Source organism: Nelumbo nucifera, chromosome 8, assembly GCF_055504915.1.
Source record: "Nelumbo nucifera cultivar China Antique chromosome 8, China Antique-T2T, whole genome shotgun sequence".
NCBI lineage: Eukaryota > Viridiplantae > Streptophyta > Magnoliopsida > Proteales > Nelumbonaceae > Nelumbo > Nelumbo nucifera.
Window position 1 is genome coordinate 17,515,870 of NC_142656.1, and position 67,257 is coordinate 17,583,126.

Here is a 67,257-nt window from a genome sequence, read left to right on the forward strand (position 1 = left end):
AGGCTTTTTAAGGCTATGAATTCCATTTTTCCTTTTTCGATTTGAAGCCGTGATATGAAAGAATCTTGTACAGCAATCTCCATCAACTTTCCAACTAATAATATGGCTTCATTGCTTCCAATAGGTCTCCTCTCGTTTCAACCATGAAAATAATTCATCCTGCAGAATTGCGACATTTTGGGAAAGGACAAATTGGCACGACAGTGATTGTTCATGCAACAATTGGTTTTCAATGTGATTAATGTGCCTCTTAATAATATTACAAAATTGGAGTTGGACCAGTGACGGAGTTCAACAAGGGCAGATTTAAGTTTTGAGTGCAACATACCATTTGACTTGCTCCAAATATCATGGAAGCAAGAGCGGAAATTTGGCTCTTTAACCTAGAATTCTTCGAACCTCTGAACTTTAGAGCTGAAAGGCAAATTGCCTTTAGTTGCGGTCGGGAACAAATTGGCCCAATCTGTAGAGACTAGGAAACAGTCCAGTTTCATTCGTATGATACCTTCATCAGAGCATTAGTTGGACCAGGTAAAGCAGGGACCAGAAAAGCCAAGGTCAATCGGCCCACAGTTCAAAATTATGGATTCCAATGGATTGGTCTGTCATCAAAGAGTCACACCCTCCAAATTTTTCAACTGCAGAGGAAATCATGTTTAAATCACCAGATAAGCACCATGGATTATTGGTCGAGACTGAATAGGCATGAATCTCATTTAAGAACTGTTGATGAGAATGAGAAGAAGGATTAACATAATAACATAGGAGGTCCCACTTAGAGTAACGAGGCTGGTTCAGTATTGAACAAATCACAACATTTTCTAAGAGTTTGTAATGTCAAGGGACACATTGCTGGCCCATTCAAACCAGATACCACCGGAACGTCCAAATGATGGAATGATTTCGATTTTATAGTTAGAAATCCATTGAAGAAGATACTAGATCGACTCATATTATTCTTTGTTTCACAGATGAAAAAATATCCAGCTTGTGTTTATGTGGGAATTAGCTAAAAAAGTTTTAATTCAAAATGTATAACCAAATAAAGTCTTTCTCAAAACACTTGTTCAAACCAAACAAATTTCATGTCAAAATGCATGTATTAACCTAAACTTGTTGGTCGGAAAAGAAGTGGGAATTCAACCGAAGCACTTGTTGGAGAAAGAGCCTCTTTCTAGGATTGGCATCATTGTTTAGGACATACATCTTTGAAAGTAGTTAAATTAGTAATTTCTAAATTTGGATTACCTTATTCAGGACATGTGAATGATCATTTTGTTTGTGAAGCTTGCCAATTAGGCAAAGCACATCGATTAAATTTGCCAATTTCTTCTAATAATGTCTCTCAACCTCTAGAGTTAATTTATTAAGATGTGTGGGGACCCACCCCAGTTTTGTCTACAAAAGGCTATAAGTACTATGCTTTGTTTATTGATGCATATTCAAAGTTTTTTTGGATTTATCCTCTTGAAAGGAAATTATATGTTTTTGATGCTTTTGTTAAATTTAAGAGACATGTTGAAAATTTGTTTTCCACTAAAATTAAGATGTTCCAAAGTGATTGGGGATGAGAGTTTCGAAAATTATCCCCCTTCTTGGATAGTGAAGGAATTTCACACAAGTTGAGTTGTTCTCACACTCATGAGCATAATGGAAATGTTGAACGGAAACACCGACATATTATTGAGTCCACTATTTCTCTACTGGCGTCCTCCTCTCTCCCCAAACCCTTTTGGGTTAAAGCAATAGAAACTGTAGTGTTTCTCATTAACCAGTTGCCTAATCCAACACTTAGTAATCTCTCTCTTTATGAAAAGTTGTTTGGTTGAAAACTTGATTATTCTATATTACGAAGTTTTAGTTGTCTTTGCTATCCTTTTATTCAGCCATATAACAAGCACAAGATGGACTATAGATCTGTTAAATGCATTTTTATTGGATATAGTTCTTATCATAAAGGGTACAAGTGCAAGATCATCTTCAATTGTTTATCTCATGTTGATCAGACAAATCAACCACGTTAGAAAACATGGCTGGTTCAAGAGATTTTGGATGCCGCACCTGTTGTTCCTTCTCTGGTTGTATAAACACATTCTATGATGACTCGTTCCATGAGTTCCCACCATGCACAGACTATCACAAGGTATCATTTATTTGAAGGACTACTTGTATATGATAGTCAGAGTGGTGTAGAACCGACTTCTTACTCTCAGGTGGGTTTACGAAATTAAGAGAAAACCTTATGGTTCTTTGGAATGATACAAACTAGACTTGTAGCTCATAGTTTCTCTCAAGTTCCTGGTGTTGATTGCACTGACACTTTCAGTCCTATTGTTAAACCAGCCATTGTCCGTATGGTTTTATCTTTGGCCACCTCACAAGGATGTGACATTAAGCAACTAAATGTTCACAATGCCTTCTTGTATGGATTTATTCAAGAAAATATTTATATGAAACAGCCATGGGGTTTCGAAGATCAGACACGTCCAGATTATGTGCTTGTTTGGCAAGTCTTTTCTAGAAGATCTGTTACAAGATCTGATGGTTAAAAGATAGGATGAGCTTTTGCAAATAGACCTTGGAAGACCAAAGATTGATTGAATATTTTACATAGATCTCACAAAAGACCATAAAAGCTAGAAGACCGTTTGGTAATGTGAATGTCTTGTCTGTGGGCCAACAAACCTTTCATTTAACATGTGGGACCCACATACCATTAGTGGACATGCATGTAGGGCCCACGTACATTTTACAATGTGGGCCCAACATGTCATTGGTGGACATGCATGTGGGGTCCATGTATTGACATGTATGAGGGGCGCACGTACATTTTTACAATGTGGGCTCGACATACCGTTGGTGGTCATGCATGTGGGGTCCATGTGTGGATATATATGTAGGGCCCACATACAATTTACAAGGTGGGCCCCACATGCCATTGGTGGCCATGCATGTGGGGTCTATGGGTGGACATGTATGTGGGTCCCATATACATTTTACAAGGTGAGCCCCACATGCCATTAGTAGACATGCATGTGGGTCCATCTATGGAGATGTATGTGGGGCCCACATACATTTTGCAAGGTGGGCCTCACATACAATTGGTGGACATGTATGTAGGGTCCATGTGTGGACATGTATGTGGGGCCTACATACATTTTACAAGGTGGGCCCCACATGCCATTTGTGGACATGCATGTGGATCCATGTGTTGACATGAATGTTAGGGCCCACATACATTTTTCAAGGTGGGCCCGACATACAATTGGTGGACATGTATGTAGAGTCCATGTGTGGACATTTATGTGGGGCCCACATACATTTTGCAAGGTGGCCCCACATACCATTGGTGGACATGCATGTAGGGTCTATGTGTTGACATGTATGTGGGGCCCACATACATTTTACAAGGTGGGCCCCACATGCCATTGGTGAATATGCATCTGTGTCTATGTGTAGACATGTATGTGGCACATACATTTTACAAGGTAGGTCCCACATAATACTAAATGTGGGCCCCACATAGATTTTCTAAGGTGGACCCCAAATACCATTGGTAAGTCCCACTTACAAATTCAAATAGTTCTTGTGGAAAGATAACCCATTTTCTCCTAAGCGTGTGCATCATACCTCACGTTTGAAGAAGACATGGCACTAAAAGACTGTAAAGGCTTCATTTGAAGCTTCCAGAAAAAGCTCAAATTTGGGCTTCTAGCGTCTTTTATGGGCTGAAACTTTTCCCGAATAGATCTTTCTATTGCCAAACGGGAAAAGCCCAGAATTCAGGCTTCCGGGCTTCTAAATAGCTTGAAGCCCGTGCGAAAAGACTTGATAAACGTGGCTTACGTCTGCAAGCTTAGAAAAGCTCTCTATGGTCTTCGTCAAGCCCCTCGGGCTTGGTTCTCTCGACTTAGTAGCAGACTTCATGAGCTTGGCTTTAGAAGCTCTCTGTGTGATCCCTCTCTCTTCATTTACACCAAAATTAATATTTCTCTATATATTTTGGTTTATGTTGATGATATTATTGTTATTGGTTCTTTTGTGTTTCTCAACACATTTTGGATCTGTCTCGTAGTTTCTCTCTTAAGGACCTCGGGTCTCTACACTATTTTCTTGGAGTAGAAGCTCATCGAGACAAGACTGGGCTGTTTTCTCTCTTAGAGGTGTTAAATTTTGGACCTCCTACAAAAAACTAATCCGGCAGCCTCTAAACCCTTGACCACTATGGCTCCCACATCCAGATTGTCTAAATTTCAGGGAGACCCGTTTCCTGATCCTACTCAGTATCGTAGCATTGTTGGGGCCCTGCAATATGTTACACATACACAACCAGATGTGGCATTTACGGTAAACAAGGCTTGCCAATTCCTTCAGAACCCGACCAATGATCATTGGACGGCAGTAAAATACATTCTGCATTATCTCAAAGATTCTACATCTAATTCTCTTGGGTATTTAGTTGCATTTTCAGATGCTGATTGGGCTGGTTGCCTTGATTACTTTTGGTCTACTGGAGGCTATGGTATTTTTCTTGGGTCTCATTTAATCTCCTGGAGTGTGAAGAAACAACCCACCATTGCCCGTTCTAGCATTGAAGCCGATTTTTGCTCATTAGCTAATACTACCATCGAATTACTATGGCTTCAGTCTCTACTATGGGATTTGGGTATTCATCCGTCTGTTCCGCCTATTCTTTACTGTGGTAATATTGGTGCCACGTATTTGGAAACGCATCCAGTGTTTTATGCTCATACCAAGCACATCGAAGTGGACTTACATTTTTTGTTTAATCACATTCTCCATAAAAATCTGGATGTCCAATATATTTCTACTGATAGGCTTGAAACTCAATCTAAACCAAGTAAAATCGAACCTTTCATGAACCAGGCGTAAATAACTTGTAATGAAAAGCTCAATCTACACCCACCCTATTTTAAGAAAACTACTTGTATCGAAACCAAGTAAAACTACTTGTATCGAAAGGATTATAATAGAGGCAGGGGATCCCATTTTCAACCTCTCCAATGAGTGTTTCAAGAATGCAAAGAGTTACTATTGAATTATTATGGTCAAAATTAAATAGTGTAATTACTTGCCCATCTATTAAAACAAATGAAAATAAATATATTATAGCAGAAGATCTCAAAGCTACATAAAGAAGAACAAGAAAGTAAGTACTGCCACCCATGGAACCGGAACTGAGTAATAACTACAAATGAACCGGCACTGTTTTTTGGGTCAGTGATTCAACTTTTTGGATTGAACGGTTTGACCCATAACATTAAATAAATAAAATGATAAAAATATAAAAATATTTTTAAATAATGATAGTATACCATGAAATATTTATAAATAATGAAAAGACAATCAAAAGTAAATACAAGAAAATTTGTAATGGTAACACTAACAATATCTAAATATAAAAGGTAAAATGCAAAAAAAAATACAAAAAATACAGAAAATGCAGAGAAAAGTTCAAAACAATTGTAAAAGGGCATACATCTCTATATTTATTACACTATTAAAAGTATAGTATTTGGTAATGGTAGAACTTAGGGGTGGAAATGAATCAAGCCTTTTACGAGCTATTCAAGCTCAATTCATAGAAAGCTTGATTTGACTTGGTCTAAACTGAGCTTTAAGCTGACCTCAAGTCCAATGAAAACTGGCTCATGGGGCCCACAAGCCTAATAGAACTTTATATATATAATTTTTCTTTTTTATAGGAATCTTGATTCATCGTCGAATTCGAGCTGAGCCAAGCTTGAACTTGCAAGCTTTTAAGTCAAATCGAATTCAAGCTCGAGACTCATAGATTTATGGTAAGCTGAACTTGAATAGCAAAATATTTGATTTGGCTTAGCTCGAATCCACCCTTAATAATACTATAGCAAGAAAATTAAAAATATTTGATTTGGCTTAGCTTCAAACCACCAATCACTGGTCTCCTAGGTCACCATTGATCGATGGTAGATGTGGTCGGAGGTCGAATGGTGTCGTTGAAGCCTTGAAGGTTTAAACTCAAGTTTGAACTGAGAACTATGGTCTAAGAATTAACGAAAGAGGGAAGAATTTTTGTCTTTTTCCCTCTTTTTCAGACTCTAAAACCTTAAGAGGGAATACTTTTTTTCATTTTATTTAATTATAAAAAATAGAAAACGTGCCCGGATTGAACAGTTTAATGGTTCAACCCCCCATGTCAACTGTTTTTTTGACAATTTCAACATTTTATTTTCAAACATAGCGACTCATTCCAAAACCAGAGCTGGAGTTTCTAATCCAATTTTCAAAAACAGTGGCATGGACTACGTACCATATACACCTTTGAGTTTGATACAACACAGAGGGTAATAAAACATTCAATTGGCTTACGTACCTTGGAGTCTTAAAGTGCCGTTTAATCTATTGCAACTCAAATCCAACATTCGCAAGTTCTCCAGACCCATTAATTCTACAAATTTCATATTAATTAAATTACAAATATGATAAAAATTAACAAAGGAGAAATTGTCATAACTTTTCAACATTTGTCTTAAACTCATCATAAATTTTTAAGACGTTCAGGGCACTCGAAGGCACTAGGCTCCCAAGAATCAAGTCTTCCTCTACGAGTAGAGTTAGAGCTTGGAATGAAGGAATCACGATCCCCTTACCCATAGGGGGTACCCCGTATTTATACTTGAGTTGTCACAAGTAGGCGGAGATGAATGTTTCGGATGAGAGCCATACGAGGGTAGTTAGCAGGCATCGTGGGGATGCGGGGGCACTCCATGGTTGGCTCCATACGAGGGGAGTAGGGCAGCCCCCATTGTGCCGATTCACACCCCTAAGTCTGGTGCTCATGGGCTGCGCCGAGCCATCCTACATCACTTGCTCCCCACTCCCGAGGCCAAGGTGGAGGATTCAGCTTCGGCCAAAGGGAGTAGTAATGGTGGGCGCTAGTGGGTTCGGCGGCCAAAGGGTACCCCGTGGTGGGGTTCTCCTTTGTGCCTCTACTTGATTCGTCTTCACGAGCTGGGCCGAGATTACAAGTGTGCTTGTCCTTCGGCTGGAAAACCAAGCGGGGTGAACCTCGGGGAGGTCGAGGTTGCATCCCCGTGTGTTGGCAGCGCGAGGGTATTTGCGGCACTGATACCTCAGATTGACGATCTGGAGCCGTGCCTAGCACTAGCTTGAGTGTCGAGGGAGCACTCCATGCATAGAACAGCCTATTGGGTGACTTGGTGCACGGTTCACGGGGTCGAGGCGTTTGAACCAGCTGGTCGTAGTGGGCAAACCCATTGGTTCGCTCGGGGTGTCAATTTGCCTTCTGAGGATGTGCGCCTGGTGGTGCGGTGTAGCTGGGTTGTAGAAGCGGAAGTCACCGCAGCCATTAGATCTATCGCGATCTCAATCGTTGCTTAGGTGCCATGTCGTCTTCCGAGGCCGGGTGTTGAATGGCGCGTTGCGGTTGGGTCACGGAAGAGGAGGTATCTTGGCCGTTGGATCTGGTGAGATCTAGGCCATTGATTCTTCTTTAAATAGGGGCCTTAGCGATGATTTTCCTATCATTTGTCTTTAGGCACCCTTGGTATCGAGTGAACTCAACTCTTAGACAATCCTTTGACACACCTCGTCTCCACTTCTTTCACCCTCGTCTCTTAGGTAATTTTTAAGCAACGTTTTTCTCAGACTCTGGCCCTGAGTGCTATGATCTTCCGAATGCCTCGGAAGAGAGCTCCATTTGAACTCCTTCCCTCCTTTCTCCCTTAGGTCCTTCAGCCATTGCACCCTTCAGTGAGAGGTGATGGTGCTCAAGGAGAGGGTGGCCTCTGGGGGTGCCGAAGGTAGCCGTCGAGGCAGTGACCCTCCCTGTGAGAGTGTCGCATCAGTGATGCCGAGAGGGAGCAAACCCTATAACTCATCCTAGTGGTGGTGGTTGATAGCGCTGCCCAAAGGGTAGCGGAGGTGGACATCGTGCGTTCGAAGTTCGACAGCATTCTACACGTGGACCAAGTGAGAATCCTAGCTAGGAGGTTCCACATCCCTCAGTCTTACCAGCTTAGGATTCCAGATCTCAGCGATCGGCCATGGACCCCTGAGGAGGGGGAAATTTGTGTATACCAACACTTTTTAGAATTCGGCCTTAGGTTCCCCCGTCATCCCTTGATCTCTGAGCTGTTGGAGTGGTATGGCATCACGATCAACCAACTTGTCCCCAACTCTATTAGGACCTTTGTAGCTTTGCTAGTGTGGGCTTGGCTTCGAGACATGGAGTTGACCCCTAAGATGATCCATGCCATGTATGTGTCGCGACCTCACTCCTCTGAGGCTAGTATGTACTATCTTTAGCCACAGAGGGAGAGGCCGATTAATAACCCTACCTTCATTCACAACTGGAAGGGCAAATTTCCTTCATCTCCTACCCTAAAGGTTGGTCGTTCAAGTTGAAGTGGGGAAAGGCCTGTATAACAATCGAGAAGTATCCCCCTCCACTCCAAGATGAGGAGGCCACTGCCGTGGTGCACCTAATCGTGTTAGGGATGGCCAAGGCTTGGTGGAGGAGGAGCTCTCCTTGGTGTTTGCGGGGCTCAGCTCTGCCCCTCTCGGTAGGAGAGGACTTCTAGATGTTTCACATGTTCCCTTCATCCTTGTCCAATGTACTGATGTTTTCCCTTTGTTTGTAGAGGTACGCATGGACTTCAAGAAAGATTTGATGCAGCAGGCTTGTGCCAAGCAGGAGCGAGAAAACCAAAAGGCAGGCTCGCAAACACCATAGAGGCCCATTGAGGTCACGCTAGTGAGGAATGGGCGGGTGGCCAACGCTACTAAGGGGGGGGGGGGGAGCTTCACAGCAAGTCCCCGCCAAGGGGGCAGTTTCACAAGTCCCCTCCAAGGGGACATCCACAGGTCCCCGCCAAGTGGAAGAGGCTAGCTGACGGGAGTTAGAAGCTGACCGAGGCGACGAAGAAGCCCGTGGGAGGAGCCAAGGCGAGTAAGAAGAGGCCTCGAGAGAGCAGTCGCCATAGAAGGTGGTCCGCGTCGAGCGTCCAACCGGGGATGCGACGAAGAAGCCTACTCTAGGGGAGCATCCAATAGGTCCCTCGTTCGCTCCCCTGTCCATCCAAGGGTCCACAGCGAGGGGTCTGATCAAGTCTACTGCCCCCGGTGGTCCATCACTGAAGGGGCCTCAATACTAGAGGGAGGGGTCAGCCAGGCCTTGGTGAGCGGGGCACTTCTCTCAAGGGATTGCTTCCGCATGACGTAGAGCGAGCCGAGCGTAGTCTACAATGAGGGGTTGCACAACTTGGCTGAGGTAATCCTTGTTCTCCTTTGGCATGCTAACTGCTTTGTGGTTATTTCCTTGTTGTAGAGCACTGATTGTTTATTTTTTGTTGTAGGTCTGCCTCCACTTCGTCGGTTTGGGGGACCGAATGAAGCTGACCCTATCCCACCTGGAGAAGCTCCAACAGGCCGCCACCGCCGCTGAGGAGAAGGTGTAGAAGTTCAAAAAGGGCATCAGGGATGAGTAGATGGCTTGGGAGCACTTCAAAGTGCAGTCATAGGAGGTGCAGGAGAAGCTCTCCAAGGAGTAGGACAAAAGGGTCCGCCTTGAGAGCGTCATCTCTACAACCAAGCGATGGGTGACCAAAGCCGAGGGGAGCATCGCCAAGGCCGAGAAGCGAGCGGCTGACACAAAGAAAAAGGCTAATCACGCAGCGAAGCAGAAGGATGACGCAGAGAAAAAAGTTATCGAGGCATTGAAGAGGGCAATCTAGGTGAAGAAGAAGGCCGAGGAGCTCGCTAATTATGCATCTGGGTTGTATCTGGATAGGATCAAGGACACCAAGAAGGTCCTCAAAGGGTTGATGCCAGACTTCGACGTTGAGTCGCTAAAGGTGATCCTAGATTCTCTCGAGGAGGCAGTTGCTGACGGTGCTACGGACTCTGCCCTCCCCCTGGCTGGCAGCGAGGCTTAGGTGGGGCTCATTTTTTGCCTGTTCTTTTTGCTTTCTTTTTTTTTTTGTTTGTTTGTTTAGTTGATGTACATGTGCTCATCCTCAGAGGCCGTGAATCTTTTTGTAAAGTCAATGCTTGAAGTGAAATGAAATATCAGGCATTTTTTGTACTTTCTGTATTTTCTTTTTTCTTGCCTCTTCTTTTTCTTTTCTTTACCGAGGGGGCCTTGCCCCCCCCCCCCCCCAAGCAAAAAGACTAAAAAGCACAAGGCCGAGGTGACTTGTTGAATTGAGGGAGGGGCCGAGGTAGAGGTGAGGCTCGCCTGGCTCCCATCTCTTTAAGTGGTTACTTCAACAAGGCCAAGGTGACACTCTTAGAAGGTTGGGGTCTTGGGCCGAGGCAAACTACCGAGTTGTTTGAGGTTGTCGTCTTTCGCCAATGGCGCTAAGTGTGAGAGACTAAGTGGTTGGCTGCCACCGAGGTAGGCGATGAGGTGTGTGAGGCCTCGGCCATCTTGGTTTATTCCGGCGAGGTGTTTATTTAGGGTGTTTTCTACTAGCTAGGTGCCTTGGTGACAGTCTAGCAAGAGGGTGTGGTCTTCGGAAGAGGCCACGCACCTTGGCTAGTCGCAAAGCCGAAGGGTTTTAGAGATTTGATAGGAACACTTGCTAACCATTAAGCCAAAGAGGAACTTTGCTTCATTCATTCATTACTTCATCAAAAATTTACATTCATCTGTAGTACATCCGGAGGTTCTCCAAGTTCCACGTCCGAGGGACGAGTCTTCCATCTAAGTGTTCTATGCAAAAAGTGCTAGGACCGATGACTTGTTTGATTCTGTAGGGGCCTTTCCAGTTGGGGCTTAACTTTTCAACTCTAGGTTCGAGGACCATGACCTTTTTGAGGATGAGGTCTCCCTCTCGGTAATGCCTTTCTTTCACCTTGGAGTTGTAGTAGCAAGCCACTCATTGCTGGTAGGTAGCTACCCTAATCTGCGCTTGCTCTCGAGCTTTTTCCAATAGGTCTAGGTTTGTTCAGAGGTCTTCACTATTCTCAACTTCACTGTATGCTTCTACTCAGTGCTGGCTGGCCAATCTCTGTTGGGATTACTTCTTTTGTATCGTAGGTCAGGCCGAAGTGGGTCACCCCCGTGGTCGTTCGAGATGTGGTTCGGTATGCCCAAAGTACACTATTTAGTTCATCAGCCCATAAGCCTTTGGCTCGGTCTAGCCAAGTCTTCAGTCCATCTGAGATTGTTCTATTGGCGACCTCGATTAGGTCGTTAGTCTGAGGCTAGTCTATCGAGGTGTATTGTTGTTTGATACTGAGGGAGGCGCACCATTCCTGGAACTTGGCGTCATCAAATTGCTTCCCATTGTCGATGACTAGCATGTGGGGGAGGTCAACGTAGCAAATAATGTTCTTCCAAAAGAAGTTTTGGACTACTCGGGCCGTGATAGTGGCCAGAGGTTCAGCCTCTACCCACTTGGTAAAGTAGTCCACAACAATGACGAGGTGTTTCCTACCCCCCGTTGCTTGAGGGAAAGGGCCGAGAAGGCCCATCCCCCACTTGGCGAAGGGCTAGGAACTACTAAGGGCCGAGAGGGTAATGGCCGGATGATGGCACAAATTGGCATGCCCCTGGCATTGGTCACATTTTTGTACCAGCTCGGCTGCATCCTTGTGAAGGGGTGGCCAAAAGTATCCCTTCCTTAGAATTTTTTGGGCTAGGGCTCTTCTACGAATGTGGTTGCCGCATATGCCTTCGTGAATTTCTCAAAGCACATACTCACCCTCCTCTAGATAGAGGCGTCGAAGGTAGGGAAAAGTGAAGGATCTTCTATATAGCTTTCCCTCCAACAAGGTGTAGTGGGCTGCTTGACGCCGGAGTCGCCTTGCTTCATTCCTGTCATCGGGCAATTGTCTAGTTGATAGGAAGTTGGTGATGGGGTCCATCCATAACAATTCTGCCTCTATTGGAAGCACTTGGGCTTCTCCAATGGAGGGCCAAAGTAACGTCTCCACACGTACGGTCCAGATGAGGGCTCCACTCGAAGTACTTGCCAACTTAGAAAGGGCGTCAGCTCTTGCGTTCTCAGCTCGTGGAAGTGGTGGGATAGATCTTAGACCTTTGTGAAGTACTTGGACATGCTTTGTTCTCTAGCCTTGTACTTGCTATTGACCTGGTTCACCACCAGTTGAGAGTTGCTAAAGGCTTCGACGTGTAAGGAGTTGAGGTCTCTTGTGAGCTGCAATCCAGCGAGGAGGGCCTCGTACTCGGCTTCATTGTTAGATGCCAGAAAGTCAAACCTCAGTGCATATTCAATGGCGATGTTTGTAGTAAGGAGGATAAGGTCCACTCTACTTCCCTTGGTGTTGGATGAGCCATCAACAAAGAGTCTCCATCTAGGATGAGCCTCCTTGGCCGGGCGGTCCCCTTCAACATCTTCTGGGGCTTGGCAAGAGGCTTGGCTGAAGGTGCACTCTATTATGAAATTTGCTAAAGCTTGTGCCTTGATGGTGGGCCTCGGCTTGTATTGGATGTCAAACTCAAATAGCTTGATGGCCTACTTCATCAGGCGTCCCAAGGCCTTGGGCTTGACGAGTACAGCCTTGAGGGGCTGGTTTGTCAGGACCACTATTGAGCGAGCTTGGAAGTATGGCCTGAGCTACCTAGCCGAGACCATGAGGGCGAAGGCCAGTTTTTCTATCTTGGGATACCTGAATTCAGCATCACAGAGGACATTGCTAATGTAGTAAATTGGCTTCTATATGCCATCTTCCTTGATCAGGACTAAGCTGACTATCTCGTCTCCAGTCGAGAGGTATAGGTACACGGTTTCTCCTGCGACTGGCCGGGCAAGGATGGGAGGTGAGGTGAGGTATGTCTTGAGCTTGTCGAAGGCGTGTTGTCATTCCTCCATCCATTAAAAATTTTTCAACTTCTTGATGGTGCGGAAAAAGGGTAGGCATCGGTCGTCTGACTTCGACATGAAGCAATTGAGGGTTGCTATTCGGCCGGTGAGCCTTTGAGTCTCCTTCACTGACCGAGGGAGTGCCATATCTCGTATGGCTTGTATCTTCATAGGGTTAGCCTCAATCCCTCTTTGAGTGACGATGAAGCCCAAGAACTTGCCTGATGTGACGCTAAAGGCACACTTACTGGGAATGAGCTTCATATTAGATTTCTGCAACGTGTCGAAGGTCTCGGCCAGGTTTGAGGTGTGCGCTTCGGCTTTTAGGCTTTTTACTACCATGTCATCCACGTAGGCTTTGACGTTCCTCCCCATCTAATCTTTAAACACCTTATTAACGATGCGTTGGTAGGTGGCCTCGACATTTTTGAGGCTGAAGGGCATCACTCAATAGCAATAAGTGTCATGCTAGTGATGAACGAGGTCTTCTCCTCATTATTGGGTGCATTTTTATCTGGTTGTATCCGAAGAAGGCATCCATGAAACTAAATAGTTTGTACCCTGTAATGGCGCCAACAAGGTGGCCTATCCTCGGCAAAGGAAAACTGTCCTTGGGGCAGGCTCGGTTAAGGTTTGTGAAATCAATACAAATCTGTCATTTCCTGTTAACTTTCTTTACCATAACCACGTTTGACAACCAGTCAAAGTAGTGTACCTCTCGGATGAAGCCAGCGTCGAGTAGCTTTCCAACTTCATCCTTTATGGCTTTCCAATGCTCCGGTTCAAAATTCCTCTTCTTCTATCGAACTGGCCTAGAGCTCGGGTTCATGCTCAGCCTATGAGTGATGATCAAAGGGTCAATTATGGGCATATCAACAGTGGACCAAGCAAAGATGTTGGCGTTAAGTCTGAGGAAACTTACCAGTTCAAATAGGCTCTCCGGGGGAAGGCTAATCCAATGCAAACAGCTTTTTTAGGCTCGTCCTCGTCTAGGGGGACTGAGACGAGGTCCTCGTCTTGCTAGCTCCTCCCTGAGGTCGAGGCCCTCCAGTTGTAGTGCTTCTTTATCCTTGCCCTCCACTACTGCCACATAGCACTAATGGGTAGTGTGCTGGTCCCCACGAATGATTCCAATGCCATGTCCGATGGGGAACTTGAGGGGGAGGTGATATGAGGAGATGGTTGTCCAAAGTCCATGAAGGGTCGGCCTCCCCATGAGTGCACTGTAGGGTGAGCCAATCCTCACAACTATGAACTCTTTCATTCACGTCACTTGTCGATGCTCAGTTCCTATCGTGACGGGTAGGGTAATCTTTCCCTCCGACCTAACAACATTGCCGGAGAAGCTAACCAGTGGAACATTGGCTAGCTGAAGGCTCAGGTGCTATCTTCATCTTTTCAAAAGCTTTGTAGAAGAGGATATCAGTTGAGGACCTACTGTCAATGAGGATCCTCTTTACTACGAAATTTGCAATGATGATCGAGACCACCAAAGTGTCATCATAGGGGACTGCCACCCCTTTTAGGTTCTCATCCGTAAAGGAGAGGGCCTCTTGTTGCTTGGGCTTCTTGGGGGTAGGCCCTTGGATGTTCAACTGCCTGGCATAGGCCTTGCGGGCCAAGGCCGAGGCTCCACCCGAGGTCGTGCCCTCGGTTATAACGTCGATGACGCCGGCTATTTGTTGGTGTTGTGACTGGTGTTGCTACTGAGAGGACGAGGTGCCAGCCTCACCCCCGACGTACTACTTAAGATGGCTGTGGCGAATGAGGGACTCTATCTCATTCTTGAGATCATAGCAATACTCAGTGTCGTGGTCGGTGCCATGATGGTACTTGTAGTACTTCTTCGGATTCCCCCTCCGGGGGTTCTTCTTCATCTTCTTTGACCACTTCATGAAATTTTTCTCCCCGACCTACATCAGGATCTAGGTGCAGGTGGAGTTGAGTGGCATGTACTGGTTATATGCTAGGGCTGAAGCCGGTGGCTTTTTGTTGTCCTTGCTGCCATTGTTGTTGCTGCTGTGGTGGTCCCCGTTCTTCCTCTTTCTTCTCAAGGGCCCCATTGTGGCGTTCAATGCCTCCCTTGTGATTGTCTTCGGCCGAAGCCTCCTCAGCCGTGATGTACTTTTGGGCCTTTTTGAGGAACTCCAGCTTTGGCTTCAGCGGGGTCTTGGCTACCGAGCATTTTAGGAAGGAGCTAGGAAGAAGTCCGTTGATGGCAGCCTACATGCTGGCACCTTGAAATGGTTGATGTAAAACCATAGACTCTCACCCCGCTTTTGCTTAATGGACATCAGCGAGACTATGCTCTTTTGGCATCATCTAATATTAATGAAGTGAGCAAGGAACATGCTGGCAAACTACTTCCACAAATCGATGGACCGAGAAGGGAGGCTAGAGGACCATCGGCGGGCTGCCCCCTTGAAAGTGGCTTGGAAAGTTTGGAACGTCAAGGTGTCGGAGTACCCGTAGAGTATCATGAGTGCCCTAAAACTTTCTAGTTGGTCGTCGAGATCGGGGTTCCCGTCATACATCTCCAACGCAGGGGCCTTGAAGTTTTGAGGGAGAGGCTCGAAGATGATATCCTGGGTGAAGGCATCAATCCTCCCCACTGAAGTGTTTGGCTCAGCCAAGGTGTTGGCCCAACTCTTTCTTACTTGGCGATGCTCATCCCTGACGGGTCCAAGCTTGGCCCGCAACTCAGCAGTCTAAGTGTCAACTAGGGCGTGCTCGTGATGGGCACCAGTTCAGACTTTGGAGTGCTCTGAAGCTGGACCATGTGCCTCCCTTTGGGCGTGGAAATCGTTTAGAACTTCGTGGAGGTCTGAGACGTGTGGGGGAGAAGCGCGGCATTGGCTCTTGGCCCTTGAACACCCACCTTTGTCCCTGGGGTTTTCTCTTTTGTGTCGGTGGTGTTGCTCCGAGAGCTGGAGGTTGTCCTCAGACTGTGTGGGTTCCTCCTCCCTTCAATTGGGAGGCCTTGCATCTCTCCTTGGCAGGCTGGATGGTCTGCTGTTGCTCGACTCCGAGGGCTTTGCCAGTCGAAGGTTGGGTTGGCTGAAGGCAAGGCACGTCAGCTTTCTCATGCTGATCTTGGCGGCGAAGTTGTCGCCTTAAGAGGGACCTCCTGCCTGGGGGCAGACTCGCTCTACACGTTGAGTGAGATGCTCCAAATGATCAAGGACCATTTGGAATTGTTCAGTGGTGACAAAATTTTGAGTGTTCTTGGCTCTTCGTAACATGGTGGTCAGAGTTGAGGGGTTTTGAGTTTATGGAATCTTAAGGGATCGTCTTGGCAACGTATCCCACAGACAGCACCAATTGTTGCTATTTGAATTGGCCAAGGGCAACAAGGTAATTTCACTCCTAAGCTCTGAAGGTTGGCCGAAGGCTTTGAGGGTTTGAAGTAGGTAAGCCGAGGCCGAGGTATGTAGGCCGAGTTGACTATCTCCTGAGTGTTGTAGAAGCCGAGGGCTGCTAACTCGTAGGCGAAGTCCCTTAGCTGAGTCAAGGTACTGCAAGACAAGATGTGTTAGAGGCCCCAGGTGAGAACCCGAGGCAGAGGCTCCGATAGTCAAGTTAGTACAAAGTGGGATCTCATGCCGAAGAGGGCTCAAAGGAGGGCACTCGCAGGCACTAGTCTCCCAAGAATCAAATCTTCCTTTAGGAGTAGAGCTAGACCTTGGAATGTAAGAATCAGGATCCCCTTACTTGAAGGGAGTACCCCGTATTTATACTTGAGCTGCTGAAAGGTAGGCGGAGATGAACATTTCGGATGAGAGTTGTACAAGGGCGGTTAGCGGGAATCACGAGGATGCGGGGGTGCTCCGCAGTTGGCTCCGTAGGAGGGGAGTGCCAAATCACGCCCCAAAATCTGACGCTCATGGCCCAGCCTGAAATGGACTGGGCTGGGCCACCCTACATCAGTGCTCTGGTGAATTTTGGAAAACAAAAGCTCATTGAGATGGGGATACTTGACATCTTGAAAAGTTACGGTGAATTTAATTATGAGAAATGCTGAAAAGTCGTATAGAGCCATATCCATAACGTTATGGGTATCTAATTGAGAGTAAAGTTAGAATTTCAACATACCTTCTAAAGGAAAGGTATCTGTGAATGCATTCCTGTAAGAGACATTTTCTTGAGGGATTTAAGGGCACCCAAAGACAGAAGGATGCTGTTGTCGAAGTTATTCGCACTCAAATCCAGGACTTCCATCTTCTTCAATCTACCCAACGGTTCCAAGCCTGCAAGGATGACTTCACATGGGTTTCACTTTTTCTTTTTTTTTTCAATGTTCTTGATGATTAAATATACCCCAACAGTCGTCCAATTAAATGAAATTCAAATAACCTTAGCTGAATAACCCCTATTCTCCCCAACTAAAGATGACGTAATAAATAAGTCATGATGTATCCATTGTTGGGTTAGGTACTAAGCATTAGACCATAAAAATTATTTCTCTCTTTGTATGTGCATTGAGAATATCTTTCTTGTCATTCATGGAAATGTTCTCAATTGAAGGTCTGATATCTTGTTTGGATAAGGATGTGGGAAGAGCTTGTGGGCAGGAGATTGGAGCAAAATTATAAGATACCTTACAAAGGGGAGTCTACTAAAGTATAAGTGACTGGGGAAAAGCAGAGGTTCTCTACTCTCTCTCAGATTTATGATGCATTTTTTTTTTTCATTTTGTTTCTTAATTTTAAAGTAAACTTTATTGAAATAAAATGGGGCAATTACAATTACTCATTTGTCTTTGGTTTCAAAATCTGGGTGATTTGTGAGGCTCATAGAGGAGACCAGCTTCGGATGAGGTAGGCACGAAGTTGTAATCACGTTCAATAAGCACTTGAAAATTTTTTTGACACCTGTCCCTTAAAATACCCTCACACCACCCTTGAAAAAGATTAATACCCACACAGTTGTCAAAATATTTATCAAATGCTCACTTAACGTGGTTACTTTGATGTACCTATGGGAGGCCCGGTGTAAATCAACTCTGAATCTACTAGAAATAAAACGTGTACAATCAGCTATGCACCCATTGTAAGTAAAACATAAAAAACATGAAAACATAGAAATGCCAAAAAATTGTAAAAAAAATCAGAAAAAAAGGGAAGTTGTAGTAATTTTGTAAAAAAATGCAGAAAATTGTGATATTTTTTGTAGAAAAATTACATAAATGCAGAGTTTTTCAAGAAAACTGTAGAAATTTTGTAGAAAAAATTTTATGTTGCAAAAAATCTATTCAACAGTCAAAAAGAGGACGAAAGTAGGTCTTTTTTTTTTCAGAAATTGGGAATTTTCCTGATGGATTTGTAGAAATTGGTGAAGAAGATCTTAGGTTGGAGCACTCCATATGTTTTCTAGTAATACACTATCGAATGAGTTCTAAGAAATGTTCAAGTATTCCAATTTCAAGGACTTGTTGAGATCTATTGGTATTTTTTCGGCGAAATTGTTCGTGCTAAGGCCCATGTTAGTTAGGTTTGGCAAGAGACCAAAACCGGAAGGGATCGTGCCTAACAGTCACTTATTTTTGACCGGAAAATACAGACAGAAGCGCAATTTGAAAGCAATGGAGGGAGCTTGGAGTCAAACCTCTTGGAGAACAAAATGAGTTGGAATAAATTAGTTTTAGAGGCAATGACTCAGTGGAATCCGACCGGTTAGTGAGTTGAATGAAACATCAAGCTTCTACAACCTCGAATTTGAGAGCCAAGCTTTTGGGGGTGATTTCCAATAAAAGAACTGCTCCAAAGCGGTAGGGCTTTGAAGTTGGGATGGTCTCTGGTTCTAGCTGGGATCTTTCCGCACACCCGATAAATCATTAAGCTCAATAAAGCCAATTTCCTTTAATCATGGTTTTCGAATCACCATTAATTCGGACGGTTGGACCATTCAGCGCAGGAACCATTTAGGCAATCGATTCCATTTTATCTTAAACTCGATCTTTAGCCAAAAATCGTAGAAAAAGTCAATAATCTATTAACCCAGGTGGTTGAATCGTTGATCCATTCAATGGTTCTTGAATGCTTTTTTACTTTTAATTATTTTTTTTATTCTTTTAATTTGTTTATCAGAACGGACTATCTATTCGAACTGGATGATTGAACCATCGACCTAAAAACCGGTGGTCAGAACGAATCCATTTGAAGGTCGTTTTTTAAAAATATGCCTTTAATGAAGGCATCACTGATTTACATTACTAGTTTAGATTTAAAGTCTAGGAGACATATGAGCCTAATTCTCATAGATGTGTTCAACCATGAAAAGTTCAAACAGAAATTCGTATATGCTCAACTTGAGTCCTAATCGATTATCAACCGCTCTTGCCATTTCAATCAACTGTCCTATTTGAAGTCTGATTCTTTGAGCTAAGCTTCAACGAAAGCATACAGATAAGGTGTTGGGCTCTGAGTTGCCTTACATGTTGGAGGAATCAAAGGCCATCAATGATTTGCAATGCATAAGTTTTGAGGGGAGAAAGCTTCAATGTCTATAAGAAAACCTCACTGGTGACCAATTGTATTGAAAATTAATGTATCCGAATTATTTTTTCATTTTAGGTTTTTCATATATATATATATATGCACATCTTTCTTTCAACAAATATTATGCGATTTACTTTTTCCCTATTATTACTTTTAGTCAATATATTTGTGAATGCATTAAATTCTACGCCATTCTATGTATATTTGATTTGTTTGTAAAAGAAAATTATTGATTAACTTATATTTTAGTGTAATTTTGTAAATAAACTACTTAATAAAATAATTTTCCATAGCTACACAAATATAATAAATTTTTCAAAATTTTCATGAAAAATACATTTTCATAAAATTACATTTTGTAAAATAAAAGATATAATAATGTATTGGAAATTTTCTTTACAATATAGTAAGTAATTATTGAATAAAAATAAAGTATTTCATAAGAATTAATTGAAAAATTATGTAATAAATTGAAAATTTTATTACCTTTGGTAGATTTTGGAAATCTATTGAAAAATTATGTAATTATCATTGTAAATCATTTTAAATTATTAAAGATAAATATGGGAAAGGGAAAACTGTAACTTGAAACAATAATTACACAAATTATTAAGATAAATTAGTATAATATTAGAAAAGGGAAATTATTGATTAGTTTATTTTTGAAAATATAAGGTAAATTAGTGTAATTATATGTATACCATTTAAAAAGAAAATAAATTATTTAATAATTTAAAAATAAATTTGAATAAATTCTCAAAACTGTAGAAATGTAATAAATTTTCCAAATTTTTCATAAAATTATATTTTAAAAATCGAAGACAATTTAGTGTACTTTTAGAAATTTACCATGTGGCTAATAATCAATATATATCCTTTTGATCATTTCAATCATCAAATTGAATATTGGCTTGATGGGGAGTGAGGCCTTGCCTTGAACTCGTTCGATACTCGAGACGGGGCATGGAAAATTTGAGGATTCTCATCATTGATGAGGAGTAGGTGCCTTGCCCTGAACTTACTCAACACTAAGGATGAGGCAACGAAATTCGAGGATTCCCTGTTCCTAATGGAGAGTGAGTGTTTTTAGGGGTGAGAATTTTGTTTATTTGGTTAAAAACCAAATCGAATAAACCAAAATTTTAAAAACTGAACGAAAAAAAAATAAAAACCGAACCAAAACCATAATTTAGAAAAACCGAAATAACCGAAACCGAAATTTTTAGTTAGGTTTTCGGTTATTTTGGTTAAAACCAAATTTTAATAGAATATACTTTATTATATATATTATAATGTATATTATATATTATGAAATCTAATTTCAGTATATTATATATTAATATATAAATATAATTATATATTATATACATATTATATATTATATATCACATATAATAATAAAAGGTTTGGTTAATTCAGTTAATCAAAATTCTAATTCCAAAAACCGAAACCGAAAACTGAAATAACCAAAAACCAAAATAACCGAACCGATTTAACCAAAATTCCAAAAACAAAATGAACTGAAAAAACCAAAACCGAAATGTTTGGTTCGGTTATTCAGTTTTAACCAAATAATGCTCAACCCTAGGGGTTTTCCCCTAAACCCACTAGACATTGCAATGGGGTGGGGATGCAGTAGAGTCTCTTGTCTACAGGGTGGGGATAGGGATAGGGTGCCTTCCCCCATTTCCATTCCTATAGAATTGTTAATTATTAGTAAAATTAATAAAATTTCTTGCTTTTGAAATTATTTTATTTATTTAAAGCCGACCAAAATTTTATTTAAAAATAATGAAAATACTTATTTCTATTAACAACAAATTTTACTATTAATTTATCAATTAATTAAGATTAAATAAAATTATTTAATCTTTTAGATTTTCCCGTGCATCGCATAGGTCCCCATTAGTAATATCTAGATATAAACACAACTATATTATATTTAAGTAAATTTTGGATAAATTGCTTAAAGTTCCCCTAAAATATGGTAATTTCAATCACTTCCCCTCAACTGGACATAGCAAGTGAACCCCCTATGGTAGAATCTTCTAAAATTAGGCTTGAGAACCCTTCAAATATTTTTTTTTTGAAGTTGATTTATTTTTCAAATTTGTCCTTCATATCAATTACTCAAAGGTAAAGTTGAAACTTGAAATTCTCTTTGATTTTGTTGTTCATAAAGTTTGTATTCATTTTTCTATAAAAGCCAGCCTTAATAGGAATTTTATGTGTATTTTGGACATTTTTAAGCCCTTTTTTCGAAGTTTCTATCAAAGGGAGTCTACTTGCAACTATGTTAAAAGTCGGTTTGGTTTAGTTCCTCGGCAAAACCGAGAACCTATGCTATAGGGTTAGGTTCCAAGTTTTGGAATTGGAACCTACCCTATGAAAGTTGGTTTCAGGATCTACCCGTGGAACCTATTCTTTGCTTATTCTCCCCCCTTGAAAAAAATTGTTCTTTAAAAACATGATATTCAATAAATATGATATATATAGTTTAAAACTTATATTATTTTTAATGATTAAATTGAGTAGGTTAATATGTAGACTATCATTATATGGTTCAAAACTTATAATTTAAGTTTCAATTTTGTAAATATTACCTTTTACATTACTTGGTATACACATTCAAATATTAACATAAAAACAAATGATCAAATCCCTAGAAGTAACTCAATGGCCAAGTGAGACCATTGCCTTCGTAACCATGAGTGCTTGGGTTCAAATCTTCACATCCCAAAAATATTTTGGGGTTTATTTCAATGCAAGTTTGGTTCAGGTAGGTTCCACCAAGGCTGGTTCATCGGGTTGGTTTGGGTAGGGTAAACCCCTAGACCTTGAAGCTAGCCTGGCTGGGGGTCGGTTCCAAAAATTTAGAACCTTACCCTACCTTGTAATAGATTGGGTAGGATTGGTTCAAGGCCAATTCAAGGTTGATTCCATTCAGTTACAGATAGAACCTACCCATTTGCTCATCCCTAATTGCAATTACCAAACTTTGGAGGAGGTTTCAGCAACTACCATATACTCCAGAGGAGGTTTCAACAATTTACCCTAAATTTTAATAAGGCAGGATCATAATTAAACCAGACTAGAAGGGGTCAAATTTTCATCTGATCAGATTACTTAACAAACGCAGATTCCAAAGATGAGAATTTAGAATACGAAAAAGTACGGACTAGCCCATTGAAAATTTCCGAATTCCACTACAGACCTATTAACATTCAAAATGTTAAATACCCCCACTCTATACACCAATGCGCCCATGAATTGGCATCAATTCCAAGCTGGCACCTACCCCAACTGTACTTTGGGCCTAAAAATTCTGACCCTGGGCTTAACCTTCAATCTAGATTTAGAATAATTAGATCAATTGCTATCATATAGGGTGTCAAGACTTTTGGACTCAATCTGATCGAGACATCCCTATACCCAAGGTACAAAACACATCTCTATATTCAATATATCCATGTGCTTAAAGTAGGGGTGATCATTTCAGCCCGGCTTAGAAATTTTGGTCTTTGGCCTGGGTTTTGTGTTCAGGCCCTGTCCGGGCTAGCCCGCATATATTTAAATTTACATATTTATGTATATATGTTATTTTATATTATATTATATATTTTATATATAAATATTATAACATGACATGTATAATTTATATTATATGTAATATTTTATATTATATAATGTATAAAATAAGTTTATATGCATGTTATATCATTGATTATAAAATATTTTATATATGAAAGACATTGGCCCAGAATCAGGCCTGGCCTAGTCCAGGCCAGTGTAGACCTAGGCTAGGGCTTATGTTTCAGGCCCGGAACCCTGGGCTGATCCGGGCCTGGGCCTAAGCTATAGCCCTTATTATATGTGCAAAGCCCAGCCCAGCAGCCCATGATCACCCCTAGTTTAAATCCTCCAAGAATTATTGTTGAAGGATAGGGTCAAAATGGTCAATTTGATTTTAAGTTATGCATAAATTTATTCAAAGAAATTCGTATTTTATATTTAAAGAGAAATGAAAAGATATTGTAGAGAACTCAACACTCTTGAAACAAATACAATAATAGAATAGTAGAACTCCCATGGAACCAATAGGTGAATGAAGGATGATATATAAATTGTTACAAAGGATGGATGATTTGTGATTGGGTACTAGCAAGCCCCTAGGGCATGCACGTCAAATCTATCTATATTATATAGCAAGACAGTCCATGTCATCTTGCTTCTCCTTGCTACATTACCCCAACCATACATTCTCCTTGACTCTCTCTCCTCTCCCCCTTCCTACCATTCCCAATTATAGTTAATAATTATCAAATCATTTAGGGAAACACTTTAACTAATAATCCATAATTATTTTCTAAATAAGTAATTGAAAAATTAATATATTAATCTATGATAAAATTTAGGAAAATTAAATTAGGAAATTAATCTATCAAAAATTGATTCATAATATTTAAATGAAAATCCATTATTATTATTTTAATAAATAATTATTAAATAATTTAGGAAAACTATTAAGTTTATCCACAACGATCTAGACCACTTGGTTGACTTTGGTGATACTTGGTTTTGCATTAATTAACAATAAATGGTTTACTTTTAATTAAAAATAATGTAATTTACCATAATTACATTAATTTACTATAATTATATTTACTTTGATTCATAGTAAATAATTTAGGCTTGAAAAGTAAATAATTTACATTAATTTATTGTTATTGTAAATAATTAATTTACCATAAGTTACTACTAGTCAACAGAAATTTCAATGTTTTTTGGAAATTATCATAAAATATTCTAATTAATTGTTATTTAACTAATTATTAATTAATTAGTTATAGAAAATTATTAGAATTGTAGGGATAAAAATTTTGCATGTAAAATTGGACCCTACCTTGCCCTACCCCAAACAGGGCAAGTTTTCTCAAATCTTAAAGGGGGATGAGGTAGAGACAGGGTGAGAACAAGGAAAATAGCTTTTCCCCAAATTAGGGATGGGATTTGCATATAATTCCCTAAACCCGGTGGTAAATTAGTAAAACATCTGTAGATTTAATATTAATTTTTAAAATATCTTTAAGTTTTCCTCAGATTCTTATAACCCTAAGATCCCATAATTTCATTTATAAACACCCCCAATTGTCATAATCCAATTCCTAAAATACCCACAAATTCTCATTTTATGTGATTGCCTTGTATAAGGAAAATTTAGGGATTCCCCATCCCCGATGGGGAATGGGTGCCTCACCCCAAACTTACCCTGCCACTTGAATCAAGGTGTGGATGGTGTAGAATGTCTTGACTTACAAGGGTGAGGGACAAGGACTGATGCCCCACCCCGTGCATTGCACAAGCCCCCACCAAGTATATAGTGGAGCAAGATGGTAGAAGAGAGAAAGGGGAGATATTTTTGCTATTTTGTCCACTCTATTCCATTCCAAATATTAATGCATACAAGCCTTACTTAAAAATCCTTATTGATATTAGAAGCAAAAAAAAATCCTTTTGAGTTGGATGCAATGTCATCATCAAAGGGACACTTGGTCAGATTCAAACGTCCTGGTTTATCAAAAGAATTAAAGAAAACAAACATGGAATTATATTTATTTCTTCTTTTTCTTGTGTTAATCGGGCTTACCTTGGCGTTCTAGAGTGCAGTTTAAGCGATTTATTCTCAAATCCAATATTTGCAAGTTCTCCAGACCTACTAATTCTGTAATGAATTTTGTATTAATTAAATTTTGAGATATATATGATAAAATTAATAAAGGGAAAGTAAATAAGAAATTGAGAGAGCCTGAGCATAATAACCCTATAGTTTATAGAGAGATGTAATTGAGAGGAAAATTGGAATTTCAACATATTTGTGAAATCATTACGTGCAAGAGACAGATTCTTGAGAGATTTGATGACACCCAAAGACGGCAGGATGCTGTTGTTGAAGTTATTCCAACTTAAATCCAAGACCTCCAGCTTCTTCAATCTACCCAACGGTTCCAAACCTGCAATGACAAACTTCATATTACTATTACTTTTTAATTGTTAATACTATAATCAAAGACCGAAACTTAATTGGGTACCCAATTAAAATCGCAATTCAACAGCCGTGGCCTTGGATGGATAGTTTCTTGTACTCGATTCCTAATTAAGGAGGATCTGACTAGCTAATTCATGCTTTAATTAACTGTTGCTGGTTTACGCATACATTACAACATAATCATTATCATCTTTATTTATTCCAAGACAAGCGTAACAACAATAAGAAAATTAAAGGTTCAATAACAATGTAATATTAGCAAAATGAATTTCATATATTAATTACCGTGATTCTCCACAGAACCAGCAAAATAATTGTTTGATAAGTCAAGGTGTCGAAGCTCTTCAAAGGGAAGAAACAAGCTTGCATTTAAACTAATAAACGAATATCCATCCAGTATATCATTGAGAAAGAGTTGGTAATTTGTTTGGTGGTGGAATTACACACAACAGTCAGATGAGTTCCGGCCTTTATCATCATCATCATCAACCCAAGATTGGAGATGAGTTGGATCATTCAAGTAAGGTTGGACATAAGCCTTGAATTCTAAGAGGCCATTTCTTTCCTCCTGTAAGCACCCCAATATCCCATGATCCAACCCAACAACCAAAACCATCAGCACCCATAAAATTCGCAAAGCCAAACTTGTTTTAGACACTTTCAATTGGTAGTATCTCCCCCTCTGTTCCTACTCCCTATGGGCTGTTTTATATATAATGCCCAAAATGACGAGAATTTATTTCTTTTACAAGGCTAGACGAGTCAAATTAATAAGGCACATGTGTAAGACGTGGGTCGTCGTTAAAGGTAGGTGGGTGCACCAACTAAAAGCACTAAATGTTATTATCATGATATCAACTTTGCATATCATATGACCATAAAATCTTTCCTGAACTCTATTTATTCATATTTAATTGCACACCTTTTGACTATGTGCATTTGCGTCTAATATCAACTAAGGGCATGAGCCACTGGCCCACTGTATTTGCTTACTGACTGTATTACCTTTTTCTTTATGGATTTCATTTAGGCTTTGCTTATTTTCAGTGCAAATTTGGACAATAATTTTTGTGTTACAGTTTACTTTTGATTTCATTTATTTGTAACTATCATTTGCACTCCTACCTGATTGTCTCATTTGCACTCATTGGCACAGTAAATTTTGCATTCCAAAAAATTAATGCAACATTTACAATATTTTCCTCCTACCACAATCCTCTTTGAGATAAAGTGGGGAATATAGTATCTTATTTCTTACCTCACTCCCAAATGAACAACTCCCTTTCCTACCGAAAACATAAAAAATAGAAGAAAAAGAAAAACCCTCTTATCTCCATTGAATTTGATATAAAGTGAGGATCACTTCATTTTAGTTCCTACTTTATTTTTCACAAACAATAATACAAAGTCTATTCTAGAATAAAAGTGAATTAACCAGAATTACTCAACTTATTTGCATTCCTATACATTTATGCTTGTGTAAATAAAACTTGTATTGAAAAAAAAAAAAAAAAACAAATTAAAGAGATTCATCAAACTTATATTTTTTTCTATTTTTTTTTCTTCAATAAAAGTAAACTTTGAATCAATTTAATTTTGTGTGGAAAATTTTGAAGACAACCTTTAGCTTAATTTCTATCTTTTTTGGATAACATTACAGAAGATAAAGTTTGCCTTGGTTAATTAACATATTTTTGGGATTTTATTGATGAAGATAACAATAAAAAAGTTGTAAGCGGTTTGTTTTTTATTAATAGAAAAGTGGTTTGTCATTAATAAGAAAATTATCAAATTCATTATTACAAATGATTAAATTAAGAATATAATTTATTGTTAAAAAATAATTAAAGTCATAAAAGAATTCCACTGAAGTTGGTAATCGTTCTTCCACTCAATAAACAGGCCCCATTTTAAGAAAAAGCTTTATTTGCCCGGGTGCCCACACGGATCCCTCCTTTTGGTAATTATTAAAAAACGCTTAAGTGCTTGACATGGCTGTAAATTGGGAGTCAATATCACCTCCGAGATTCTATTCACACATTGGCAATATTTCCCTTATGATGTTAAATTTATGGAAGATCTTCCCAATGTCCAGCAGGATTTCCCTGCTTCTGGTATGAAGAGTTTTTGTTTGCCGAGAATCTAGACCTGACAAAAAGTTGACCTAACCCGGGAACCCGATCCAATCCAACATGAAAAAATAGGGTTAGGGTCTCATATTTAGTTATCCGAATGTGAAAATGACTCAACCCGACATGACCTGACCCGAAAATAACTGGGTTGGGTGACCCGATTGTCAAGTCTAATTGAGAATATTTATGCATTTTTACAAGTTTCCACTCTTTAATTTTTTCTATTTAGTCTTTACTTTTTATTGTTTATTCTTTAAATTGTTAAATGTTCAAGTTTTTATTTTATATATGGAATTTTAAGGTTAATTCTTTTAATTTTGACATTTTTCATGTATTTTTTCATTATTTTATAACTTTCAATTAGTTTTTGGGATGACCCGAATTGACCCATGGGTCAACCCTAACCCAAACATTTAGGGTTAGGGTCTAGCATTTGATAACCCAACCCGAATTTCAACCCAGCCCAAAATCAACCTGAAGTATCTTGACCCAACCCGAGCCCGACCCACCCAACCCAATTGCTAGGTCTACGAGAATCCCATTGGAAAAAATTAGGAACATTTAGTGTTTATGTCGAGTAAACTTTGGCTATTGGGGCCCAACAGCCTAGGCTGTTGAGACGGTTTATGGGTTGGGCACGTTCTAGGCAGTTCACCTATTCACGCCCATGCTTTGGTCTTTAGTAAAAATAAATTAAGATGTAATTACTACTTTACCCATTCTTTATTTTTTTTATAAGAAGCACGAAAACAATAACAAAAAGAAGAAGAGGCTACACATAGCAGGGGGTAGCACATCCCCAAATGTCAGCACAAGAAATGCATTTTAAAGAAAAAGGAAGAGAAGCAAGAGAAGAATGGTTTGAATGAGCATAATTAGCAAGCCAATCAGCGACCCAATAAGTGTGCTCGTATTCAACGGTGTTGTTCATCCTCTCAATCAAAGTTCTGCAGCCTTCAATGATCCTTTTCAGTCTCCATGGAGGGTCCACTTGGTTCTTCAAACTGTTAATAACTAACTTGGGATCACCCTCAATGATGATGGATTTTCCATTGAAATTAAGAGCGGGACTGTGGGCTTCCTAAGCAGCCCCCATGCTTCAGCAAGATTAGTAGTCATAACACCCATTCCATTGGCTTTGAAATCTAGAAACTAGCCAAAGTGGTTTTTGGCGACACAAGCAATGGTGCATCGATTGCTAATGCACGAAACATCAAAGTTTATTTTGATAGCATCCACCTTTGGATTTATCCACTTGACAGGGATGATTTGTTTGCTAGGTTCAATCATTGAGTCACATTCAAAACTTGAAATTGATTCTGTAAAGGAGTTTTTAGCTCTCTCAATAATTATGGGAAGGGAGATTGCTTTATTATTGAAAATCTTGTTATTTCTGTTCTTCCAGATATGCCATAGCAAAACAACAATTTTTTTCTTTACAAATTGACTCTTAAGACAATCAGCATTACCATTCAAAGAAATCCACCAATCAATCATCGAATTGCTATTTTCCATCGAATTTCTATTTTCCGTCGAAATAGTATCTCTCGTGATGAGCCATATTTGTCTAGTAAAGTGGCATCTAATGAAAATATGGACAAAATCCCCTTCATCCCCACAGAACCCACATGAGCCATCAATATCAAATTCTCTTTTACTAAGCACTACCCTAGAGGGAAGATTGTTGTTGAGCAAAAGGTATAAAAAGACTTTAATCTTGGGGGCAATTTTCAGACTCCACACCTTATTGATTTCCTTTGTCACCCTACTAGGGTTACCATGCATCCAACAGGCCTCATTATATGCCGATTTGATTGAGAAATTTCCATTTTCATGGTAATGTGGCATTCCTAGAAATTCTCTCAACAATAGGCTGTTGGGCACCAACAGCTAAAATTTTTCCCTTTCTATCAGGGCAAGTCAGTCTTCGCACTGTTCGAGCAACCCCTTGCAACCTTACATTGGAAATATTTTCTATGAAATAATTAAATCACAGAGCTACGAGATATTCAACGCAAAGCTGTAAAGGCTATTAGAACAGACTACCCTAACTGAAGTCGAACTCTACCTTTCAGGGGCAAGACTGTTTTACCATGTTCCAACATCATCCATATATACACATTACATACATGTTGGGTTCCAACATCATCTGTGTTTCCACATTGCACATTGCACATTGCATACATTAGGACCACGTTGGGATAGTTTTTGTTGTAAGCAGATCCCATCGCCATAACCTATTAATTATAGCCCGTTTGGTGTATCTTTCCGCATGGTCTTTTGGCTATTTACAAGCCAAGAATACCGATTTTCGGTCTATTTCCATTTGGCATATGGAAGATCTAGCCGCCAAAAGACAGAATGTTAAAAAAACATGAGAAGCCCATTTTAAACTGATTTCGGGAAACTCTAAATGAAGCTTCTTCCGTCTTTCGCGTTTTAATCTCACACGGAAAAGACACGTCTAGCAAACGTGCTTCTAGTCAGATCTTTATGCAAAATAGACAATTCGTCTATTAATTATATTGTTCACTTTGTTTATTTATTTTTATATTTGAAAATAAAATTATAAGATTGAACCCCACCTCTCGCTCTCAAGTCTCAACCCAAGGAGGGTGTGCAAGATTAATTATAAGGGTAAATTTCTTAAATTGACTGTCATTACCCTATTTTACCCTCCACTTTTATTTAAATTTTCAAAAAGTGTATCTCCCTTTCCTCTCCCTCTCGTTCTCTTCTCTAGAACCACCGAAATTATAGATCTCTCAAATCTCTCCCTCCCTCTCCCTCTCCCTCTCGACGATTCCTGGTGATGTTTCGAAAAGGGTGTGACTATGAGGCATTGGATGGCTGGAATGGAATCACCTGGATGGGTTGCTTTGGCCCACCAAGGTTTCCTTGGGCGGAAGCCAACCGAATGGTCAGTCGGACTCCCTTCCTGCATGCCGCGGCAAGTACCTTGGGGCCTCTGTTTGTGTCTTTATGCGAAATTTGAGTGTGTTAAAGACATACCCAACCCAGCCTTCTTTTCCTAAAGAGAAACTGTTCTGCACCACTGTTCATTGCTTTTGCTTAAAATCTAGAGAGAAATGATTTTCTTTGCTTCAAATGTTTGTGATTTGCAATGATGTTCTTTTTTATTCCTGATGCTTCTTTGCTTCAGAAGGTACTGGTTAGAGAAGTTCCGCACGAACCTGAACCCTGAGCTGCTGCACAAGTTAGAGAAGTTCCAACACGTCCCGACCCTCTCATCCTCCATGGCGTCCTCCCCGTCGTGTTCATTCAACATCTTTCCATCTTCTTATTCTATACCTGCTTCTCCTCCTCTTTCCAATGCAATAAACCGTCTTCAGCCGGCCTTAGAATTCTCAAACTCGAAAGATTTTGTTCCTCTGTCGAAGTTGAAACTAAGGGACCCCATACAGAAGTTGTTCGCAAGACCAAAAAGAAGAGAAAGCTCAAACCAAGTTTCTACGACCAAATTCGCGATCGATGGTCTCTCAAGCTTGGCTCTCCAAGAGAAAGATTGCCATGGCAAGAGCAAGAACCACAAGGGCAAGAAGAAACAAGAAATGATCAATCTTTCTTCTCCTCCTAATTCCTTAGAGGGAGATGGCGGGAACCCGTCATTCGATGACTTGGTGAGTTTTGCTCTAGGAAATCGCTCAATTTCATCTCCTTGGAGTCATGGGGACAAACCCAGAAAACCCCATTTGGACTCCACGACTGAAATTGTCCAAAATAGTTTAAACAACAAGCGGGAAATTTGCTGAATTTCATGACTTTTCTGAAAAGAGTACCACTCCTAAGACTAGTGAATATAGTGTAGTTAATCATAGTGGAAACTTGAAAGAAGAACAAAGAAGTGATTATATTCGAGATGACATTGGACCCCCTTAATTGGGTTTGCTGGAGAGCAGTCAACTGGTAATGGTGATTCGGTTAGATTACCTTGGGAAAAGGAGAAATTTTTGGAGTTTGTGGATCGAGGTAGGTGGAGGAGGAGCACCACGGGGCTGACGGAGAAGACAGTTCCTGAACCTTAGTTGCGGAGGCTTAGAAATGTTGCTTTGAGGATGCTGGAACTGAGATATCTTTGCCGGAACTAAGATCTATTTCGCACACTAGCTACGTCCGAAGCCTTTGAGTTTCAGAACATCGGAATAATGAAGAAAGCCTCTAGACGAGACTGAGAGGAGACCCAAATATGATAGAAAGGGTGTTTTAAGAATTTCTAATAAATATATCAGTAACAAAAAATTAATGGATATTAACGATAAGGGTTGAGTTAATCAATTGCTAAAAATAATAGACATAGTGTTAGTCAATTCTCAAACAGTAAAGATACACCTAATCAATTAGTTAAATCATAAGAGTAGTTTAAAAAATTTATCCTAATTATAAAATTCATAGGTTTATGTTGGAGGCATGAGCCTGTACCCAACTTGTCGTCCCCAAAACAATGATTCTTTCTTTGAGTTGGATCAACAGGGCCATGGGCCCATGGTCTTCAAGTTGGATGGCTAGGTGTAATGAAAAGAACCAATTAAAAAAATAATTTACGGTTACCTTTACAATGAATTCACCCCAATAAAACTACGACTGCTCATCAGTGGATGTAATTTCTACTGACATGGGCTTTAATTTTAAATTTTTAATCCCACTTTGATTAATTAAACAGAAAAAAGGAGAAAAGTTGAAAAGTTAGGTTTGCGTGCTTCACATGGTTGGATGAGTTGGTCAATCTCTATATCGTGTGAACCGTTAATGATCTTTCGATTTTTATCGAGCAAAATGGATCTCACCACCAACCAAATGAAATGTATTCTGTTTTTCTTGACGCCAGATGAAAGTATTGCGTGAATGCTTATTTGACGGTATTGGTCTTTTTGCAGTAGAGGCTTGTTATTGTTACTTCATTTCTTATTGTGTGAATGGTTTTTTTTTATACTATTGCAGTTCTTCCTGCAAATAGGGAAAATCCTCTCCACCATTTTTAGCCATTTTGTTTGTAACTAGAACTAAGAATCTGAACCAAAAACTTTGGTTCAAATTAACAGAGAGATAGAGAGAGTTTAGTTTACTCGGTTGCTCCTGAGTCTAATTGCATGAGCTACATGCAGAAGCCGGTTATTTTTTATTTTCATCTAGATAGGGCAGTAAAAAAGAAATTATGTAATTAATGAACCGTAATAGTCAGTCATCTGCCTTTAATTAGTTGATTTAATGATAGATACAAAAATGGCTTAAAATCACAGAATAGGGAAAAAAGATAAGAAGAAGAACAGTATGGGGGTTTGGAACAAGGAGAGGCATGGTGACGTAGACTATTTTGTCTAATGACTCTCCACAAAGAAGAGGGAATTGCCCTCATGGCTGCTTTTTCCAAATGTTGCAAACTGTCCCTTCTGCTCCGGAGTCTTTCCTGATAAAGAGTGTAACTCTATAATCTGTGGAGGAATTGCCCCAACCAAATTGTTGAAAGAAAGGCCCAAGCTCTCCAATTGACTCGAGTTTGAAATGGTTGTTGGAATGCTTCCACTTAAATGATTGTTAGATAGGTTAAATGCATGGATTCCATTTAATTAACTCTCCATTAATTCCAAGTGGAATGTGTCCAGTTAATTGATTACACGAGAGATCAAGGCCAAGCATGAGTTTGAGAACAATACCCTTGTACGGGTCATACCTATTTTTGGTTGTGAATTCCACCTATTCCCCGATGATTTTAAAAAGATTAGAATGTATCCCAAATGTATATTCCTGTAAGTGTACTCTTGTACACATATGATGATGAATAAATTGAATCACTATTTGTGTCATACGAATAAGGATCATCATCAATACGCCTACACCCGTGAATCAAATGACATGTTCTTGCATGAATAATTGCTTTTACATTTAGATATTCTGTCCTTCCAAATTAATGTAATGTTATTCAAGCATGGAGGTATCGGACCAGAAAGATTATTGTGAGAGAGGTCCATTATGTTTAGCTCATCTAGATGGCATAACTGTATGTGAATGTTACCTTCCAATCGATTTTCTTTCAACAAAAGAGCTCCCATTGATGAAAGATTACCAACCCATTTGGGTAAACTACCATTTAAGAAGTTATAACTTTTGTCTAGTTACTGTCACCAAACGTGTGCTTTTAGAAAAAGCTTCTTTGACTGGTCCTTCAAGCTCGTTCTTCTGTAAATGTGCATATTGAAAACTCTCTGGGCTGAAGCAAGATGGTATTAAGCCATTAAAATTGTTCTCAGAAAGATCTAGAAACCAAAGTTCTCCAAGTGCACAAAAGTTGGCTGGAATTGGTCCTTCAATATGATTGTTGGCCATGACAACTACCTCCAAACTTGATAAATTCCCCAACCATATCCAGGAAGCCTACCAGAGATGTTGTTATTACTCACATCCAGTGCTATCAAATCCCAGCTTTTAGACAAGCTATACAGAACGTTTCCTTAAAATTCTTTCCGTCTACATATAAGTACTTCAAACCAGTCAAGTTGAAAGCTGTTGGAAGCATTTGGCCATCTAAATTGTTATTCGACAACCTGAGGAAATGTAACCTTGAGAATCCCATGATAAAGTATTCCGGAATATGTTCCGATAAAGAATTGTTAGAAAAGATCCAAAACTTCTAACCATCCCATGTTTCCAATAGATTAAGGAAATTTTCCTTTAAAAGTATTTATTGAGATGTCCAAAATCTGTAAGTTAGGAAAAATAACTCCAATATTTTCTGAGATTTGACCATGAAATTGATTATGGGAAATAATTATAACAATCAAACTTAGACAGGGATGAGATGGTAGAACCGGAGTGTTAGTGAAGGAACTATTAGTTGTATTGATTCATTATATTCAATACCTCCAATCTTGTATTGTTCTCTAGCAACCAAGTGGGAAATTGAGAACCACTAAAGTTGTTGTACGAGAGATCAATTACCCTTAAATCAGATTGGTAGTGGGGGAAATTAGGCATTAGACGAAGTAGATTGTTGAATGTGAAGCTTGACAATTGTAGGATCGGAAGGTTGGAACTATGGTTAGGAAGTCAGTTTCCATCTAAAGCTGGTTATTCTAAATTTGGAATGAAAAGTCAGCACCGACTTAAATTTTTAGTTTTAAAGGATCCCACGTGGATCAATTAAAAGCCAAATTTTTTTGTTAAACTGCCTCCTGTAAGACGGTTAGCTCATATATAAATAGGGGTTCACCCCTTACAACTAAGTAGTAAGTCTAAGTTAAATAGTAAAGGTGTGGTATGGTGTAGAGGAGTCTCGTGGTGAGTAGCCTTCAAACAAGGTTGGTAAGTCTGTGTAATTTTTAAGTTAAAATAGTGCACATGTGTGATACATTGTGTATACATGTATCCTAGTGTGCTTTGCATTAGTAATATATATCACTCATATGACTTTGGTATATCACATAGTATAATTGATTGATATCAAGGCTCAATATAGGATAGACGACATACCTTGGATTATTTGTGGAGTGCCGTTAAATTTATTCGAACCTAAATCCAACGCTTCCAGGTTCTGTAAATCTGCTAATTCTACAATATCATCAAATTATATTTAGTTATTCCAACTTTTTACACAATCTACGTGTTGACTGTTGACTTGTTATGATTAGAAAATGAACGTCAGTAATGATGCATACCTCCGCTAGGAAAGGTCCCTTCCATTTCATTATCAGAGAGCCACAGAGACTTGAGGGATTTGAGGGCTCCCATACTTGTGTCAAAGGAATTGAGTCTCTCCAGGTTTTTCAACCTATCGAACAAGAGCTTAAGGCCTGCAAAGTGTTGAATTATTAATTAAGGCCAAAATTAAATGGTGTAGTTAAAAGAAAGAGTCTAAATCTCCTGCTCACGTTTATCCTAATCATACATGAAGAATATTTCATTCTCTACATAGTATTACGTAGGGGGGAGATGTTCCCAATTTACAGAGAATCGTGTGTTGTAGATAGACGTGGGCAAGAGATCCGGACTCTTAAAAGAAATCTATATACCTTTGACTGAGTTCGATACAAATACAACACAACAAGGTTATAAATTAAACATTCAATTGGGCTTACGTACCTTGGAGTCGTAGAGTGCCCTTTAGCTTTAAACCATTCCCACTCAAATCCAACATTCGCAAGTTCTCTAGACCCGCTAACTCTATGACAAAAATTAAAGTAATTAATAGAAAGCCTGACCATATATAGCCAAGCCTTATGTAAGAAGGATCTAATTGAGAGTAAAATTAGAATTTCAACATACCTTCAAAAGGAAAAGGGTTTGTGAAATCATTCCTAGAAAGAGGGATTTGAGGGCACCCAAAGACGGCAGGATGCTGTTGTCGAAGTAATTGTCATTCAAATTGAGGACCTCCAACTTCTTCAATCTACTTAACGGTTCCAAGCCTGGAAGGATCGATATTCTTCATATTACTATTTTACTTTTTCTTTCGTTAATATTATAATTTTAGACTGAAGCGTAAAGTAGATCCATCAATCAAACAATTAGAATCCCGATTCAACTTAATTCATCTATCAACTGTTGCTGGCTTACGCATATGCTTTACAACATAAACATCATTTCATCTTCATTTCCAAGGAAACAGTAAAAAACAATAAGAAAAAAGATTCAATGGTTTTGGAGTTAAAAAGAGCACAGCACCACAAATTTCATTCATTAGCATCATTCAATAGTACAGGCATTAGAAAGTCAGGTGTGTAAAGACCAGGTTACAGTCCTGGAGTTATTGCAAGCAAACTTTGCAAAAGCATGGGCAACTTTATTGCCTGTATGAACTGGCCTAAAAGAGACAACATAAGACTCAAAGTCCTTCAAAAGGTCCCTACAATCCGAAACAATGGAGAACAACCACCATGGGGTGCACAGATGGTCATCCAACAGGGAAATTTACAAACCAAACTGAGAATGGTTGTGAGCACCGTCCACATTAATCTTTAATTATGAGGGGTGGAGGAGGAGGAGGACACCAAGAAACTTCTGGGAGACTCACCACAGGTGTCGGTGTTTGTTCTGAGGCGTTGCTTTCTTTAAGTGAATCAACTCTTCAATTTGAGCATTAAAGGTATAGCAATAATGGAAGAGGGTTTTAGAGGGGAATTTTCCACGGAAACTTTACATCTTACCTTCCAATAATGACAAAGAATTGAAATGTATTCACTTTTCAATCTTTCAAGCATGAAAAATAGAGGTATTGCATCAATATATAAGACAAGTCAATACGTACACATTCAAATGGAGCGCATGCCCATGGGAGATGTATTGACTAACCACCAGTGACCGAATACCTTATCTCATTCAGACGAGTGAGCTGATGCTTGAACACTCAACTTGTGTCAATGGATAAGGGCTGTAGAGATGATGCTTGTAATTAGTGGTTGTTGCGAGTTCTCTCGTAATAGAGTTAGAGTGGTCTTTGATCTGGACCAATCAATCAAAAAGAGAAATTACCCAGGAAAAGTAAGGCTTCAGTGCTTGACTTGCATGGTAACAGTGAGTCATCTACCGCGTCTGTGACGAGTTACGGGTATTTTGACTTTTATTATTCTGTTTTTGATAGGCAAATGATCTTCAAAATTTAGATCGCCACGAAATAACACCATCCACCACAATATTTTTTTTGTAAATATGTACCCTAACCTAGACGTGTAATGTGGGCTGGGCTAGTGCCAGCCCGCTTTTGTGGGCCGTGTCTGAATGGAACCCCCCCGAAAAGGGAGTCTGGCACAGCCAAGGGCCTGGCCACACTTCGACTGGAGATTGATTTGGCAGCTTAAGGTGCCACACCACTTTCAAATCTTCACGTGGAAATTCTTGTGGGACGAACTTCTAACCAAAGAAAAATGCACACAATGGCTGGTCTCCATGGACCAACTCTGTTCATTTTGCAAAGTAGAACCTGAAGATCCACATCATTTATTTTTCACCTGCCCATTCGCACGGGATATTTGGTGTCAAGCTCAAGTAGGCTCAACCCAGACTGCTGGCCCAAGCAACCAATACATAATACCATTCAGGTTTGGATTAATAGTCTTAAACAAGTTGCTGCTCAATGCTCATACTCTTGCTCAACGTTTTCGAACCGCCGTTGACTCAGACGATCAGACCATTCGGCCCAGGAATCATCCAGGAAACCGGTTCTGTTTTACCCTAAACCCGAAATCTGGTAAAAAACTGTTAAAAAAGTTAACAAATCATTGACTCAAGCGGTCAAACCGTCGCCCCGTTCAATAATTTTTGACCGTTTTTTAATTTTTTAAATTCTACTGTCAGAACAGGTCATCCGTTCGAACCGGACAATCGGACCATCAACACGAAAACCTGTGGACAGAACGATTACATTTCTTGCTCTTGCTTACATAGCCTAACAAAGCATTTTCACTCCATCCTTTTTGTTCATGTAAATAGAAACCTTAACGTTGCTGCTCATACTCTTTCTTACGTAGCATGTAAATGTAATATAGCCATGCTTATCCTATGATATGTACAAAACACCTCATAGTTTTCAAATATCATCAGTAATGAAGCTGCTTCTTGTCTTGCCAAAAAAAAATAATAATAAGCACTAGTAATGTACTTAACCATTAAAAGAGGATGATTTTAGTGAAATAAAAATCTTTATTGTAATTTGGGTTTGGTGTGACTTCACTTCAACGAAGAAACTTGGACCTCACATTTAAAATTTCAAATAGGAAAAGGAATTTTATTAGGAAGTGTGTTGGGCATCACAATGTTACAGAAATAGACAAGTTTCTACAGTTAAAGGTTGGGAAAATATGTACAAATGTCAAACTGTACAGTCAGGTTGCAAGTCAAAGAGATTTCTAGGGCAGACATACTTCCACTGCACGACTCAATGTAGAGACTACAAATGACAAATCCTCGTTAGTAGCAAAGTTTCTTCTAGGTGTGCTGATCCATCAAGACACTCCTGAATAAGAAATGGTAAATTTGGTCATCCATAAGCAATCTCACAAATTCGAAATTCCTCGGCCAACTTTTGTTGGAGAGAAAACCCAGCACCCACACTGTACAGTCATTTCAAAGTCATCGAAATCTTGATGCCATAAATTCGAATATCACAGTAAGCCTTGAGGTCAAGAATCAGTTAACGAGATATAGAAGAAAGGATCCCTGCAAAAGAACAGTCCCTTGCATATCTCATCCAGTAAGACAACAATCCCACGACACCTGCTTCCATGGGTTGCCCTAAATACCTTTCCCGTCTATGTAAAACTCTTACAAACTCATCTGAACTTAGACTCCCATCACGATTTGAATCAAATACATGAAAAATGATGTCAACCACATTGTCAGAAAGAGAGACACCACATACCTGGTACCAGAAGACAATTTCATTAGGAATTAGAAGAGATGACCCGTTTACAGGAGGAAAACAAATTCCAGGAACTAACACTGCGAAAAAATGGAGAATAAAAAAGAAAATATAGGTTTCGTTTTTATGACAGAATTAGGCCCATCTTGCTTCCTCTCACTCTACATTGCCCATTTTGCTTCCTCTCACTCTACATTGCAGTGTTATCATTAGTATCTGACCTGGTGGTTGGTTGAACAAGTGATATGTGACTGAGTGAACTTTCTGGGCCCAGGCTTTAGCACTTTTTATGTGTTAAACAATGTATCCATTGGTTAAACCAGTCAAACCATAACTTGGTAAGCTTTTCAACTTTACAACTTTGTTTCTATCAACATTGCCATACCACTTTCCTTGGATTTGTCTTACATTTTAGGAGAGAAAATAAGGGACCATTCGTTTTTTGGATTTTGAGAGGGGGAAAGTTGATCGATGGGATTTTGGTCCCATTTGACCAAGATGGTGTTTTCTTTTTCAGATATATGTGGGGTATACGGAAAATTTATTTTCCTGGGTAAGTGATACCCATCTCCCAAGTGAGCAAGTAACTTTCCCGCCTAGAGGGAAAAGTTACCAACACTTGGACGGGACAAAATTGCCCCTTTTAATAATGGGTAAATGTACTTACCCGGGTAAGTAACTTGCTGAAAAGCAAATGAGGCCTAAAAGAGACCAAAAAGAAAATTTACCTTACTATTTTATCTTAAATTTTCTTATCCACTTTGGTTTCCCTTTCAACCAAGTAAATCCCTTTTTAGATTTTCTTTTTTCTTTCTTCCACACCGTAAAAGATGAGAAAATATAGAGGAATGACTGGAGTGGTGGTGGTAGTACCTGGGATGCAGCTCGCTGGAAATCCTTCCTTGTCAACAAACCATTTACATTCCCATAACTGAAAATTGCCAATGACAATGGCTGCAATTGTTTACGTAGCTCTGCAAAATTCTTGAACTCCTCCAATGTAATGCGGGTATCCCTAAGTTGTGGTTCATGGTTCAATTTATCAACCCTATTAAGAAATTTGTTTATATAGTTCATATCAGCAGATGCAACCATTGACAAGGCAAAATCCATTGCTGATATTGTTCCCCGTAACTTGTAATCATAATGTGCGAACTCCAAAAGCAAAATCTGTAAAAAATTAGTAGAGATAATTTAACATCCAAAACTATAGAAAGCACAATGAAGAGAGATTATGTATTGCAAATCATAAAACCAAAATTTGGTAATGATGACTGAAAGAATAGACAAGTAGAAATTCAAAACAAATTTCAAAGCACATGTTTCAATTGCACCCTTAAATCATTGATCAAATCATAAACAGGCCAACCTGGTTGGGATGCCAAATATTTTACAAATATCTGCTTGTCTAAGTTATCCAAGGCCTAAAGAGGAATGTGTGGATTACAAGGGTCGGAAAAAGGAGAAAGGTGTGGTCTGCAAACTTGATATAAAGAAAGCCTATGATTTGGTGGATTGGGATTTTCTTCTAGAAGTTTTGAAGCATAGTGGCTTTGGATTGAGGTAGTGTAAGTGGATAAAGGGTTGTATTACCTCCTGTCACTATTCCATTTTGGTTAATTGGGTAGCTAGAGATTTCTTCCTGCCTAAGAGATGCCTTAGACAAGAGGCTACTGTGGTGTTTGGAAGGATAAAGGGTGTTTGGAAGGCCCCCTTGCTAGTTCCTTCCCTTATCTTTTTAGATGTGCTGTCAACCAAGAGGCTACTGTGGCTGATTACTTCTCTTTGCTTGACAGTGTCTTGGTCCCCTCTCTTAATGAGGAATTTGTTTGATTGGGAGCTGGATGAATTCTTGGAGCTGATGACTCTTCTTCATAATCAGAAGATTGATGTGCTTGGGGATCATATGTGGTGCTGGAAATGGAAGCCGGATGGTGTTTTTTCTGTGAAGTCTCCATGGCTGCTAAATTATGTACCATGGGGCAGTCTGATTTCCCAGCTACTCGGATTTGGAATCCTGTGAGCCCCTCAAAATCTAATTTCTTGGTTTGGATGATGGTCCTTGACAAATGCCTTTCCAGGTCTAACCTGTTGAGGAGAGGTTCCAATTCTGGATTCAAATTGTGTTCTTTGTGGGACTTCTGCAGAAACTACAGAGCATTTATGTCTTCATTGTCCGTTCTCTCAGATTTGGATGCATTTTCTTAAAGCTTTGGGTGCTAAGTGGGTCATGCCGAGATCAGTTAAGGAACACCTTTGTAGCTGGAAGTTGAAGGGGCTAAGTAAGAGAGGGAAGCTAATGTGGAAGACAATCCCAGCTGCTATTCTGTGGTCCATTTGGGCTGAAAGGAATAATAGAGTCTTCTGTAATAGGTCTAAGGGTCTTGATGGTGTAATTCAGAGAGTTGTGGGTAAGCTGATTTCTTGGATTTCCATTTCTGGGGAGTTTAGAGATCTTAGCTTGCCCATTTTGTTTCAGTCTTGCTCCTGATGGAGATTGTAATCCCTGCTGCAGTTCAGACTGCCTTCTTGGGTCTGAATTGCAGTTTGTTTTTGTTTCTCTGTGCTGAATAAAATTACATTACCTTTCCCAAAAAAAGAGAGGCCTTAGACAAGGAGATCCCATCTCCCCATTCTCTTTACCTTAGTAGCTGACATCTTAAGTGATCTGATTGCTAGGGCTGATTCTAATAACTTGATTAGAGGCTGGAGAATCGGGAGGGATGCAGTGGTGGTGACACACTTGCAGTTTGTGGATGACTTTATTGTATTCTGTGAAGGGGAAGAAGAGGACTTAATTAATCTAAAAAGTTTGGTGACTCATTTTGAAAGGGCCTCTAATCTCAAAATAAATTGGGAAAGAGTTGTGTGGCCGGGGTAAATAAATTGGAAGAAGAGGTGGGAAACCTTGCTAGAGTGTTGGGTTGTGAGACTAGTGAGTGGCCGCTACAATATCTAGGATTACCTTTAGGGAGAAGCCAAAATCAGAAAGTTTTTGGTACCCAGTCTTGGAGAGGTTCTCAAAGAGGCTATCAAGATGGAAGAGGAATTACATCTCTTTGGGAGGAAGAATTACCCTAATAAAGTCAACTTTGGCAAACTTGCCAATTTACTACCTCTCTACCTTCAAAATCCCTACTAGTGTGGCCAACAAATTGGAGAAATTAATGAGGGACTTTGTGGGAACCAGGGGATACAAAGAAAGAGCATTTAGTGAAGTGGGAGGTGGTATCTAGGAGTAGACATAGTGGAGGGTTGGGCATAGGAAACATAAAGCTAAGGAACATAGCTTTGTTGGGGAAGTGGTTGTGGAGACTACCTCTGGAATAGGACAACTTGTGGCACAAAGTGATAGTGAGTATGCATGAATTGGCAGAAAAAAGGTGGGATGCTGGTATTGACCCTAGGGCATCTTCTCCTTGGAAAGCTATCCATGGCGTTTTGCCCTCCTTTCTCCCATATATCAGATTTGATGCTTGTGCAGGAAATAAAGTGCGCTTCTGGGAAGATGTCTGGTTCAGGGATATCTCCCTCAAAGACAGATTCCCATCCATCTATTCCCTCTCACTGAATAAAGTAAAAACAATTCCCTCTGTCTACCTAAATGATAATTCTTGGGATTTGGGATTGAGAAGGGGGTTGAGGGAATCTGAAATGTGAATGGTTGATGATCTGATTGCCCTTCTTAACAGTGTGTTCCTAGATCAGTCCTGCCTGGATAGCAGAATTTGGTCAGTTTCCCCTTTTGGACTTTTACTAGTGTTTCTTTCTACATTGCTCTTCTTCAAGCCATTGGCAGGTTTCTTTCCAACAAAGGAGGTTTGGTGCAACCTTGCACCCCAAAAGATTAGGGCCTTTTGTTGGGAGGTGGTGCTCCAGAAAATCAATACCTTGACATGCTTCAAAAAAGAAGGTCGAATTGTTGCCTCTCACCCCATGTGTGTATCCTCTACTTGGAATGTGGTGAGACAATTTCACACTTACTAATATCCTGTCCATTTGTTTCCTTTGTTTGGAATTGGTTTTCTTCTCTTTTTGGTTGTAGGTGGACCCCTCCTTTGAATGTAGCAAGGAAGAGCAATGTGGAGAGCGACAAGAGTAGCTGTTTTGTGGTCAATTTGGGAAGAAATAAACAATAGGATCTTTTAAGGAGTTGAAAAGATCTAAGGAGCAGGTCATTGATCGCATAACTACCAAGGTTATACATTGGCTCAAATCTTCTCCATTATTTAAAGACAATTCAGCTGAGGACTTGTATAGAGGATGGAACAGTGTGGCAAGCTCTTCTTCAGTAAGGTCTATCATAAAAGAACAGTGGACCCCTCCTTTGATGGAAGCTCTTTAGGCAACCCAGGTCCCTCTAAGTGGGAGGAGCCTTCAGAGATAGGGAAGGCAAATTGATTGCATTGTACTCTGGTCCAATAGGTGTTGGAGACTCTTTCAGAGCAGGGATTTTGGCCCTACTCCAAGGATTAAGGTTGGCTAAGCAATGGGGCCTAAACCAGATTGAGGCAAAGGAGACTCTAAATTATTAATTGGGTGGGTGCGATCACATAACTTGGGGGTCTGACCACATCGTCAACTCATGAGAGAAGTAACTTGCTTAGCAAGGGAGATTGGGGTACGATTCAGATGGACAAGGAGATAAGCTAATGGATTAGCAGCCAAAACCCTTGTGAAACAAGGAACTTTCAGGGAGAACTTGTTTTGGGCTGTTCTGTAATATGAAATCTCTCTTCTAAGAGTCAACACCCTTTTCTTGGGTGGTGACAGTGTACTTTATTAATTTTTCTAATGAAAGTCACCATTTCTGATAAAAAAAAAGTTCTATGGAAGCATGTTGGCCCAGTAGAATAATACATGCATATGTGGACATCCTATGACTCATCTAGGTAGTACTTGAATACTTTCCAGCCCTTCTGAAAAGAAAAAGAAAAAGAAAAAGAATATATTCCAGCCCAACTTTCTCAATTTTCTTAGCCCCCAATGACATTATCTTTTCTTTTGACAAAGGATATAAATGGTATATTTTAATAAACCTTAAGGATGCTTTGTAATAAAAAGTTTCATTCATTTGATAGAGTTTGAAAAGACATCAAGGGGCCATTCGATAACACCAACTGAATTGGATGGACTCAACTGCTTATTAGCTTGTCCTACAGTTGTAAGCAATCAAGTAAGGCTTGAACTCTAATTACTGAATTTCATGTTGGATTGCCTACTTTACTGCTGAATATGTCATGAATACTTTATATATAATTGTTTTATCCACTGAAAGGCAGACCAATAAACAATTTAACCCAACCAATTTGGCAGCTAGCAAACGGCCCCTAAAATTAAAAACTGAAGTCTGGAATCAAGCACATTAGATGAAGTACTCAATCGAAATTGTCCTAGATGTGGGAAAAGGAATTCTAACTCCCCTCTCATGAATCTATATTAATATTGACATCCATATCTGAGAATCTTAGCCGGTTTGTCTGCATTAGTAACAGGAAGTAATGAGCATGTACAGGCTGCGTAAGACAAAGTAAACAAATGCCAGACCCAAACTAAATTCCCTTGATGTATACACATTGTGCAAAAAAAAACAAAAAACAAATGCCTGAAATGTTTTTGTTTCTAGGCCCCATTCATTTTCTATCCAGCCATTTACCCAGGTAAATTCCTCTTATCTATGAAACACCTGTCATTATTTGAGACTGTGGATGTGTTGGCACTTCCTGACTTCCCACTATCAACCTTCTTTTGAAAATGAGGTGGAAGAAGTTTTGGATAAAGTTTACAACATTTATCTTTTGTATGTTTGGGTTTCTTGCAGTACTCACATATAACCTCCTTCTTCCTTGAACCACCTGAACTACCTGTAGTCATCTTAGGTTTCAAGCCCATATTAGCAAAATGGTCACTTGGGATAGTCCCTTGAACCTGGACCAGCCTTCTGCTCTCTTCACTGCTCACCATGGCATAAGCCTGAGACAAAGATACATTATCCTTAGCTAGGATATTCTGTCTGGTAATATCAAACTCTGGATTCAGCCCTATCAAGAATTCAAAAACCCTATTCCTCTCAACTAATTTTATGTATGTCTCAACATCATTTGTGCCTTCCCAAACAACTATTTCCATTAGATTTATCTCTTGCCACAAGGATTTCAGCATTGAGAAGTATACTGCTAAAGGTCTCTCCCCCTGCCTTAGATTATTCACATCACTCCTTAACTTATATGCCATGGCCATATTCAGTTTTTGTGAATAGGTTTCAGCAACACTATCCCATATTTCCTTAGCTGAATTCATCCATAAGTAGTGCTGACTGATTTGTGGTTGCATCGAATTCACTAACCATCCAATAACAGTGTAATTCTCTTGCAACCATTTCTCATGAGATGGGTCATCTTCCGGTGGTGCTTTCTTGCTCCCAGAGATACACCCCCACTTGCCTTTACTACAAACATGTATCTTCACTGATTGTGACCATGCTAGATAGTTAGTCCCGTCGAGCTTGATTGTGGTCATAGCCAATAAAGTCTACGGGTGCTCCTGAAACCTATCTGGACTCTGCGCCACACTTATTCTCAACTCTGGAGACATCCAACTTCCTCAAACAACTTCAAATGATAAACAAGGAAGACAGGAAAAGGCAAACACCAAGTACCAACCTCCATGAAGTCTTATCTGCCAGTTGCATCTCACCCGAAACCTAGGAGAAATAAGAAAATTGCAGCCGCTCCCTGTAGGCTTCACAGAACTGCACAAAACTTGAATCGGTCTTCAATATAAAGAAAGAGAACCCCTTCAATCACTGAGCACCAAGGTGAAGCTTCATGTGGAGCCCGCAATTAAAAATTCTCTAGCTGATTAGGGTTTTGGGCAAAAACTCCAAGGACTGTCAGAATAATGAAAGATGTGATTCAAACCAATAAAATTAGTAGAATATTTTAGAATAAAGCAAAAGAAATTAGGGAAAAAGGAGACAACAAGAAGAAGAAGGAAGATTGGAAAAGAAAAGAGAAAGAAAGGACTTTAATAATCTCCTCTTTCTCCCACTAATCCTTTTTAATAAACTTGCTTAAGTTGCATAATTTACAAGATTGCCCTTAAGTAGGCGTCCACATCAGCACTATGCTTAGAAAACATAAACAAGAGCTAAAGGCCCATAAAGAAAAGGCCCAATAAGAAAAAACATAACAAGAAAGAACTAATTAGAAAGACACGAATGGGCTAGGGCCCATTCGGCCCAGTCTCTCTACACTCCCCCCTCAAGCTGAGCATAGATATCCATCATGCCCAGCTTGCTTATATAATGAGCCAGATTTCCTTTAGGAACACCTTTTGTCAAAACATCAGCCAATTGTTCTTCAGAAGCAACAAATGGTAGATAGACTTCTCCTGAGGCAACTCTCTCTCGTATAAAATGCCTGTCAACTTCAATGTGCCTAGTTCTGTCATGTTGAACAGGATTGTGTGCAATGTTGATAACAGCCTGGTTGTCACAATATAACATCATTGGCTTCTCACAGTCTATACCCAATTAATCTAAAAGTGATCACACCCACAAAAGTTCAGAAACTCCATGTGTCATTGCCCTATACTCCGCTTCAGCTGAAGATCTTGCCACTACAGATTGCTTCTTACTCCTCCATGTTACAATGTTCCCCGCTACCATAGCACAGTAACCTGAAGTAGACCTCTTATCATCAATACACCCGGCCCAATCAGTATCAGTGTATGCTTCCAACTTCATGTGTCCATGCTTAGCAAACAAGATACCTTTCCCTAGAGTCCCTTTTAGATAGCACAGAACTCTCTCAACAGCTGCTAAATGTGTATCTCCGGGAGAATGCATAAACTGGCTGATTACACTAACTGCATAGGAAATATCTAGCCAAGTCATGCAAAGGTATAGTAACTTCCCGACCAATCTCTGGAACACTCCCTTATTAGGCAACAATTCACCTTCAGTCGCTGACAACTTATGATTTAGGTCAATAGGAGTAGAAGCAGGTCGAGCCCCCAATTTCCCGGTCTCTACAAGGAGATCAAGAACATTCTTCTGCTGAGAAATGAAGATACCATCCTTAGATCTGGCAACTTCAATTCCCAAGAAATATCTGAGTTCTCCCAAGTTTTTAATTTCAAACTCAGTGTTAAGAAAACTCTTGAGATGAACAACTTCCTGAGTATCATTACCTGTAACTACAATATCATCAACATAGATAATCAGGAGGGACATTAAGGAACCTCTCCTCTTAACAAACAAAGTATGATCCGACCGAGTCTGTGTACCCAAAAGCAACAAGAGCAGCCCGAAATCCATCAAACCAGGCTCTAGGAGATTGCTTAAGGCCGTAAAGAGACTTCTTCAGTTTACAGACCTTTCCTTGCATCTCCTTCCCATACACTGGAGGTAAAGACATATAGACCTCTTCATTTAGGTCCCCATTCAAAAAAGCATTCTTTACATCAAACTGATGAAGAAGCCAATCAAAAGTAGTAGCTAAAGATAGCAAAACTCGAACTGAAGTCATCTTGGATACTGGGGCAAAAGTTTCTAAGTAGTCAATACCATACATCTGAGTATATCCTTTAGCAACCAAACGGGCCTTTTATCTCTCAACAGTACCATCAGAATGATACTTAATAGTGAACACCCACTTACAGTCAACCGGTTCCTTTCCCTCGAGCAAATCCACAATTTCCCAGGTATTGTTCTTATGCAAAGCATCTAGTTCAGTCATCATAGCATCTCTCAATTCTAGTTTGAACAAGCCATATGGGATAGATCTGGGAGTTACATGTGTGGAAACAAAGGCAAGGAAGGAATAGTAGGAAGGGGAAAGAAGGCTGTAGGACAGGTGTTTGGAAATGCAATGAGCTGTACATTTCCGTTTGCCTTTGCAAAGGACAATAGGGAGATCAAGGTCAAGGAAGGTATCCGAAGTGGTAGAAGAGAGCTGACCTGTTACCTCAGTAGTGATGGGAGGAGCAAGAGGCACATCTGAAGGCGTGGAAACAACTTTCATGTCTCTGAGTCTTTGTCTCTGGTACCACCTCTGGATAATAGGATGGGAAAGAAAGTAGGGGAATGAGCAAGAGGAGGAGGGGGAGTAGGGATAGATGACTCAACTGGAGGAGACTCTAAAGAAGATTTGATGGGAATTGAAAGAGCAACAGATGGTGACAATGCAGACAACTCGTTTGAATGCTCCCCCTCAAGAGAAGTACCAAAGAAAGGAGCAGACTCTGCAAATGTGGCATCTCTAGAAACAAAGCGAGTGCCACGAACTGGATCAAAACAGCAGTACCCCTTCTGTGTGGAGGCATATCCCAAAAAGACACACTTGTGTGCTTTGGGCTCAAACTTATGTCTTTGATGACTGTGAACATGGACATAGCAATGCACCCAAACACCCTGAGAGGAAGAGAGAAGAGATCCTCATTTGGGGAAAGCAAGCTAAAGGGAGTTTTAAACCCAAGAACCCGAGAAGGCATTTAGTTTATCAAGTATGTAGCTGTAAGGACAGCACCACCCCAAAACTTAACAGGAACATGGGAAGCAAAAAGGAGGTTCCACGCAACCTCAACCACATGTCTGTTTTTCCTTTCTACCACTCCATTTTGTTGAGGAGTGTAAGAACAGGAACTCTATTGAATAACTCCAAAGGTATCAAAGTAGGAGGAGAGACTCTTCTCAAAATATTCCTTTGCATTATCAGATCGGAGTGTTAAACTGGGTAAGTATAAGTTCATGAAACTTTTGTACAATATTTGGTACTTCATCCCGAGATTTCAAAAGATAAATCCATGTGTAACGAGAGAAATCATCAATGAAAAGAATGAAATATTTGTAGCCCCCCAAAGCAGGTAAATGATATGGCCCCCACGCATCAGAGTGCACAATATGGAAAGAAGAAACAGATCTTTTATTACTCACTGAAAAAGATTGTCTACAATGTTTTGCAAGTTCTCATGACTCACAATAAAGACTCGATAGGGATATTAACTTAAACATTTCTGGAAACAAATGACTCAAAGCTGAAAAAGACAAATGACCAAATCTAAAATGACATATCATGACTCTATTAACTGACTCTGATAAAACAGACTCCAAAGCAACTCCACTAGGTAATCCAGGACTTTGATCAGAGACATCTAGCAAGTATATCCCATTCGCCTCATGCCCACTCCCAATCGTCCTCTAAGACTTCAGGTTCTAAAAAACACAATAAGTAGGAAAGAAGGTTATGTTGCAGTTCATTGATTTTGTTAAACTACTAACAGATAAAAGGTCAGTGCTAAATTTGGGAACATGAAGGATAGAGGATAATACAAGTGAGTCAGAGGCTTTAATATTCCCCTTGTTAGAGATGGGAGAAAGAGACCCATCGGCAAGAGAAATCTTCTCTCTACTCGAGAGGAGCTGGTATGAACAAAAAAGATTGGGTATGCTAGTCATATGGTCTAATGCACCAGATTCTATGATCCAAAGGATTCTTCGATTACCCGAGGTTGTAGCCAGTGTTTTAAAAGGCATGGGAGGCATATGCCTGGAGGTGTGCCTCCAGGGCGTCCCAAAACGCCCCAAGGCGTATGCCAGAGGCGCTGACACCTCTGAGGCGTACGCCTCTTGCGCTTTTTTCATGAGGCGTGTTAGAGGCGTACGCCTCATGCACAACTAATATAAAAAGATAGAAAAAAAAAAGAAAAAAGAAAAAAAAGGAAAGCAAAGGAAAGGGAAAGAAAGGGAAGGGAAAGAAAAAGAAAGAGAAGAAAAAAAGAGAAAAGGAAAGGAAAGGGAAGAGAAGAAAAGATAAGGGGAAAGAAAGTTGTTTGCCCCCTGCCCCTTCGACTGGGGGGCTTCGCCCCCCAAACCCCCCCGCCCCCTTTTCGATGCAACCCAATTTGTTTTTTTCTTTTTCTTGAGTTAGGGGGGTCTTGCTCTGCTTCGACAAGACCCGCCCCCCCCCTTTCAACTAATGTTATGCATCTTTATTCTTCTTAATATAAAAGATTTTTATTAAAAATAAAGAAAAAATGAGATCCCCCTCCCTCTTCATCCTGCTCCTAACCCCCCTCCTCCTAAGGAGGCTTACGCCTCCTTGTGTTCGGGAGGCTTACGCCTCTTGCGTTCTAAACTACACCTCACGCCTCTAGGTAGTGGAACACCTCGCGTCACGCCTCTGCGTTTTAAAACACTGGTTGTAGCATGAGTTGCAAAAGCACGAATACCTGAATGGGCAAACGCGGATGTAGAGGGGGTGCCAGAGGAGGAAGATGCAACAGTACACTCCCAAGTGATTTATCAACTTCCCATATCTCTCAAATTCTGCCTTCACTGCTGCCAACTATTCCACAGCAATTTTTTCTTCACATTCAGACACTATAGCAACATTTGCATTCTTGGGTTTTTCAGACTAACCACCCTTCTTAAAGTTGTTGTTCCAACACCTCTTAGGAAGAAGATCTAGATGAAGCTTCCAACAAGAATCCTTAGTATGTTTCGGCTTCTTGCAATATTCCCATATCACCTCCTTTTTTTCATTTAGCCCCTTTGGTTTTATTCCAACATGTGCAAAATGTTCTAGAGGAGGTGGGGTCTGTAGCTGTACCTGTCGCTTGCTCTCTTCACTGCTCACCATAGAGTATGCCTGTGCAAATGACACTTCATCCTTGGCCAAGATATTATGCCTTGTAATATCAAATTCAAGATTGAGTCCTGTAAGGAACTCAAACACTATGTTTCTTTCCACAAATTTCCTGAAAGTTTCAGCATCTTTGTTGCTTTTCCATACAAATGCTTCCATAACATCTAACTCCTACCATAGTGACTTCAACATCGAATAATAGACAGCCACACTCTTCTCCCCCTGTCTTAAATTCTTCACATCACTCCTTAGTTTGTAGGCCCTTGCAACATTTAATTTCTAAGAGTATGTCTCTGTCACACTATCCCAAATCTCCTTGGCTGAAGTCATCCACAAATCTTATATGGGGCTGCATAGAATTTACCAACCACCCAATAACTATGTAGTTATCCTGTATCCATTTCTCATATGTAGGATCAGTCTCATCTGGCATCGCCTTACTACCCGTTAGAAACCCTAATTTACCTCTACTACGGACATGGATCTTAATAGATTGTGCCCAAGCAAGGTAATTTGTTCCGTCAAGTTTAATTGTAGTCACTCCTGTCAAAAAAGAATCTACAAGACCAACCCCCAACACCAGGATCTGCTTCACCTCACTTCCAGATTGCTCCATCAATCAAACGAAAATCAAAAAACAATGTTTTTAACCTTTATAGACCTAACTTAAGGTCAGTCAAGGACTCAAAAGTCCCAAAACTAGGGTTTCACCGTACTTGGCCTCCGGGGAAAAAGAGAGAAGAGGTATCTGCTCAAACCAGAGCTATCCAAACCACTTCCAACTATAGCCACCCACTTTTGGAGATAAAAAGGAACCCTCCAAGCCTTGAGCGCCACACCCAAACAGCCTCTTCAACCCGTAACTGGAAAATCTCTAGTCGGCTAGGGTTTTGGGCAAAAAATCTGCAGTCCCACTTTCTTGACAATCTTCGGCCAGATTCTGACTCTCCAAACCCTCTACCAACTAGGCAAACAAGATCTCTGAATAATCAGCAATTTATCTCTCCATACACCTTTCAATTAGAAAAAAAAAAAAGTGTATGAGAAAAAAAAAGAAAAAAAGGGGAAAAACAAAAGGGAAACCTGCTCTGATACCAAGATGTGATTCAAACCAATAAAATTAGTAGAATATTTTAGAATAAAGCAAAAGAAATTAGGGAATAAGAAGGAGACAGCAAGAAGAAGAAGGAAGATTGGAGAAGAAAAGAGAAAGAAAGGAGGAGTTCGACAATCTCCTCTTTCTACCACTAATCCTTTTTAATAAACTTGCTTAAGTTACATAATTTACAAGATTGCCCTTAAATAGGCATCCACATCAGCACTATGCTTAGAAAACATAAACAAGAGCTAAAGGCCCAATAAGAAAAAACAAAACAAGAAAGAACCAATTAGAAAGACACAAATGGGCTAGGGCCCATTCGGCCCAGTCTCTCTACAATGAACACGATAGGAACCTTTTCTCCAAAAGACCACTACCAACTGGGCTGAATACTTTCTTCAACCACTCATTTGATTCAGCTCTCCATACACACTATATATGGTAAAAAAAGAATGAAGAAAAAGGAGAAGAAAGGAACCCGCTCTGATACCAAGAAGAAAAACATTCCAAAAGAATAAGAGGACTGATTTAAAAGGTGTGAAAGTAAGGTAGATATCAGCAGCAAAGAGAGAAGAAGAAGAAGAAGAAGAAGAAATCGGCTGTAATAGGGTTTTGGGAGAAGAGTTGTTCGAACATCTCTCCCTTCCCTAATCTTTTCATTAAAAATAATTACAAATTTTCTTTAATTACAAGTAGGCCCTTAATTGGGCAATTAATTTAATTAAACAAGAAACATAAAGGCTCATTAACAAAAAGAAAAGAGACATAAAGAAATCAGAACAGCCTATGGGCCATTCGGCCCATCCTCTCTACAAATATGTTGATTTTCTATACTTTAACATGAACTTTATACTTTTCTTATGAAAATTATGAATAATTATTTATTAAGGAAATATGGTTATGGTACCTAGGGAACTACCCTAGGATCTATGTCTTTTACTTAAATAAATAAATCCATCGCCTAGGCGACAAGGCACCCCCTCTGTCACCTAGCCTCACCTTGGCGCCTTGAAAACTGAGTCCCAGGTATGTGGAAGAGAGTAATAGACTCCCATACCCGAGAATAACAGTTAATTCAACAATATTGAGGACATCCCCCACAGGCAACAACTCATTCTGCTGAAGACTAACTTTTAAGCCAGATACTGCTTCAAAGCATATCAATAAACATCTTAAGAATAGCAAATCAGAACACCTGGCTCAAGAAAAGATGATGGTATCATCTGCAAATGTAGTAATGGTAACTGCATTGCTATCTTCTTTTACTCTGAAGCCTTGAATATGATCACCTTTTGCAGCCTCACTGATCATCATACTTAGTGCCTCTGTCACTATGATAAATAAGAAAGGTGAGAGAAACTACCAAAAAAAACAGAAAGGTGAGAGCAGGTCGCCTTGTCGTAGGCCGCTCCCACTTTCAAAGAAGCCTCTAGAACTACCATTCACTAAATTGAGAATCTGGCTGATGATAGACATGGGTGAATCCACTTCCTGCATTGGACACCAAAGTCCATTGTTTGTAATAAATAGTCTAGGAAGCTCCACTGGACATGGTCATATGCTTTTTCCCTGTCCAATTGACAAATATCACCCCCAGTTCTCCTTGCCTTCTTCTGGAATCAATATTTGCTATCAAAGAGCCACCCAAAATCTGGTGCCCATCTATGAATGCTCCTTGTAATGGAGAGATGATCTTTCCCAGTACCTTCCTGGTTTGGTTGGCCAAAAGTTTTGCTATAAGCTTGTCTATGCTCCCGATCAAATTAATGGGGCTATAATCTTTCAAAGTAACAGCCTTCTTGAATCTTTGGAATTGAAGAGATAAAAGTATTGTTTGCTTCTACAGATATCTTGGACTGGTCATGGAACTCATGAAGGACCAACATGAACTCATCCTTAAGTGGATGCCAGCATTTCTTACAGAATGCCATCAGGAAGCTGTCAGGACCTGGCACCTTCTTCCCTTCTAATTCATTTAAAGCCAGTAGCACTTCAGATTCTTCAAAGTTCCTTTTAAGGATTTTCTTGTCTTCATCAGAGATTCTTTTAAATTCAATACCATCCAATTTTGGCCTAAGGTTTCATGTGCCGAATATAGGTCCTTGTAGAAAGCAACAATCACCCCACCTTATCTAATATTTCCTCAAAGAAAGCAAAGCCTTTTTGTCTTAAACAAAGATAAATTGTATTAATATGTAAGAAAGAAACTGTACCCTACATACAAGAAGATACTGGTAAGAGTGTATGATGCATGTAGATGTATATTGCTATACATCACTATACTATTTGAAAACAATAGAAAAACTAGCATATCTAAGCACTCAGAATTCCTTCAAATGGATGCATTAGAAAAATATTATTAACTGGATCTTCCCTGCTAATGTAGTCATAGACTCCATGGCTTAGATTTCCCTTCAAATATATGCCTGTTCTTGCCCTTCAATATGATGATAACACATCAACAAAAGTAGGTTATACAAGACCAATCCCCTCTGGCTACATACTTTATTTCCATGCTTAGTCATGAATTCATAATTGCAAACACCCTCCATGGAACCCTTCAACTGTGCATTGTTGACTAAAACCCTAATAGAAGTAGGTGAAGGCTGCAATCACTATGAGTTTTACAAGAAAACAATGTCTAGAATTCTTAAAACTAGAAGACCTAAAATAAGGATCCTACCCAACACTTCTATTCATATAAAAGGACATCTCGGAGGGTATATGTAAACCAACTATCTTGAAAACAAGGGATAAAATTCATTGATGAAAGTCAGATTGCATTATTTAGCTAATAATATCTACTAGGAAATTACATCTTTCATGAGAAAATTCCTTATTTATTTAACCTTACCAACAAATTTGCTAGGACCTGAGCTTTCCAATAATTAACATGGCGACAAAAATGCAAACCCAAAATTATCTCATTAATTATCACCTCATACCATTACCAAACAGATACTCTTTTGGAAGCTATCTTGTTAAGTAAAAAAAGAAAAAGAAAAAGGGCAGCCAAGTGCACAAGGGTCCAGCCGATGAGGGGTCTGGTGAGGGACAGATGTGTGCAGCCTTACCCCTACACATACAGACAGGCTGTTGGAAGCTATGCTGTTAGGTATAATGATAGAAATCCATCTTGAAAAGCATATCTAAATACCAAAAGTCCTCCCAAAAATTGCATCTTGTCACCCCCTCCATTCTACATGTTAAAATAACTTGGCAATAATTAACTGTAATAGAAAAAAAAAAAAACATTTTAGCAGGTACAAACAAGAAAAGATCTTGTTAAAAACTCCCAAGCAACTTGTTTCCAACCCCAAGAACTTGATTTAATTGTTCTGAAAAAAAAAATAAGAGTAATCATATTGTGAGAAAATATGGTGTACCCAAATATGCCATGTCAAACAAGGCCATCAATCCACCAGTGACACAAATTAGCTCAAGAACCAAAACAGGATGAAGAAAGGAGGACATACTTCATCATGCAAATCCCTCAAAAACTTGACAAATGTTTCATGTTGGAGACATGACTTTCCATCCTTGCCGAAGAATTTCGGCAATAGACCTCCATTTTCAACAGGCTTCCCAATTTTGAGCCCTGTTCGTAGTCCATCCCTATGATGAGACCCTTGTCTGTTGTGAGCCCGCATTAGAGCCATGACTTTCTTAAACTCCTCCCTGTCAACCTCTCTGTCAATGGATGTAACATATCAACACCAAGAGCATTAACAAAATTGAGTACAAGGAAACTGCTAGATATAGAAACAAATAAAAACCATCTTCACAACTCAGAAAGAAATGATTAGACACCTTTCAACAAGTAATCAAGACATTCTTTTAACAGACAAGCATAGAGATACAGAAAAAGGTTCTAAGACAAAAAAGAAATTTACAGTACACACCCCTCTACAGTCTACATGCAAAACATTGTGCGAATTAAAAACAAATTCTCTGAAATTGAGACCCTTTTAATTCAAAGACATTAGATGAAATTCATATCATATCCACTGGTTTGGGAATTCATCAAGAGGCACATGTGTGTCAGAGGCTTTTACTATTCTATCATGTAAGTCATTAAAGAACTAGTTCCACACCATGGAACCAGCTAGCTTAAGTGTTTCATTGAATCTATGCCTGGTAGTAGTCATTTTTTGAAATAAATTCATGTGTAAGAGTTCCAGTAGGGCTACCAAACACAGTAAACTTTTATAATTGCATCATACAGTTATTGATATTAATAATGGCCTATGACATCTAAGTGCAATATACGTGGCCAGACTAACAGCATCCATAGGGATATGGCATAGATACCAAGTATATAATTTCAAACTACCCCTCTACTCCATATTTGATGAAGCATGAGAAAGATATTACATTGAAGATGAAACATTTTCAAAGCATGAGATACATACCCATTGTTGTCAAGGTCAAACATTTTGAATGCCACTGAGAAGCTTGATTCTGGGATGCTGAGCAGTGTAACTAAAAAGATGTACCTGTTCTAGTAAATAATAAATGGATTGGTCCTGAAACATCTCTAGAAAGACAAAAACTTGATAATATAGGACCAAGAAATTTGATTGGAAGCAGTCCGATGGGAAAATTGAAACCCTATTTATCTAATATTTGCAATACAGAAGTCACAGATGGGCAACTCACTCTGCAAAAGATATAAGTCCATCACTATTAGTATCAAAAAGCATAAAGAATTTTGAAGGAGCACAGTGCAGCTCGCCAGGACTTCGCTCCCCTCGCAAAAACCCTTCTCTAACAAGATTTGATTCGGATGGAGGAAATACAGGAACAACTGCCCGCATCAAGTCCGCTGGTGTCATAAAAACCTCTCCATCTGGAGTGTGGAAAGATGCGAAGTACTCAAAAACCTGGAAAAATACAAGGTGGAAGAGATGTATCAATAAGGCAGGCATAAGCAAAACACTACTAGAAGGCTTTACTTATCATTTTTTTTAATCAGTAACCACTTGGAAAAAAGGCTAGTGCCAAGTTCCTTGGATATTTTTTCACCAAAAAAAAAGTTCCTTGGATATATAGGCCTGTTTTCAGGGAAATAGGTCTCGCAAGGGAGTTAGAAACCTCCTATAATTGGGTTAGAAGAACTGTAAATGGGAAGGAAGATTCATTAGAAAAACAGGGGGTTAATAGGCATCAGCTTTTTTGGGCATTAGTGTAAATCTTTTGTATCTTGGGCTGTTGGAATATCCCAAGCTATTGTACTAAACTTTCTTCATATATGTTTTTGTTGTAATATGACATTCTGAAATGTTTTGTATGATCAAAGTGCAATATGAAATATGAACATCACTAGGGAGGGTTAAAGGGACTTCGGGAATTTCCAGCACACAAATTTATATGGATGTCTACATTGACTATTGCATTGGAACATGATTATAGAAGTATTGCACTGTTTTTTGAACTTATGATGACCAGAATCCTCTCAAAAGTATCACTAAATTCTTATCTTTATTGTCCATCTGCTTGCCACATGTGAAGTCATTTTTTTCTCACTAGTATGTAGACAATGGAATGCACCACTAAACATTATAGGTCTCTTCTCACAAGATGTTTTGAGATGTCACACTAAAGAATGAAGTTGTTATGGTACAGTACAAGAGCTGCTATTCTGTTGAGAATATGGGGGGAAAGAAATTTAAGGTTGTTTGGAAATAAGGAAATTAAGGTAGACACATAATTGAGCTGATCAAAGTGAAAAATACGCACAGTGATAGTGTGTAAGGAATTTCAAGGCATCAAAATGGATGACCTGATATGGGGATGGTATGTTGTGTCTAATGTATCAAATTGGAAGTCTTTGGTTGCTATAAATTGGCTACCTCCAGAAGCTGGAAGGAAATGATCGTTGCTGTTTAGACAACCCAGGTGATTCAGAAGTGGGAGAGGTAGTATGGGATAAAGAAGAAAAATTCTGCTAAATTTTTCAGGGACTGTGGGCATTGATAATTTCTAGAAAACAGAAATATGGTGGCTATTCAAGGCCTCAAATTGCTAGCACTTCAGTATTAGAGGGATGTGGTGATAGAGGGAGAAGGGCAAGTTGATATATCATAGCTCAACAGCGAGGAAACTCCTTGGGGTATGCCGCATCCTTGGGTTGATCTGTACCTTTATATGTGTCTATTGTATGGACAGCTCAAGACTAGTTCTGTACTGTTCCTACTGTTTATCTGAACAGCTAGGGCCTTTTGCATGGTTTTCAGTGCTATATATCTCACTTAATTATCAAAAAAAAATACTGAACAAATAAAATCAATTCAACCATCAAAACTCTTTGTTAGCCCTATAAAATAGGGGCTCTGTACATGAATCCTTTTCTTCTCTAAGTAGTGTATATTCTTGCCATACTTGTCAAGGCATTGCCTAGGTGACTAGGTGCCCTTGGTTGGGTGCCTTACCAAAACACCTTGATTTATAACAACAAGACACCTTTCTAGGCAACAAGGGCCACACGGAAACCATCTAGGCAACATAAATGATAAAGCAGGCACCTTATTATATCATTCATGTAACTAAACCTTACTAATGTGTGTGTGTTATGTGCTTTAGGAGAACTCACCCCTAAAAGCTAGCTGTTAGAGGGAGGGAACCCAAACACATATATACCCCACAACAACATCCCATAGTACCGATGTGGGATACCTCACATTAGCATCCCATACTACCAACATGTGATAAATGGATTGTAACAGTGTGTATTGTTGATAATGAACTGGTATATATTATTAACCAAGTAAAAATACACTGCATAGACAACTAGGAAAAACAGGCCAACAGTTACAAAGCAACTCCCCAAACAAGGAGTACAACTTTCAGTGGTAGAAGCCATCCTGTACATAGAAGCCATCCCACTAATGATGTCATAGAAGCCCCTAACCATAACATAAGTGGTAGAAGCCATCCTGTACAGAGCAAGAAAAGCATAACTTTGATCATTAAAAAACATTCAGCATTAATTCATGAAATTCTTTATGTAAATGCTGATGACTTTATATATGGTTTGTTGTCTTGACTGCATTCAGTCCCTAGACTGAAGGTTGCTTTGATACTAACCTGAACTTTAAGAAAGAGATGTAAGTTATCCCATCTTTTGTTTCTTACTAAAGAATGGAACTAAAATATCTAAGAAACTAAGAAAGTCTAAGAAAGCAACAGAAGACTAATAAATAATCCCAAGAAAGTTACTCATCAAATATCCAACATCAAAAATCTGTGCCCAAGAAAAAAATGGAATAGATCAGTTTAGGAGGGGATAGATTATACACAGTAAAAGTTATGAGCGAAGAGTAGATTAGATCAAATCTAAGAATCTTTGTTACTTTTTGCTAAATGATCAAACATAACTAACAATTATATGGGAAAAATAACAATTTATACGAAAAGGCCATTTAAATGTACCAAGTACGAACAAGATAAAATATAAACATTTCAGGCTTCTTTTTTCTTTGAGAAAGGATAACTGGTTGTATTTCCTTTCAGGCTTATATTCACATAATATAAAATGCAAAAGTTCTTGCATGGTCATATAATTGAAATTCTATGAAGTTGTTACCTTTTCAGGTGGAGCAGTCATCCTTAAGCGCTTTTCATAGTTAAAGAAAACTTTCCTTCTATATGCCTCTGCACAACAAACAAGACCAGTAAATAACAAATAAGGCATTGGTATTAACAAAACCTATGGATACCATGACTTCAAACAATCTGATGTAATACAAAACAACTCATTCCTCCCAACCCCTCCCCTGATGAGATTATCAGCTAAGGAACAATCACACCAACAGAGCAATCAGCCAACCAATTTCAATTATTGATTTAGTACATAATGCAAGCGGCTAGTATCAACTAGTAGCCATGACAACTAATGTTATTAAAAATATTAAAAAAAGCAATTTTTATGTCATTCAAAACTTCGAAAATAGACCCAGCGTCAGGTTGATGATGATGCTATCTGTAATTGGATTCCAACAGTTTCAAGGAGAAGCATCATTCAATTATAAGCGTAACAATTTTCCAACCCTAATAAGAAGGTTCTGGAAAGAACTCCTGCTTTCAATAATCCATCACTGCTATGATTTCAAAACTCCCCACTCAATTTACCGAACTGATTAAATGCAGAAGTTACTAACTTCGAACATATTACAACAGCGGTAGGCATGCCCACATTGAAAAAGAACTACATCTGAACATAAAACAGTCGGAAAGTGGAAAATTTAGAAGAAAACAAAATACCTCCAAAAAGAAACTTGGGGTTCTTCTCTTTCCCCCCATCATGGAAAGTCTCTGGGTGCCGCTTGTCCTCCGAAGCCACTGTTGGTGAAAAATCAGCTAAAGAGACTGACGAATTTCCAGCAGCAGCAGAAGAAGACCACAACCAAAATCCTAGACCCGAGCCCACAACGATCCCTGAAAGAGACTTCAAGAACAAACTGAAAACAAAGTCCCTTCGTTTATCATCGTTAATGGTCGACTTAGTAAGCAAGCTCGCCGGTACAGAAGAAGAAGAAGAAGATGAAGATGAAGAAGTAGTAGTAGCAGCAGTTGAACCTCCTGCTTGATTAAAAAATGGACGCAAGTTCAACCATTGGGTTCCGGCTACTCTGCAGATTGACAGTGCAGATCTCGTCAGAGATGCGCGGGAATACATAGTATGATTCGCCTGAAACACACGGATAGAGCAAGCAAGAAGGATCGTCGAGAGAGAAGGATAAAAACTAGAGTAAAAAAGAAAGCACGCGAGTGAGGACAGAATAGAGACACCGGACGACGGGAGGAGATTAGAAATTAGAACCAGAAAAAGGGTAGTTCAGGTTACTAAACAAACTTAGCTTCACGTCCAGCCAAACATGCGAGAAAATCTAATTCCGACTCCCAAGTGTTTCTCTTTATCTCCAACTACTCTCTCTCTCTCTCTCTCGTCATCTGGTTCTTTATTTGGACGGTTAATTAGTTGGTTGACTGTAAATCCAAAGGCGACACCGGGTCACCGGCTCACCGCCCATTGTTTCCATTCCACCTCTTGTGCAAACCTGGAAAGTGCCGTGCCGTAGGCAGCTAGATCCGTAGATGTATAATGTGGGCCGACCATACTGTAGCGAGCCGTATCGGGCCAACACGCGGGCTGGGCGGGCCGTGTCTGCTTGGCCCGGAATCCCTCAAAACTCAAAAGGGAAGTCTGGACCTCTGGTACAGCCCGCAGCATGAGCCCAGGCAGGACAGTGTCATTTCGAGCCGGACCAGGTGGTGGGTGCATCCTTGGCAAGATTTTTTTAGAAAATTTGAAAAATATAATGAAAAAGTTGCAACAAATTAACAAGATATATTATATATAAAAAATATTAAAATTTTATTCATATAATGCAAGTTTGAGTCTAGGCCACAAGTTGTGCCAATGCAGCCCACTTTATTGTATCGGTTAATAAGCTTAAAAACCCAAGCCCAGTACAGCCCAGTACAAGCCTGACCCAAAATTTAATTAGACTCAGATCAGATTCAAATTTAACTATGTTCCATTATTATCTTTAAAATAAAGAAAAAATTAAAAAATAATTATTTTTAATTTATACATATGCAAAATTGTATATAAATATAATCATGTATAATATTTATACACATTGTTATATTGCATACATTTGGATTTTCGCTTTTATCGTATTGGATGGGGTTAAACTAAATCAAGGATCATGTCTTTAGAGTCCATTGACCTTTATATCTATATCTATATTATTATAAAAATAAATACTTGTATTGGTTTTAGTGTAGATCATAAAAGTTAAATTTGACAGCATATTCCTTACTATCTTTACGTTTTAATTGCATAAATTGCATACTACATCCCCTCACACTAGTATACTTAAAGAGTCTTCTTAAGAACCCCGTATTTTATTATGGAGATTTCATTCCCAATATGTCTCTATTGAGCTAACCAATTTACAGCATCATTGCCCTAGCTCCAAATGTACAAATAACTGATATATTTTTTGTACAAGTACAAATAATTGATATTTAGTCATTAAGCAAACAATCTACATTCTCTCAATAGTGTCTTGCACGTCCATGATTGTTCATCTTTTCCGTGGAGGCACCTAGGGTCTATTTGGTTTGCAGTGGGAATTGGAATAGTAACTAAAATTCTTCGGAATCGAAATCAGAATGGTTTATTCTTATAGTCTGTTTGGTTGAGACAAGAATAGGAATGAAAATTGGAATTAGTAGGAATAGGATTTCATTCTAATGGAAGAGGCAAAAAATGACCATTCCCTCAAATGGGGGATGCTATTCTAGCAGAAATAGAAATGGGGTTCTAATTCCATCCAACCAAACAGTTGGAACCAAAATGGTCCCTTCCGATTCTGGTTTCAGACCCCTAATCCCGTAAACCAAACGGGACCTTAATAACCAACTTCAGTTCTTCCTCTATCCTTTCCTACCCTAGGCAATCAATCATCAATCTAGGAAGCTTTTAGGAAACCCAGATAAGTCAAGAAACTATGCCAATCCAATATTACATTGGGTTGAAAGTCCATCCAGTTTGGTCAAGGACTCAGGGTTAATGTTAGGGTTAGGTTTATTATTATTTTTTTTTCATTTTTCTAAGCAAAATAAAAAACACTAGTACAAAGAAGAAATAAATTGTTCAATACAAGCAGGGGGGTTGTTTCAAGTAAAAGACAAGCCAACAGAACCTTTAACCACCTGAGGTATACAGTGAGCAACCCTGTTTAAAGATCTAGGAACAAAATTAAACTTAACATTTTCAAAAGAAAGTTTCAAAGTAGCTATATCATCAATCCAGTTAAAGACCATCCAAGGGAGAGGAGAACCAGAGTCTACAAATTAGTAACTTCTTCCCATCAGAGCAGTGAGTTCCAATGATCAGATTTCGCTATCTCCAAAGTTATTTTATACCAAAAATATCAACAACTAAGGGGCTATCAAAACCACAAAGTTTCCCATTTGCAACTAACAAAAAGGACTTATTCAGATCAAAAACACGTAGACCTAAAGAAACACCCCGTCCCTTAATTACTTCCCCGTCAGATTTGATAATAACATCAAGATTACCCAAAGATGAGCAGATCCCATTATCAATTGGAAAAACATTAGGGATTTGAGAACTTATATCCAGCTCATTAACACAAACATTTAGCTCAATCAGAATTTTCCTAACAAAAGATAACACACCCTATGCACAGATCTTCAAGCAGTATTAAAAACTAAATCATTCCTCGCCATTCATAAGTAATAAAGAGATAAGCTATCAACCAAATTTAATAGAAAATCTAGCAATAAAATGAATTCCTTGTTACTAATCAATGATCATGTAGATGAGAGGTTTGTGATGGTATGTCTAGTTCCAATTTTAAGTGGGTGAAAATTATTCAAGAAGCTAGGTTTGTATTGTATCCATTCTTTAGAAGGCCTTGGTTAGAAAATGATTAGGGCAAAATTCTTAAACTACCCTTACTGTTTAATTAATTGACTAACTCTACTCTTACTACTTAATTATTGTCTTTGAGTACCCCAAAGTTTTCTGATGATTGTCTAATGCCTCTTTATCATTAATGAAAAAAATTATTTTATCTATCATTTTCTTTTAAATTTTCACAATACTTCATCCGTATTCCTGTGTATTTCAGAGCAATACCACAGCACAACGGAGATGCGCTGTGGGACATTGTGAGGCGCAGTCTTGTTGGGGGCTGATTTGATCTCTGTGTAGATGGAGAAGGTGATTTTCAACAGCTTGACTTCTTCTGAAGGTGTGCCAGACATAATAGAACAAGTCTTTCTAGATCTTCATTTCATCTCCGGATTTTTTTTCCCACGTGGTAACTCTATACTATTGTGTAGATCTTCATTTCCCCTTTTCTGTTTCTCTTTTTGTTTCCCTGTCTAGACTTTGGATCGAGGTTGAAGAAGAAGAAGAAGAAGAACTGAACAAGGTAGGCACAATTCAGTGAAGGTGTTTCTTCGACAAGGTCTCTACTACCTCTTTCCGATCTTCACATATTACAATTTCCTCTTTCACTCTCTCCACCGGAACACCTATTTCATCGCAACTCTAGCCTTTGTCATTCCTCTCTCTCTCTCCACCCGAACACCTATCTCGTTTCATTGCATCTCTAGCCTCTATCGTTCCTCTTCTTCTTCTTCTTCTTCTTCTTCTTCTTCTTCTTCTTCTCTCTCTCTTTTTCTCTTCGTAGCTATCACATCGTTTACACACGATTATTTCCTTCTCTTTCTCATTAATTTAGCTAGGTTGTATTTGTAGCTCTAGACATATGTGAATTTGTTTTGTATTTGGTAATTGACTAATATTGTTCTAGATTAATAGTGAAGTTTTATCTTGTTTTTCTAGATTTAAAACTTCTCACCAAAGGGTTTGTGCTATTTATTGGAAATGAGTCTAAGATCTTGTGCTCGCTCTACTTTCTTTATGTTTTGGCTTTCAATTTCTTTACCCAGCTTTTAAGTAGTACAACTCTTGTTTATGGTATTAATACAGTCTTAGGGCAGGTTTTTTGATTAGGACTGGCATTTTCGATTTATGGGTTGAAATGAGTATGTGAGTTATTTAAATGAGGTATAACTATTGGACCGAGTGGCCTATAGCCCTCGATATCATCCTCAATATATAGGACTATCCGTAGGCCAATGGGAATAACCACACTATCGATGGAGTATTTGCTCTACATGGACCAACATGCACACACAATCAACACCTTTTCTCTAATTATTATTATTATTATTATTATTATTTTCTTATAAAAAATTTGTTTTAACTTATCTCTTTTAAACTTGGTCCACCAGAGTAGTTATTGGTTGAGAAAATGTCTCAACAAGCACGAGCAAGTGCCTCATCCTAGTGGAGACTAATCCCAACTATTTTGAGAGATTTATGGGCAGTTCCTATCCATTGGAATAAATCCAACAATCATAAAAGGGTCTATAAATGGAACCCAAAATAGTGAGGAATATACTTGAACTAGTGAGAACATATTTCCTTCTTAGCATAACACTATTTCTTAATCTCTCTTATTTGGATTATTATTAATTTTTAGTTGTGGTTGAACATTAGCATACATTCCTGAGATATCGCGAACACCACCACGCAAGTCTTTCAATGGTATCAAAGCTAACTTCAAAACTCATTTGGCACGGTGGAGAGGATACATAGAGCACTGTGGAAAATAATTTTTTGTCTTTTTCTTTCCAAACCAAGTGTGATTGTTCCACTCCCATTTTTTCCTCCTTTGTTTTGAAATTTGTGATTTGGTTGTTGCTCATGTACTTCAGCCAAATCATTCTCATTGGAATATTATTTAATTTCCATTATTTGAATATGAAAATTATGGGTGCATGCTTGTTTAAACATCAAATATCCTTTTAAAGATAAAGTAGAGTGTGATCATCTATCCATTTAAATTTGGATTGTTCTTGAGTAACCTCTATAATGGTTATGTTCAAAAGAACGATTTGGTTGACTGGGCCTTAACTACTTGCTTCAATTTGATCTCCTATGGTGTCTTCTACACAAAAGCCTTAAGGCTATGTTTGATTTGAAGGAAAAGGTAGGGAAAGGAAAGGAAATATAGGGAAACCTATACAAGATTTGTAAAAGTTTCCTTACATTTCCCTTCTTTTCCCTACTTTTTTCTTCAAATCAAACACAGCCTAAAGGTTTCTTTTTTCTTTTTCTTTTGACTTTCCAAAGTAATATAGCTAATTAGATTTTAATTAGGAATTAAAAATAAAAAGAAAATTCTTGAGTTGATCAAAACTTTGTGAGAATATATTTATTCTTCCACTAAGTTGTTATCTATTTCATTCACATTGAAATTTATAACATTCTTTCGGCTAAAAAAAATTGTTGCAAATGAACCATGCCTTTTAGTGTTTGGGTTGTTGATAAGCTACAAATAGCTATTTACGAAAGTGTTTTTAGTGAATTATTTAACCTCCTCTTATTTTGGGAAATTACTCTCCCAATTATAGTGACATTTCCTTTTAAATATTGGAATGTTCTTAGTAACTTTTAGTAGTCATTTTAATGATTTGGTTGCTAATTCTTGCTATCGAATCTCCTCCTTATTAATTGTTATTTAGATATTGTTGGCTGAATAATTGCAAGAATTAATTTCATACTTCAAGTCCAAAAAAAATAAAAAGAAAAAGAAATTGATATTACTCAAAGTTCTACATGAGAAAATTCAGGATTTGCAAATAGGGATTCATATCTCTCTTTCATTAAGCCATCACATCGGTAGTTGATTCACATTGGCATGATTAAACTTGGTTTCCAATCACCAACTTTTTCTCATAATACTCTTAGATTGTAGTGGGCAAAATTTGTTAAAAAAAAAGGAGGTTATCTCGTAGAGTGACTAATTGGGCCTTTCATTGCTCTCCTAAAAGCTCTTGGGGTCATTTTATTTTTAACTGGATTATTTTTGTAAGATATTTTCAGAAATGGTTGCATCTATTTCAACGTTTGGGTAGTCAGCCAGTAGTCCACTACTTACTCTCCTATTTAGCCTCCTAGGAAAGAACCTTAATTTTTTTTATACTCCCTTATTTACTCTCCTAATTAATACTTATTTTGGTTGCTTAAAAGAGTGGATGTACATTTGGATTTGTCTTTTAGTGGAGTATAACATGTCTTTTGACTTTTTTTCCCCTCAACATAGTATCCTATCTTTATTTAATTGTATACGAATTTAAAGAGTGAATATTCAATTGCATATTAGTGCCTATGTTAAATTGTTGAAATGTCATGTATGCTTGTGAAATGTTTTGATTAGTACATAATATTTGAACAATTATTAAGTGATCCTCAATTCTAATTGCAATATAGTCCTTGAATTGTTGAAACTTTTATTGTTTAGTCCTTCTCTCTAGAATATCACTCTTCAATCCTTAAGTTATACATACACATTATACTCCCTTAGAATTATAAAATTAGGAGTGAAAAATATACCCCTAAAGCTTAGAATAATAAAAATTAAGAGATAAATTACTATCCATATTAATTAATGAAGAATAAGGGTAGTGCGAGAAACAATATTTAAATTTTATGGAACCCAATATAGAATTAAATTTTGAGGATTATGAAAATGTAGAAGAAATGTTTGAAGCTATCAATGATACATATAGTAAAGTCACTAAAACCTATGTATAACTTTTAATTGAAAAATATTATGCATGTAAGATGGTTGAAGATGATTTAGTAGTTGAACACACATTAATAAGATAAATATAATAGCCAAGGAATTAGTTACTGCTAAAAATCCTATATCTGAGAAAATGCAAGTATCCACCATATTATATAGCCTACTGGAATCTTGGAAACCCATAGTAATAGCATTAAACCTATCAATGACAATACTAAATATGCAAAATCCCCCTATTCTATTGAGCCCTAGAAGTTGAGAGAAAAAAAAACAAAAGAAAATGTCATAAGCAATGATGGTAACAACAAATAAGAATAAGGTTGAAAATGAAATTGAAGATATCCCTCAACAAAATAAAAAATTCAAGGGAAAATATGAGAGAAAGAATAAATTGAACAAGAATTAATCCA

General features: G+C 39.0%; 2 protein-coding genes across 5 annotated transcripts; both read right to left on the minus strand.

The window, feature by feature from the left end:
- Positions 1–32,729: 32,729 nt before the first annotated feature.
- LOC104592568 (receptor like protein 23-like) lies at positions 32,730–36,942 on the minus strand. Of its 4 annotated transcripts, XM_088893721.1 has the most exons (6): positions 36,789–36,941; positions 35,807–35,949; positions 35,624–35,702; positions 35,200–35,334; positions 35,015–35,092; positions 32,730–34,089 (listed from the first exon to the last, which is right to left on the minus strand). In XM_088893721.1, the coding sequence occupies exons 1-6, from the start codon at positions 36,790–36,792 to the stop codon at positions 34,070–34,072; spliced, it is 459 nt and encodes a 152-aa protein (XP_088749847.1). In that variant the 5' UTR covers positions 36,793–36,941; the 3' UTR covers positions 32,730–34,069. The 4 variants fall into 4 exon arrangements, 2 of the variants coding, with proteins under 2 accessions (XP_088749847.1, XP_088749846.1); XR_016079691.1 differs by lacking the exon at positions 36,789–36,941 and having other exon boundaries at positions 32,731–34,089; positions 35,624–35,698; positions 35,807–36,750; XR_016079690.1 differs by lacking the exon at positions 36,789–36,941 and having other exon boundaries at positions 32,734–34,089; positions 35,624–35,704; positions 35,807–36,746.
- Positions 36,943–38,236: 1,294 nt separating this feature from the next.
- LOC104592569 (calcium uptake protein, mitochondrial-like) lies at positions 38,237–60,638 on the minus strand. Its single transcript, XM_010252011.3, has 7 exons — positions 59,907–60,638; positions 59,230–59,297; positions 56,304–56,527; positions 56,057–56,140; positions 55,121–55,334; positions 39,771–40,067; positions 38,237–38,897 (listed from the first exon to the last, which is right to left on the minus strand). Exons 1-7 carry the CDS (start codon positions 60,319–60,321, stop codon positions 38,670–38,672), a joined length of 1,530 nt encoding a protein of 509 aa, XP_010250313.1. The 5' UTR covers positions 60,322–60,638; the 3' UTR covers positions 38,237–38,669.
- Positions 60,639–67,257: the final 6,619 nt, after the last annotated feature.

What these genes read in the sequence shown, in the direction of transcription:
- LOC104592569 (XM_010252011.3), bottom strand. Translation starts at nt 60,321, where the DNA reads ATGTATTCCCGCGCATCTCTGACGAGATCTGCACTGTCAATCTGCAGA. An exon ending in TGACTGCTCCACCTGAAAAG is followed by an intron (nt 56,528 to 59,229) that starts GTAACAACTTCA and finishes GTATTTTTCCAG; the next exon opens with GTTTTTGAGTACTTCGCATC. An exon ending in TTTGACCTTGACAACAATGG is followed by an intron (nt 55,335 to 56,056) that starts GTATGTATCTCA and finishes ATCCATTGACAG; the next exon opens with AGAGGTTGACAGGGAGGAGT.
- LOC104592568 (XM_088893720.1), bottom strand. An exon ending in AAACCCTTTTCCTTTTGAAG is followed by an intron (nt 35,703 to 35,806) that starts GTATGTTGAAAT and finishes TTTGTCATAGAG; the next exon opens with TTAGCGGGTCTAGAGAACTT. An exon ending in GGGCACTCTACGACTCCAAG is followed by an intron (nt 35,335 to 35,623) that starts GTACGTAAGCCC and finishes AACACTTTGCAG; the next exon opens with GCCTTAAGCTCTTGTTCGAT.